Genomic DNA, 53,655 nt, shown 5'->3' on the forward strand with positions numbered 1-53,655 from the left:
GGACAAGCAGGGGATGGGAAACAGGCGGGGACTAATTAGACATAACAAGACAGTGAGGATGCAAAACTGAATACCCTGAATACAGGACAAATGACTATCAAAATAAAACAGGAAACAAGAGACATGACAGGGAAACAGATGAAAGGACACGTGAGGTTGAAGGCAAACAGAAACACACTAAACATGATGAAAGAATGACTAAGAAGCTAACAGAAAACTAAATGATCAAACGAGAACACAAAAGTACAAGAAAATCAAACATAAACCACTCAGAGAGTATAACCCAACTTAGAATATAATCCCACCTGATAAAAACAGTCCATAACATAAACCCTGAGTCAGTTGGACAGATGGCCTCACATATGACTCTAGAATACTTTGACACAAGTTCATAGTCAACTCAGTGACTGCAAGGTCCCCACGTCCTGTGGCTTCAAAACAAGCCAAATCATCAACCTTCCTCCATTGTGCTTGACTGTAGATGTGTTGTGTGTTTGTGCCTTACAATGAAAAATCTCTATTTTAGTCTCAGTGGTCCAAAAGGACCACTGAGACTAAAATAGAGATTTTTCACTAGTCTAGTGGTTTGTTCAAACCTAAACTGAGTGATTTTCTATTTAGAGAGACGAGACCTCTCTTTCAAACAAGCCAAACTAATTCAGTCTCTTTACCTGTAATGTCATGAACTTTAATATTAAACATGATAACTGAGAAATACAGAGTAAATAATGCAGCTATTTTGTTGTTGTTGTAATTTCTCTGACCACTGCATGGTCTGACACTGGGGCCAGTTTGCAGGCACATCCCATCCTGTTTTTAGTGTTTGAATAACCTCTCTCACTAGAATGATGGACTTCAAATTGGTTGGATGACCTTCTGAGATTGAATGGCGGCAACAACTGGTTGTCTAATCATTGCTAATGTCTTTCCTCCCAGACATCATGTTAACACATAGCTGAATGAACCTTCTGCACCTGGCTGATACTTATTGTCCTTCTTTCCATGGAAGCAGTAAGGGCAGACACAGATTTTCTCACACTGTGTCTGCATTTTGGCTTCATTTTTTTTTCTTTTTCATTTTAAAGGGGGTCTTTTTTGTCCACTCCAAGATTCACTCTGTAGTTTCAGTTAACTGGGAGCATCTAGACAGCATGTTTATACCATCTGGTATAAATCAAAGGTAATTAATGGAAAGAACCGCAGAGAATGTTATGATTTGGTCAATTTTGTAAATTGAACGTAATAAGTTGTTTTTTCCACAAGGTGGCAGAAGTGTAAAGGCTATCAGAATCTGGGGGTATTCGTCACATCCACCAGCACAGACAGTAACGTGTCGGATCTGCGTCGCTCAAAGCTGAATCAGATCACTTTGAGTGGCATCTCATATAAGCTTTGCTATAGCGATTAATATACAGTCCATAAAAATGCCCCAATGGTTCCTCTTGTTACTTTTTATTTGTCTGTTGTGTGACGTTTGCTGACTGGAAATGTTCAACAATAGAAGAGCGAATGTCAGGATCAGTCTTATTACAGTTTTGTATTTTCCGCTTCTCTTTATTATTTCATTTCGACTTTTTGTTTTTAATTCTGTTTAGTTTCAGTTGGTTTCCAGAGTGGATTTTCCTTTATGTTTTCACGTGTTTCATTTTCATTTTAGTTCGTTTTTTTTATTACATACATCGGTGGCAATAATTGTGAAAATCAGTACAGGTATTACAATAAAAACAAATAACTTTCTGAAGGCAGCTGACTCACAGAGTCTCGTAGAAACTCAATAAGCACGTCCACCAAAGCGTATTGAGGCAAGTTCTAATTAAAATAAACCAAATATAACTGTATTTTGATTTTATTTTAGTTAGTTTTCCTTTCAATTGTTTTTAGGAGTTTTTTTAAATGATTTTTTTTATTGTAATTAACTAACGTGTTTTTTTCCACTTCCAGTTTTAGTTTTGAATTTAGTTTTAGTGAACTATAATGACCTCTGTTGAGATGTGCTTATTTTTTATGATTGCTTAATTAATACATCAAGCAGTGATTTTGGAGAGAGGAGAAACTGGATTTGAGTCTATTGTGCTTTTTTTTGTTCATTTATGGTTATTAAACGATTGTCAGTTTTAACCAGTTAATGTTTGACAAAAACATCTAAATCCCAGTTTCGGTAAAAGTATCAAATAAGCATCTTTCTGTAAGCATGTTTATGTTTCCCCTCTTATGCATCATACTAAAGGGATTACACAGGCCACAACTGTCAGCCTTCCACAAGAAATATTGAAATAAAAGTTTAAAAGACTATTATTTTTTTTCTTTTTTTTTAAATTTACTTTAATTTATTTGTTTATTTATTTTCTTGGCCACAACATGATCGGTCGTAATTACCCTTTTGCGTTTATTTCAAAACTTGCTTGTGGTTGATGATCCCTTATTGATCCTGGGCTGAGCTGTGGATCAGTGGCTGTGTATTGAACTTCCGCGAGAGTCCATGTAAATCGTGTTACCGTTCTTTTAAAACTGATTCTAAAGTAGTTAATGGTTTCAGTCATGTGGACGTTGTTGTAAAATTATCACAAAACCGTTTTACGCAATTTAGGTGTCCCACTGTTGTGAGATAGAGGTGTTTAGGGTTGAGATTGGGGATTTAGAAATTACTTATTTGTGGTCAATATTTGAAGAAGCAGGTTAGTGATTAACTGTTCTCGGTTGCAGCAGCTGCACAGAGTCCCAGCACACCGCCAGCGAGCACCCCAGTCACTCTGTGTCCGAATTACAAATGCAGTGCGTCCGGGCTTGGAGAAGTCTGAACTACCTGTGCAGGGTAGCTCACCACAGAGCATGGAAACGAACCCAGAGCCACACAACAGCTGCCAGGCTGGACCTCAGCGGGATTTATCCGCCTATTGCCACCCCGTTCACCGCCAAGGAGGATGTAGACTATCAGAAACTGGAGGAAAACCTGCAGAAATACGCCAAGATCCCATTTAAAGGTCAGGCCCGAGGCACGCAAAAGTCAAAGTTATCAAAAACAGTTGTGTGAATAACAAAGAGGTCATTGATGCGCATAAGGTCGATTTTATTTACACAGCTCAGAACATTATGAAGCCATAGTTGAGCTTGGAGCGTAAAACACCAGCTGCATACTGTTTGCACTGCTGCATGCGCCGCAGTCTGACATCCATGGATAATGTCTGTATTTGCTTAGGGACGAGACACACAGGACAAAGTTCAGCACTGAGGCAAAAACGTAAAGGGCCTGATTTGGATTTGTCGCCCCCTGGTGCTCGTTACCTGCTCCTGAGTTTTACTTTCCGTCCACAGCAGGAAATATTTGCACTTCTGCTTCCACAACATGTTACTGTTGTTCACTAAATGATCGTTCTACATGATTATTCTTCATTGACCAGAACATTTATTTTATCAATAATTAAATGATAATTAATTATAATGAAATTGGCAAATAGCAAACCTACACATAATACTGATATTATGTTTTTTATATAATATTATATATATAATACTGATATTATGTTTTTTATATAATATTATATAATATATAATATAATACTGATATTATGTTTTTTATATAATATTATATATTATAATATATAATATATAATATAATACTGATATTATGTTTTTTATATAATATAATATATAATATAATACTGATATTATGTCTGACAGACAGAAGCCGAGAGCTTCTCTATCTGCCCTACATGTCAGTTATTACTTGGGCAATAAGACAAGAGGCTGCTCGCTCTAATGTTGGCACAGAGGAAAGAGAGGATACAACCCCAATTCCAGAAAAAAGTTGGATTAGTTTGTAAAATGTAAATAATAGCTGGATGATTTTCTTAATAAAATAAATAAACGTATATTTTATTCACATACAACACAGAAAACAAAGTGTTTAAACTGAGAAAATATACCAGTTTAAGAAAAATATGAACTCATCTTGAATTTGATGAATTTGAACATCTAAAAAAAAGTGGGCACGTGGCCCTGTTTACCGCTGCGTAGCATCCACTCTGCTTTTAACTACCGTCTGTAGATGTCGGCCAGCTGAGGAGAGCAGCTGCTCAAATTTTGCAGGCGAATGTTGTCACATTCTTGGCTGATAGAAGATTCTGGCAGAACCACAATCTGGGGTCTTCTTTGTCATATTTTTCATTTCATGCCAAATGTTTTCAATCGGTGGAAAGTGTGGACTGCAGGCAGGGCACGTCAGCACCCAGCCGTGCTGTGGTGCTGCAGTATGCTGTTTAGCATTGTATTGCTGAAATATGCAAGGCCTTCTTCATGTGGATGGGAGCATGTGTTGCTCTAAAACCTGTACATGATGATGCAATGATCGGGGACCATTCTTAATTTCGTTGTTCTCATGACAATGACAATAAAGTTTCTGATTCTGACATGCCTTTCAGCAGGGATGGCGTCTTTTCAGAAGTGCAAGCTGTGAATTCCATAAGCGCTGATGCATTCCCAAACCTTCAGAGATTCAGGCTTTTGAACTGAGCACAGATAATAAGCCTCATGGTCCCGCTCTTCTTTAGTGCAGAGGATGTGGCATCCGTGTTTTCCAAAAAGAATTTTGATTCGTGTGACCACCGAATACTTTGTTGTTTTAACCTTGCCTCAGTCCTTTTTAAATTAGCTCTGACTCAGAGAGAATACGGCTGTGTTTCTGGATCATGCTCACATGTGGGTTCTTCTTTGCATGATTGAGCTTTAATCTCCATTTGTGGATGGAACAGCAAACTGTGCACGCGTGATTTCTGGAAGTGTTCCTGGGCCCGTGCAGTGACTTCCATGACAGAATGTTTTTAATGAGGCCCCAGAGATCACGGGGTCGAGTATTCATTTTCAGTGTTGTCCCAGACATTTCTCAACATTCCCGAAGTGTTTTTATAATAATATGTTTGGAGATGACGAGGTACTCAAAATTGTCCCAGTTTTACATCAGGGAACATAATTCTGAAACTGTTTTATAGACACAGTTCTGTGTGGATTAGTGAACTTAGGAGAAAAGAGGAACTTTTCTGTTATTTAAAGGAATATTAACAACAGTTTATTTTTTTACTTTGTTGAAGTATGCAGGATTTCAAATGTCTTTGTAAATGAGAAGGGTGTAAAGTCTGACAAACACAGTTAAAAGTCTGACATTTTTAGGGTTTTTTAGGGAGCTGTGGGTCATCTAGAAATGGCTGATACATTTTGAGATCATATAAGCTTCTTTACAGAGCTAACCCCTTCCCCCAAAAAACACCTCAAGTATAAAAAATCATGTGTTTTCTTGTTACAGGCCTGGTGGTTCAGGGCTCCAATGGTGAGTATCCTTATCTGACGGTGGAGGAGCGGGTGGAGGTGGTGAGGACGGTCAAACAATCACTGCCGGCGGGAAGGCTGCTGATAGCTGGATCAGGCTGTGAATGTAAGTCTCTCAGCTTCTTTGAGCTCAGGCTTTAACTTTACAGTGGAGGGTTCAGTGATAAACAATATTAAGTAAACACAATAATTAGCCAGCTTCATGTTTTGTTAAAATAATTCACAATTCAGTTAAAAGAAGTTTCATTTTTAGAAAACAATTAGTGACACTGAACTGAAGCTCATTACAGAGAATGATCGCACTGTGTGGTTATCTTCTCCAAACTTTGCTTATACAGTGAACAAAGCCCCTCAAATGCATCGCGACCACTGAAATGGAAAATTGTAGCATTTATAATGGAAAACATTAAAAAAATTGTTAAACTAGTTAAACTCTGACCTCTTCTAAGAGAATAGAGTTAATTATTTTTGCAGAAAACGCTCTTTGTGAAAGGCACAAAATGATAAAAAAAACATGTAGAAATTTTTTTTTGTTAATCGAGTGTAATTTCATTCTGATCTGCGCACGTTCAGGGAGAAGAAACGGTACAAGTGAAATATTTTGTGAATAATACAGAGTTTTGTACGACGAGTGCTAAAAGTTTAAATTGACTCATTATGTTTTCCATTCTGGATTTTAATGACTGCGATTCGAAGCTTATTATAGAGGCAGCAGTGTCACCGGTCTTGATGGACTGATAATTGGAGTCAAATGGAGTCTGTAAGAGTTTGATAGGCTGTTCATTCTGTAACGTATAATAAACACTCAGAGAGACGAGAGTCTGCATTAACTTCTACTTCCATAGCCTTCCTACGTTCCTTGTGTAAAAACTTCCTGGTTTCTTTTTTCCATCACTTACTTCACATATGATCAGCCACAACATTAAACAATGTAACATACAAACATAACAACATTAAAGCTGGGGTTACTGTACGATGGGCTGGGACAGTTTGCTCAGGAGTGACTCAAGGAACCCTGCAACCCACAGGACCCAAAGCATGCGCAGGATCCAAGTGCCTCAGGACATCCTCAGAGATCTCACGTTCATACCTTCACTGGTTTGGTGCCAAGAGGGGTAAACTAAGCGATATTTGGCAGGTGGTTTGTCAGCTGTGGCTAATCAGTGTTTACATCAGATGTTACAGTTACACTCTGCAGGCACATTTACTACGTGAACTGTCCCAGTCAAGCTTCTATAAAATACTGCAAGCAAAGACAAAACAGGTTATTCCAGTGCTCCCCGAGCTTTTTGTGTCATGGACCAGTTTCGTGCCAGACAATTATTCTGTGGACTGAGGGGTGGGGTAATATAATGTAAATGTAACTATTGCAGAGCACAGAGGAGGTTCATGAATCTAGCGATTCTGCTTGATTAAATTAGTCAAAAGTGAAAGTCTGTGTTGAAGTTGTTTCCTTTCCTCCTTTTCCTGTTCAGCCACCAGAGCCACGATCCAGCTCACGCAGAAGATGGCAGCAGCCGGAGCCGACGCTGTGCTTGTGGTAACACCCTGCTTCTACAAGGGGAAGATGGACAGCCGGGCACTGATCCATCACTTCACAAAGGTCAGCGCAAACACACGAAAACAGAGTGCCACGCAAATTTGGGGTTAGGCCTTGATTTGGTGTTTTAAAAAAAAAAGGATGAACAATCAGTGCTTCCCAAAGCGAGGTGCCGCAGCACTCTCAGAGGAGGGTAAAAGATGCAACAGAGATGAATACAAAAACAAAAATTCATTATATTTCCATGTGATCATGTGTGTCAAAACAACTATATAAATGTGTGTGCTTATTAATTCTGAAAATTATGCAGATTTCAGAGTTACTCTAAGAATTCTCTATGAGGAGCTTCTGTGTTTAAAAAAATCTATTAGAATAATATTTCTCCACTTCTCAAGTAAAGCATGTCTGTTTATTACAACAAAGCAGTACGGCCCTTTGGGTTTAAATATTGCATTATATATATATATTATCTACGCTTTGCTGAGCTCGACGTCAGTTAGATTTACGAGTACAAAAAGTGTTTTTAGAAGATAATGAAAGAAGAAGATTAAATGAGCACCACGTGGGAGGAAGTTTTAGTGTGAGTGTTCTTTCATTTTGCTGCTAGTCCAACCGGAGTTTGATAACAAGGAATAAAGTGTCTTTGTTTTTCACCCTCAGACTTGTGATCGGACCTGTGCTGATTATCACAGAATAATTAGAGCCAGCTGTTTTCATTTTCAGGAATCTTTCCATGCATGCAAACATGGCAGAAGCTGTATCAACACTGCACTCTAGACAATGTTTAATTGATTATGTGTGGTGGTCTGCAGTTCTGACTGCAGTACCTGCTCACTGTTGCTTCCACGATTCGCGATCATTATTTGCCCATCGCAGTTTTAATAGTTGCACATAGTTGAATGTCAGCCAGCCAGGCCACCAGGATTTGTCTTCTTATAGTCTGAGCCTGATCCGAGTCACTGTAAATGAAGAAAAGACAGGGAAAGTTTGGGAACCTTCAACAGGTGTTTTATTTGAGGTCTCACCTCTGTTTTTTCTCTATTGCAGCTGGCGGACAGCAGCCCGGTGCCGGTGGTTCTCTACAGCGTGCCGGCAAACACGGGGCTGGAGCTGCCACTGGACGCTGTGGTGGAGCTTTCTCAGCACCCAAACATCCTAGGTGTTAAAGACAGTGGGGGAGATGTAAGAAACACTTAAACTTAAGCTTTTCTTCTTTTTTTCTCTCAATGTAGTCTGTGAGTCATGAAGAAATCGATCAGCGCAATGCAAGTGAAACAGTATCTCTGCGTATGTCAAGCAGCCACTCCAACGCTGCTTGATCTAGCAGAGCCACAGATCTCCATGTAATTTGATTTGAATTCCTTTTACAAGATTATACTTGATAATAAACTGACGGAACCAGACAACATCTCATGAGATGAGACTCTGAAAAGTCGGGAATAAAATTGATTTAGCCAGGCCACGTTTTACCTGGCCAGGAAAGTGAGTGAAACTGGCGAGGAGAAAAGCTTCTTTCAAAAGAACTAGTGTCGTGATTTCCAGTCGAAAAGGATGTAAGCCACACCACCTAAACCCCAGTGACCTCACCAGCACTAATCTGACTTTTGTTTTTCTTTTCCATCCTCTGCATTTTATCTGGACAGAAAAATCAAACAAAGTGGAAAAAAGTTTGCATTTTGTGCAACTATGCAATCAGACAGCGCACGGTGTTCCTGTTGTTTTTCAGTAATCTAACTGCTGCAAAGAGAAGAGAAAAGAGTGGAGACTCCTGAAGAACCTAAAACTAAAGCGTGTGTAGTTTTATCCCGCAGGGTTGATTGCAGGGTTACGCGTCTGGGAAAAAAAAGGACAGTTTGCTCTTGTCGAGCTCTTAATACCGTTTTGTCTGTGTGGGAAGTGTTTGCAAGAAGTTGCAAATGGATTTCTGATTTGGGAAATAACATGTTTGTCCACTCGCTGGGAGACTGGAGTGTGGGTGTAGTTCAAGTACAGAGCAGCCCTGCTCAGTTGTAGGCGTGATGAGGACAAACACAGAAAACAAGGGGTGATGGGTCAGATTCAGGGAAGCAGACAAGTTGGAGAAAGATTTTTTAGAACTTGAGAGACAAACACATTTGCTGAGCATGCATGAGCCAGCTCTTGTTATTTGGCACAGATTGTTTCAGCTCATTAAACCTCTGTATTTTGTGTTCAAAGAGAATTTGACCAGGGTTTACAGGGAGGGGACAGTTTCTCCCAACCCCCCCCCCCCCCCCCCCCCCCCCAAAAGGTGTGTCCACTTGACTGATGTGGAGGGATTTATAATGGAAATTTGAGTCACTGCACAATCATCTCTGATGGGTCTAAAATTGTAATCGAGACGAGAAGCTATAAACTCATGTATTAATGTTTCAAGGTTGAGTTTGGCTAGAAGAGACTTGACCTTTGACAGTTGCCTCAGTTGGAAAAAGCAGGATTTTAACACTGCATTCACATGAGGATTGAGAAGTAATAAATGCATGAACTAGTTTTTCAGTGTCACTCTGAGACAGGATAGACAGAATTTCAGAGATATTGCACAAATGGAAGAAAGCAGTCCTGTATATTTGTTATAACAATAGTGTATGCTAGTGTAAGTAGCAGAAACTCGAAACTATGTAAACTAATAAATAAAGCACAAGTATCCAAGATTTCTACATAAACATACTGGCAGTAAGTGTTTCGTAACACAAACAAACCTTTAGAGTGAAGTATTACTTCAAAGGCGCTCTTAGACTTGGCCTGGAGATGTCATTAGTGAATAAAATCATTGCTCTTTAATTACTTTCTTTCAGTTCTATTTTAGAAGCAGCTTGATTGCAGCAATTGCATTTTCAAGCAGATGTAGTGATGCTGATGACTGACAGCAGATCTGAGAAGGATGGAAGAAAATAAATACAATATGTTGAAGGTAAAACCCGAGGTTTCAGTACATCTAGTAGTTTAGTAGCTTGTTTGTTCAGTCACAGATGCCCAATTCAATCCTGCTTAAGACATTTCACAGTCTTTCCTGATTGCCAATCTGAAATCTGATTTAAATGTTTGAAAAGGCACTCGACTCTTTCGAAGAGTTTCTGTTATTCTTGTCATGTACTTAAGTTATTGACTGCTTTCACATATCCCCTCACTGGCATTATTAAGGTTTCATTTCATCTTACTTCATCTTCTTTAATCTGATTCCTTCTGCCTACACAGTGGGTGTTTTACTAAGAGTCTGTGTGTCTCCTGTGTACGCAAAATGTGTGAATCTACTGAGCAGTATGATGTCATTGCTATCTTGGCACGACAAACCTGTCTGCGCAGTCCAAACAATTATCTCCTCTAAGTGGAGTAATTAAAACAACAATATTATTATTTATCCCAGTAAGAGAGAGTTGGAGGCAATTAAAGTCACGTCTTAAGAAGCCATGGACACTCAAATAAGACATAATGAGACGTAACAAATCTTTTCATCTGTAGTTATAAAAACGTTTAATGGATTGAAATGGAATCTTGCCATGCTGTCACTGAAATTCAAACTATGTACTGTCAGAAAAGTAACAACTGGATGTGATGAGGGTTTAATGGTTTTTTTTAATACATTTAAGATAGAACCGTCAACAGCTTTAACTTTAAAGCTGATGATAGTCACAAAGTTTCTACATTAAAATTCAATCAAAGTTGCTTGAGTCCTTGTGACCATGTGATTGCTGATAAATCAAAGGGGGTGCACTTCGGGATAGGAAGTAGCTTCTTAGCTTGAGATGAATCTGATACCGTTAAAGAAAGAAAAAAAGAGTAAAAATTTAAATTTTAAAAAAAGCTCTTCTTTGTTTAAATGTATATAACTGACGCAGATAAGCGATAACTTCAACTTGACATGAATTGTGCTTTAGTGGCAAATCTACGTTGTAACGATGGACACAGAACACACAGCTATGTTTACCACCTATAGGTATTATTAAAATTCAATCTTTCGATGCCTTAATCTTTCTGTACATATTACGTTCTTACAGTCCTTATTTTACAAAGATGGGGTTTGAAAGAAGTACAGTGGAACCCCATTTAACGAAAAATTCAAGTTACGAAGGGACTTAACGGCAATATTTCTGCCCGTGTTACGGCAAAATGCCCGTGTAACAAAATCCTCTGGCTCTGATTGGCTGAGCCCAGAATGCCTACAATGCCCAGAATGCCTTCCGAATCATGTGACAACCCCCTTGGCTTTCGTACTTGCGCTTCGCTGTTCCACTTGAACGACGTATTGTTGTTGCAGTTAGAAATTAGCCTATAGCCTATCGTTCACTCAAAAGGCACGATGGGTGCTTCAGCTTACGAAAATTTTCAACTTACGAATTAATTTCGTAAGTCGGGGTTCTACTGTATCCATGATTGTGTTCTCCGTTTACATGAGTATTTTCAGTATTTTCTATTCGTTCTACATCCTTCTTGCTGCACATGGGCGCATCACTTGGTGTGCTTAACTTTTATACTCTTCTTTTTCTTTTGGAAACAAAATTTAGACATCAGTATTTGATTGTGGCTGTTTCTTCTTTAGTTTGTTAGACCACAAATTATTTTCAGGCTTTGACAAGTACCTATCAATAGTTAGCAACATGGCTAATGCTAGCAGTATTTTCTCTCACCCCAACTGGTCCCAGCAGATGGCCCCGCCCCTCCCTGAGCCTGGTTCTGCCTGAGGTTTCTTCATGTTAAAAGGGAGTTTTTCCTTCCCACTGTCGCCAAAGTGCTTGCTCATAGGGGGTCATTTGATTGTTGGGTTTCTCCCTGTATGTATTATTGTAGGGTCTACCTTACGATATAAAGTGCCTTGAGGTGACTGTTGTTGTGATTTGGTGCTGTATAAAAAAAAAAAAGAAGATAGAATTGAATTGAATTTCTATTTTATAAGCCAATGCAAAATTGAAAGAACCTCAGAGATGTATTCCTGTGGTATGCTGTGGCTGTATGATGATGCTAAGTTGGTTAACAAGCAGATAAGTCTTACTGATGGAGTAAACATAAAGCTAGCTTTCTGTTATGAAGCCCCTTTAAGCCTAAAGATCTCTTCACTGAGTATTTCATAGGTGTCAAACTCTGGCCCGCAGCCTAATTACATTTGGTCCGCGAAGCCATACCAAATTACTATTAGAGCTGGCCTACTGGTATTATACAGCTAATATATATATATTTTTAGTATTAAGCTTTGCTTGTTCCATATTCAGTTTTTCAGCAAAACATGTTTAAGTCCATAAGAAAAGATTCATTCTGATATCTAGAGAAATAAATATATTTCAATAAATATTAACGTTAGCCCGCGACTTTGTTCCAGTTTTGAATTTTGGCCCACTGTGTATTTGAGTTTGACACCCCTGGAGTATGTACTTGTACCAGATTAACCCTTGATCTGTCCTAACTCCTATTACTCTCTTTTCTTTCTTTTTCTCTTTCCTCTGATAAAGCGGCTTTTTGCATCTGCCATGCCAGGTAATCAAAGATATCAATCAGGGTCTCTGACATTAAAACTACACATATATATAGGCTATATCTATACATAGTTTTTTTTACACCCATTATAAAGAAGAAACATAATTAATTTCATAATAAAAGGTTAAATCAAAAAATGCTATAAAATGAGCTGTAAAGTAGTCCAATGTTTGCAATATATATATATCAAAATAAATTGAAAACATTTTTATACATAAAGTACATAAGTACATCCTAGTACATTAGTTTATTTGATTTTTTTACATAACTGACCAAGAACATATTTGATTGTGTTTAAAAAAATGTCTTCATATAAAGCTGATATACAATATATGACCTCATATTTCATAGTCATTTCCATGTTGATAAAAAAACAGAAAAAGGGCGCTTTTATAACACCTGTAAATCCATTCAGTGAGAATCACAGGTATGAGATTAAGAGCCAAGTGTTAATCGGCACAGGGTATGGGGTGAGCTGCTTCATTCAAAGATCTGACATGTATGATCTTGACTTTGTTATTGAAAGCTGTTCTGTCATCATGTTCAGATCTTATGAGAGCTCGAAGGCCTTCAGAATAAAAGGCTATGGATATTTTTTAGTCTGACCCAGGTTTAAAAGATTTCTGAATGATCTGAAATAAAGCATAAAATTATCTACAATTGACATAATTTTCAGATGAAATTAGCGGCAAAGTCAGCCCAAGAGTAGAGTGTTTGATGCAAAAAAAAAAAAAAATCTCCAGAAACCTTCAAATTGTGTTAAGGCGTCTGCAGGCAACGACTGGAAGAGATGTCAAAGTTCATATATCTGCAATCAGAAAGAGACTGCACAAGTTTGACCTGCGTGTGAAGCATACCAGAAAAAGTCTTTGCTATCCAAAAAGAACATCAGAGCAAAGCTCTGCTAGTCTGAGGCTTTTTCAAGCAATATGCTTTGAATGGACTGTTAAAGATAGAACTGTTTAATCGACAGGAACAGATTTTATGAGGATGAGAAGAAACTCATGCCAGCTTGTAGCCACTGATTTAAGCATATATTATGCATTCTGTCAAAGACGCTTACTAAAATGTGAAGTTATCTGTGTGAAAGTTGAAGTCGAACCAGAAGTCACTCTTTCAACCACATAACGATCCTGAGCACAATAGAAACACCACCAAGGAATGGCTCAAAGCAAGTAAATTGAGGGTTATGGAATGGCTGATTCGAAGCCCAGATTCAAAGCAGATTGAAACATTGAAGAAAGCAGTGTGTGCATGAAAACTCTCAAACATTTTGCAAGTGAAAGTATTTGCCCTTTTGAACAGCTAAAAGAAGCCATCTATGCTGTCGGCATGACTAATAGCTTGTGAACACAGTTTTTTTTTTCTTTTTCCTCAGAAGAACGTCTGAAAATCTCTACATGTTGATATTTCTATCAAATAAAATATAGAAAAAGCATGACTATTTTGACTATATTAAAGAGACTTTTTTCTGTTATTTTCAATCAGATTCATGGATATGAACCCAAACAACATTGAGCTCTGCACCACATTTAATAAGTTCCCCAGCAAAATGAGCTGAATAAACAATGAGCAGTTGTTAAGCTAGGGGAAAACAAACAAAGTGACAGGCATAGAGATTTCTGACATTAATAAGGTAAGACCTGAACCTTTAACAAAAGCTCCAGCAGATCAGCCACCTGTACAGCTCATACTGCAGAGGGTTAAATCTCCCCATGCCCTCGTGTTAGATCATAGGCTAATGACAATAATAAGAAGGGTTAAAAGAAAAGAAAAGAAAATGACTGTGTTTTAGGGCAGACTGCAGCCTTGCAGCAATTTTGCTTTTCCATTGAGGACCTGCCTCTAAATAGCCAGAGTGCCCGAGCCTTCAGGAGGCCAGCAGGGGCTCCTGCAGCCTGCCTGACTGACTGATCAACTGCAGTCCTCTTGTTTGAAATTAATAATATGGAGAAACTGATTGGCAGTCTCTGGTTAAAAATAGAAGCTTCTTGGTAACACGGATGGAGGGTGTGGGTTTTCCCTGTGGAGCGTTCAGCTTCATGCACAGAGCAACCACAGAGTTGTCTAATGCTCCCTTTGAACACTTCAGGTTATTTGGATTCTGCACTTCATATCTGGATTGACAAAAGAGAATTAAAAGAGGCGAAACAAAATGGGGAGCTCATCAGTTATTCATGAGCTTCTCCCATCCTCCGCCTCCTTCTGCTTCCCATCTTTTGAAGTTCATTCCTCTTTTTTAATTCTCACTTGGGACTTGTCTGTTTCCCTCTCTCTCCTTCTCCTCCCCCTTCTGTTTTGGATCTTCAGCGATCCCCTCCTCTAAAAACCTCGACCATGTGTAGAGACTGTGCTTCTCTCAATTCAAGCGATTTGTTTACCCCTGTGAGATGTTGGGTTTGTCGTCTCTTGTGACAGCCTCCCCTGGGATTAAGAAACTATAACCGATATTAGTCCTGCTGCAAAAAGAGGAGTGATAACAATGAAACCATTCTGATTTTTACTTCCTCTTCCCCTTCTGTTTATTTTTTTTTAACTTGTTCTGCAGATCACACGGATCGGCCTGATTGTCCATAAAACCAAGGCGCAGGATTTCCAGGTTTTAGCGGGCTCGGCTGGGTTTTTAATGGCAGCCTATTGTGTGGGTAAGAAATCTAATACAAGGACTGCTGTTCCTCACAGAGATGCACTGGCACCATTTACTTGTTAAAGTGAAAATATAGGAAAAAAGTGGATTTTAGGTTCCTTTTTCCACAAGAACAAGTGTAAAAACACTAATAATAATAATCATTTATGAATATTTGTTTCTGATAAAAGATCATCTCTGCTTTCTGGCAGGATTTGACTACATCTCAGGCCACTTAGACTTACTCTATATGTGTTTTTTTCTTTTTAGGACTGTTGCTATATCAGATTATTGGTATGTCGGTAAAAGTATCCATTTCTGAGATTTTGTTACAGCATATGAAATAATATTGTGTTACATAGGATGGTAGCATGTGTTAAGAAAGTGATAGGAAAGATTTTTAGAAAATGAATTAAAAATGATTGAAGAGATGTGCGAAAAAGAACATTTCTCATCGTTTTCTGTGTTTTTAACACATTTCATGTTTTTTTTTAAACCAGAATTATCTTCTCTACGACATCGTGACTCTTCTGTGGATGAAATTTGCCCATTGTGTTTTTCAGGGAAGAAAGTAATTTATATTTGTGAGAGACATATAAACCTGTCTCAGTCAGAGTTTTCTAGGTTTGTAGAGGCGTAACCTCAAAAACACCGATAGATAGAACTTTATTAATCCCACAAGGGAAACTGTGCAGCAATTAGACCACACGCTAATACAACAGGAGACAAATACAAAACAGTTAACCTATCCTTTTTAATAAGAATGAGCCAACACAAACAGACACTGAAAATACACAGAAGCTGCAACAATACAAAATCACTTGTGCATATTTTAGCTAGTACTTCAGTATTTAGCAGTAGCTCTGTTTCCTTTTGTCTCTCGCATCCATCTTCCCTTTGACCGTGCATTACTCCAGGGACTTGTCTAACATATTGTGCAGAGAGGCAGGTAAGTACTGGATGCCTTGCAGAGTGAGCGGGAGAGAGGGCTATCAGCAGCATGCTGTACAAGTGTCTTTGAGGTGCACACTCACCCGCTACAGATGAGAGCATGAAGTCTACTGCATCATCAGATTAATGACTGATGTGTGGATCCTCAGAGGTCCTTCCACTCATTCCTGCTTTTTAGAAATATGCTGCTCAAATTCAAGACAGATCAAAGGGAGCTCGCCCTGTCTCCCTGATTGTCCTGGAATTACAGTGCTGACGCCATACGTCCTAAACATGCTCATACAATAAATTCCTAAATCACACAGTAATGGCTTAAAATGGGATGTCCTTGTTATTTGTCCTTATTTAACACTTGTTATTGATTTCTAATTGATTTATTCTACTTTCCAGCTAGTACAGCTGCACTTTTCTGCCCTCCCTCAGCATACAGCTGCACAGCCACATAGAATTTGAATAGTTTGTGTCGATTACAACACAGGAAGACGTTTAAAACTGTTGTAAAGGACCATAAATAAGTGGTCAATAATGATTACGGAAAATCACAAAAATAAGATGAGATGCCATATGTGGAGCAACTTCCTGATAAGCAGGTCTGAGGCACACAAGCTCCTTACTACCACAGACCTGGAAAGAGGACGGGCAAACACAAATACACAACCATTCAAGCCCACAGAGAAAAGGAGGCTATCGCACAAAGGAAAGGGAGAGGAATGAGAGGCGAAGCTAGGTCTCTTAGAGCATCTGGATGCAACACATCTGACAGGCAGGGGAGAAAGGCTGCATGATTCATTATACGTGGCTTGCAAAAGTATTCGCCCCCCTTGAATTTTCCCACATTTTGTCACATTACAGCCACAAACATGAATCAATTTTATTGGAATTCCACGTGAAAGACCAACACAAAGTGGTGCACATGTGAGAAGTGGAACGAACATCAAACATGATTCCAAACATTTTTTACAAATAAATAACTGCAAAGTGGGGTGTGCGTAATTATTCAGCCCCCTGAGTCAATACTTTGTAGAACCACCTTTTGCTGCAATTACAGCTGCCAGTCTTTTAGGGTCTGTCTCTACCAGCTTTGCCCATTCTTCTTTGCAAAACAGCTCCAGCTCAGTCAGATTAGATGGACAGCGTTTGTGAACAGCAGTTTTCAGATCTTGCCACAGATTCTCGATTGGATTTAGATCTGGACTTTGACTGGGCCATTCTAACACATGGATATGTTTTGTTTTAAACCACTCCATTGTTGCCCTGGCTTTATGTTCAGGGTCGTTGTCCTGCTGGAGAGAAGCACCCCCAGAGCACGATGCTGCCACCACCACTTTTTCAAATCACTTTCAAATCACTTTTTTTTTTTTTTATTGTCACATCACATGTGCAGGCACACTGGCACAGCACATGCGAGTGAAATTCTTGTGTGCGAGCCCCACAAGCAACAGAGATGTGCAAACACAACAACACAAACGAGCAAAATACAAGAATGGCCAACCTGAAACTAATAAATATATGTACAATTTAAAATAGTGTATGCATTTCTGGATGTGTATACTAAATATTTTCCTACGTGTGTGTGTGTGTGTGTGTGTGTATACACATTTTTACAAATTAAATAGTAAAAAAAAAAAAAAAATATATATATATATATATATATATATATATATATATATATATATATATATATATATATATATATATATATATATAATAATAATAATAATAATAATAAAATATATAAAATATACAGATATACAGAATACACCATATTTGACAGTGGGGATGGTGTGTTCAGAGTGATGTGCAGTGTTAGTTTTCTGCCACACATAGCGTTTTGTATTTTAGCCAAAAAGTTCCATGTTGGTCTCATCTGACCAGAGCACCTTCTTCCACATGTTTGCTGTGTCCCCCACATGGCTTGTGGCAAACTGCAAACGGGACTTCTTATGGTTTTCTGTTAACAATGGCTTTCTTCTTGCCATTCTTCCATAAAGGCCAACTTTGTGCAGTGCACGACTAATAGTTGTCCTATGGACAGATTCCCCCACCTGAGCTGTAGATCTCTGCAGCTCGTCCAGAGTCACCATGGGCCTCTTGGCTGCATTTCTGATCTGCACTCTCCTTGTTCGGCCTGTGAGTTTAGGTGGACGGCCTTGTCTTGGTAGGTTTACAGTTGTGCCATACTCCTTCCATTTCTGAATGATCGCTTGAACAGTGCTCCGTGGGATGTTCAAGGCTTGGGAAATCTTTGTGTAGCCTAAGCCTACTTTAAATGTCTCAATAACTTTATCCCTTCATGGTGTTGTTGCTCCTAATATTCTCTTAGACAACCTTTGAGGCTGTCACAGAGCAGCTGTATTTGTACTGACATTAGATTACACACAAGTGCACTCTATTTAGTCATTAGCACTCATCAGGCAATGTCTATGGGCAACTGACTGCACTCAGACCAAAGGGGGCTGAATAATTATGCACACCCCACTTTGCAGTTATTTATTTGTAAAAAAATATTTGGAATCATGTAGGATTTTTGTTCCACTTCTCACGTGTACACCACTTTGTATTAAGATAAGATAAGATAACTCTTTATTGTCATTGCACAGTCATACATAGTACAATAGTACAATGAGATTGAAAAACTGCCCTACGTCGGCACTACATATAACACAACACGACACGATATGACACATCACAACGCAACACAAACAACACAACACAGTATATTAACTTAGTAATAAAAAAAAGAAGAAGTGTATGTGTATTGCACACTGTTATTATTGCACATTATTGGTCTTTAACGTGGAATTCCAATAAAATTGATTAATGTTTGTGGCTGTAATGTGACAAAATGTGGGAAAGTTCAAGGGGGCTGAATACTTTTGCAAGCCACTGTATATGTAACAGTTAACCCAGCTGCAAATTACAGATAGTTAATATAATCAATAATATTGTATTGTAACACTTTGGCTTAAAGCAGATGGTAGCAATGAACTAAAACACTGAATTCATACAGAAACACAAAACAACTGTGAGAAATGTTGCTTGTCAGTGTTGCTTTTCTAACCGATCTCACCAAATGATGGATGTAACAGCTGCTTTGTGTGTAGTACGTACACAGTAAAATGCCCACCATTTTATTGTGTGTCCAGATTCTAAGTGTTCCAAATCTACTTTCACAAACATTCGACAATGTGCCCCAGAGGCATTTGCTACCTTCTGCTTAATAGCCCACAGTATGCTTTAGAGCTGTGAAAATTACAGTTGTTTCACTAATAACACAAAATGACAAATTGCCCCTAGAAAACAGTAAAAGGCACAGGCTTGTGTATTTGACTCGTAAGCTGCGTTTCACATGAACCAACCAATCAGGACTCGAGTAACTGTGCCATTGTTAGCAAGAGTAGGAACAAATCAGCTGGAATCTGATTGGATCATCAGAGGCAGAAGGCAGAAAAGATTTCAGATATTTAAAAACTGAAATAATTGAAATTGAAAATGTCCTATTGTTACACTGTCCAGTAGGGGACACAGTGTTTCTATGTAAAGCCACATTGAGATGAGTTTTTATTTTATGCTTCAGCTTTCACGTTAAACTTTATATCTGACTTTCATGACTCTCACCTTTCCCTCCGTGTAAGGTTGCTCAAAGCCAGTTTCTGAAAAATAACCCTGGACAGCACAGCAAGCAAACACAGGAAACTCAAGGAACCATGCAATCATGTCTATATTTTTCACAAGTTGTTGAGCCTAAATCCATATTTCTTCAGGATCAAAGAGCCTGGAAGCACAAAAGGGTTATCTGCATCCAACATTCAAGACACCAGCCCTGTGGTATCTTCTTATTTATATCTTAGCTGTGTGCAAAACACCTACAAACAACAACAACGTTACTAGTTACTCTCTGCCCCATCAGTTTTTTGACACAACTATTTAAAATAAATCAATTTGGTGTTTTCTCACCCAGTGGAGAGGCACATAAGCTTCACTAAATTGTAAAGCAGCAGCAATATCAAGTAAAGTACCTTCTACCTTTTTCATATGCTGGCCACGTACAGTGTACTGTAAACTCGGATTAGATGACACACCTGGGAATGGACATCAGTATGATGCTCAAGATGCTCAAGAACCTAATGAGTCATGTTCTCCCACCACCAGCCCCGTCAAACACACTAATACACAGACACACACACTCCCTCTCTCCGACGGTTCTCTGATCTTTGGTCCTTGACATGTTGTCATATATACAGAATTTGTCTTGTGAGTAAACGTGTGCGTGAAAGTGATGAAGGCAACACAGAACGAGTTATATGAGAAAGTCTCCGCACAATTTATTTTTTTTGTCCAAATGAATTCTGTCAGTAACCCTAACAAAGAAGCATGTCGGTCCGTTTTAAACTTTAAAGAGACAGGACTGCTCACATCTAAATCCTCCATGCATGGGTTGCATGCAAACATATTATATGCTCTGCTGGCCATAGTTTCTAATTCTGCTGACTTTTAGCTATAGAGACATAAAGTGAAACCATTACATTGTTCAACTGAGTTTGAATCCTCATTAAAAATATTACCTTAGCACAAGTAATAAAAAGAAAGGATCCAGCTCCAATTGTGAAGATTTAACCTTCTTTTTTAGCTTCAGCAAACACTTTTCCCACCATCTAGCCTTGATTGCTGAACCCTCTCTAGCTTGATAGAGCGCCGCGCTAAAGAATGGAGAGCACTAAGGTGGAAGAGTTTAGATTTACAGGTCAAAAATCATTAAAGGATAATCTGCATGAATAAGAAAAACACTACTTACAATTTTTAATTGAACATTAATAAAGTCACCATTAATTGAAATGGTGACTTTATTATAGTAAATTTTAATTAGTGTGAAACGCACATTTCATTGTGGATCGTTTTCACTGTGACTTAGTCTGCATCAGTCCTTCGGTGGAGAAGCTTCCCCTCGCAGGCCTGCTTGTCTGTCTGTCAGCAGCCAACAGCAACACTAGACACACAGTTGTTGCCTGGGTTATCTATGTGGAAAAAAAAAAACAACTAATGAAAACAGAAAAGTCAGACAACCATCTCTAAAGTGATCATTGCCTTGTACTGACATACAATTGGAATGGAAAATCAGGACAGCTATACAATCAGGACAGTGATATATTAAAGTTGATATACTGAATGTTGGGTTTGTTCATTTCCATTTCTTTGAACACTAAATTCTACCCACAGATGCTATATTTAATATTTAAAACCCTCTGAAGGGGAAACAGAAAGAGACACGCGGCGATGTGGTGATGGAGAACACTGGCTCACAACTGATTGGGTGCTAAATATTTATTAGAGCTTTACCTTCACAGTCAGAGCCCAGACTGTCCACTAGCCATCAATCTTCAACCGTCAGCAACACGGAGACGAGCAAATTGCTTTATATGCGGACTAAACGCTGCACCGAGTGACTCCACACACAAAACGTGTCAAACATAGTTTAACAACAAGCTGTCAGCATACCATCTCACTCCTACATCAGGTTAGTTTGCAGAAATCTGAAGTGCCTATTGTTGACAACCTTTAAGGATTATGCTTGCAGCTAAAGACATCATTATGGCCTTAGTGTTTTCTGAGGTCTGAACTAGCGCCCCCCAAAAAGAAGGTTGCTTCTAGACTATTAATGAAAAATGGTTGCAGTGAAAGTATCAAGTAGTCAAAGAGAAAAAGAGAGAAATATCTAAAAAATATCAATTTCGTGTTGGAGATTATTTTTTCTCCCTTCTAATAATCCTGTCACACTTCAGACTTTACTCTGTAACTACTGCAAAAAAAAAAAAGGTCTGATATGATAAAACTTGTGGAAGTTGGCAGATCTGCTTTTCTTTGATTTTTGTCATAATTGCAAACAGGAAGTTATATCTGGCAAAAACTATTCTGGTTTCTTCCCTCTTTATAGATGAGGATTTTACAAACTAAGAGTATTTAAACTCAGAGGGTTAAAAAGATATCTCCTTGCATAACAGTTCCTAAAAAAAGAGATGAATGGAAAAGGGAAGAAGAAAAACTAATATATATATATATATATATATATATATATATATATATATATATATATATTTATTTATTAGGGGTGAAACGATACACAAAATTCACGGTTCGGTTTGATACTTTGGTGTCACGGTTCGATATTTTTTCGATACAAAAAAAATGTTCATGCATTTTTAATTTGTCATTTATTAAAATTATAAATATATATATTTTAACTCAAAAGTACAGTTTTTAAATTTAACCCTAACCCTTGTGCGTGTTTTTTATTTTGACAGCGAATGCGCACCTGCGGACCACTTATGTGCAGCCCTGGTTATTTAGCTCGTCATATCGCAGCCACAGAAATTCTTTTGTCCATGAAACCATAAAGCTGCACTTTCTTTTTGCCTTATAGTCTGATTTGTCATAACTTCTCCGTTTTGTGGTAAGCTTTTCTTTGGCTGTCACTTCTTCACCCTGACCTGTCTTATTTGGCTCAGCAGAACTGAAATGCTTTTACACACGCACTCACATAAGCTCAGCGATTCTCTGCGCGATCAACCTCTCACATGTTTAAGCTGCGGGAGATTTCACTTGTCATGTTTGCATAGTAAGCTAACGATTAATAAGACGATGTCAGAGGAATTGGTGCACAAATTATCATCACTCACAGATCAGTGCTGTCGCTCTCTATACACAGTTCGCATGATTGCAAAGTGAAAGCAAAAAAACAAGCGCAAATTCAAACGCGATTTCAATATGTCACACATTGACAGTGGCTCACCCAATGACATAATTACCCAGCTACATTTCTGAAAGAATGCAAAAGCATTGACATATATTTTTCCTTCCTACAATAGCCCGACAGGCAGGGCAGAGATAGCCCCGGGACATCGGGCTAGCGATATTGCGAGCCCTGTATCTGATTGAGGAATCACTCATCTTTGGAAAAGAGAGTTTATTACAGAGAAATGTCTCTTTCCAAAATAAAAGCTATACTATCCGCTTCTTCTGGGCTATATTCTCAGCAGCATATTAAACATATCAGGTCTCCATAAGGAGAATCCTGTGCTAACAGCTGTCTAAATGACTCGGCTAAAGTTAGTAGCATGCTTGTTGTTTTTGTCTTTGCACTAGGATGATGTCGGTGTAAATGTGCAGTCATATTCGTTGTGTTCCCACTAGTGCTTTCAGGTTAATCTCGTTGAAATAACCTTAACGCCACAACACGGCAAATCTCCGTTAACGAGCTACCCTATACAGAGGGGCTAGACGGCCAACACGTTAACGAGCTAACTGCGCTAACACACTAGCTCCCACCCATGTAATTGAGCATTGCATGGCACATCCAACATACTGTTTTACTTTAGTCCATGACTCGCTTACCTTCAGGGTCATACGTCACATGAAAACCAAAACAATTCCAAACGCCAGATCTGAATGAGGGTGGGGGAGGTCCATGTTGTAAGGAGAGCTTAACTTCTGTCTCGCTAGCTTGCCCTGCGCTCTTCCTTCTGACGATGCTGTCTGTGTTGAGCGCTCAGTGAATCTGCGTTCGACTACTCCGCCTAGGCTGCACTGTCGACCCTAGGCGGAGTAGTCAAATGCAGATTCACTGAGCGCTCAACACAGACAGCATCGTCAGAAGGAAAGTTGATAAAATAAATTACAAATTTTGTATTGTTCTTTTTTTTTCTCCCCTTTGGTTTTCTTTCTTTCTCTCCCCCTCTTTCTTTCATTCTTTCCCCCTGTCCTATCCCACAGTCATGTCTGTCCCGTTTGCAACTGAAAATAAAATAAATTCATAATTATAATAAAGGTCAATCAAATGGACCAATATGATGATCCACTTAAAATAAATCCTCTTGGCATCTTTCTTGGCCTCAAGACAACAATTCTGATGGCTATAGATCCAAACGGGACACAAAAAAAAAAAAAAAAAAATTGAAAAAAATTGTATTGTTCGATACATATGCGTACCGAACCGAAAGCACTGTATCGAACTGTTCAATATCGATACGAATATCGTTGCACCCCTAATATATATATATATATATATATATATATATATATATATATATATATATATATATATATATATATATATATATATTATGCCTTTACCAGTGAAACTTGAACTCTCATCGGTCTTTGATTTGTGTCTCTAGGTGCTATCGGTGGAGTGTGTGCGCTGGCTAATGTGCTGGGCCAGGAGCTATGTGAGTTGGAGCGTCTGTGTGTGTCCGGGCGTTGGGAGGAAGCCAGAGTCCTGCAGCAGCGCCTTATCGAGCCCAATGCCGCTGTGAGTACCATCTGCTGCTCATTGCACGCTTTTATCCACCGCAGACATGAACTCCCACAAATGGTGCCAGACTGGAGGTTTAGTCACATTTCTTAAAGGTAAAACTGTTCTGCCTGAAATACTCTTACTGATTGCACTCTGGGCCAAGAAGACAAACCTGATTTTTTTTTCTCTGCTGTATTTATAGATAATCTGATGTTAAACTCAAAACAAATGTTACTTCCTCTATGAACTATTCATGCAAAGTCCAGTGCACTCAGAAAAAAGCCCGCTCATTCTCAGACACAAATGATTCTTTTGGTTTTTTTAGGTTTTTTTTTATAAACAACAGACACTGACGGCATAAGCTGCTTAAAGTTAACCTTAGCCTTACCTTTGGTTCGTCTTACGCCTGTTAGCACACAGGGCAGCTTATGATCGCCAACAAATACGGTCATTCAAAGCCAGCTGATGCCAACAATGTTCAGATCGTCAGTGAACATCCACCTCAAATGAGCTTTTGGTTGGCCTTTCTTATGTCTACCCATTTATGGAGTCCAGGTCATGGTGGTCTTTGCAAATTGTTCAGGAGATGCAGTGGCTTGGAAAAGTATTCGGCCCCCTTGAACTTTCCCACATTTTGTCACATTACAGACACTTCACCCGTTGCCTACTGGTGGTGGTCAGAGGGCCTGGTGGCGCCAGTGTTCGGCAGCCTCGCCTCTGTCAGTGCGCCCCAGGGCAGGTGTGGCTACAGTGTAGCTTGCCATCACCAGTGTGTGAATGTGTGTGTGTGAATGGGTGGAAGACTGGATGTGTAAAGCGCTATACAAATACAGGCCATTTACCATTTTACCATTACAAACATGAATCAATGTTATTGGAATTCCACGTGAAAGACCAACACAACGTGGTGTACACGTGAGAAGTGGAACGAAAATCATACATGATTCCAAACATTTTTTACAAATAAATAACTGCAAAGTGGGGTGTGCGTAATTATTCAGCCCCCTGAGTCAATACTTTGTAGAACCACCTTTTGCTGCAATTACAGCTGCCAGTCTTTTAGGGTTTGTCTCTACCAGCTTTGCACATCTAGAGACTAAAATCTTTGCCCATTCTTCTTTGCAAAACAGCTCCAGCTCAGTCAGATTAGATGGAGAGTGTTTGTGAACAGCAGTTTTCAGATCTTGCCACAGATTCTCCATTGGATTTAGATCTGGACTTTGGGCCATTCTAACACATGGATATGTTTTGTTTTAAACCACTCCATTGTTGCCCTGGCTTTATGTTCAGGGTCGTTGTCCTGCTGGAAGGTGAACCTCTGCTCCAGTCTAAAGTCTTTTGCAGACTCCAAGAAGTTTTCTTCCAAGATTGTCCTGTATTTGGCTCCATCCATCTTCCCATCAACTCTGACCAGCTTCCCTGTCCCTGCTGAAGAGGAGCACCCCCGTAGCATGATGCTGCCACCACCATATTTGACAGTGGGGATGGTGTGTTCAGAGTGATGTGCAGTGTTAGTTTTCCGCCACACATAGCGTTTTGCATTTTGGCCAAAAAGTTCCATTTTGGTCTCATCTGACCAGAGCACCTTTTTCCACATGTTTGCTGTGTCCCCCACATGGCTTGTGGCAAACTGCAAACGGCACTTCTTATGGTTTTCTGTTAACAATGGCTTTCTTCTTGCCACTCTTCCATAAAGGCCAACGTTGTGCAGTGCACGACTAATAGTTGTCCTATGGACAGATTCCCCCACCTGAGCTGTAGATCTCTGCAGCTCGTCCAGAGTCACCATGGGCCTCTTGGCTGCATTTCCGATCAGCGCTGTCCTTGTTCGGCCTGTGAGTTTAGGTGGACGGCCTTGTCTTGGTAGGTTTATAGTTGTGCCATACTCCTTCCATTTCTGAATGATCGCTTGAACAGTGCTCCGTGGGATGTTCAAGGCTTGGGAAATCTTTGTGTAGCCTAAGCCTACTTTAAATTTCCCTGACCTGTCTGGTTTGTTCTTTGGACTTCATGGTGTTGTTGCTCCCAATATTCTCTTAGACAACCTCTGAGGCCGTCACAGAGTAGCTGTATTTGTACTGACATTAGATTACACACAAGTGCACTCTATTTAGTCATTAGCACTCATCAGGCAATGTCTATGGGCAACTGACTGCACTCAGACCAAAGGGGGCTGAATAATTATGCACACCCCACTTTGCAGTTATTTAGTTGTAAAAAATGTTTGGAATCATGTAGGATTTTTGTTCCACTTCTCACGTGTACACCACTTTGTGTTGGTCTTTCACGTGGAATTCCAATAAAATTGATTCATGTTTGTGGCTGTAATGTGACAAAATATGGGAAGATTCAAGGGGGGCGAATACTTTTGCAAGCCACTGTAGGTGAAGGATGTGTCCTTCTAATTGAAATCACTAAGTAATGGTGTCAGTGTGGTAACTCAGTCCGAGTAAGAGATCTTAAAAATCCTTTGCAGGCTGTGTTGTTGCAGTTTGTTGAGGTTTTGGGAAATGTTTTCCATTGCTCTCCATGTTTCTCATGCATACAGGACAGTGGGCACAGCTACTGAATTGATAAGACATATTTTTGTAGCTGAGTTTAGAGAGGCAGATGCACAGATCAGTTCCAGTCATTATAGTATACTTAAGGCTTTGTCCACTTAGCCGATGACAGTCCAGTCAACCATACTATCAGCAGTGAATAGATTCCAGAGTACTAGAACTTGTTCACCTCTTCTACCTGCCTTTGGTTGATATGAATGAGAATCTGTATATGCACTACCCAGTCTGTAGTCCTCTGATCTGGTTGAGGTCTACAACATGTTTAGCTTCTCTACAAAGCAATCCAACAGTTGACTCACCTCCTTATAACAAAATCAGTAGTGAAGAGGAATAGAAAAGGTGAGAAACACAACCCTGTGGTATTCCAGTTTCAATCTTGTGGAAATCTGTTGTGGCATTTTCCGTGCAGATGCAGCAGCAAGAGCAATGGTAAAGACAGCCTTGTGCTCTTGTAATTCAAGGTTTTATTTGATGATCATTCGCAGGGTAAAGATCTGTTTAGTGCATTAACTGCTTCTGCGAAAGCCAGCTTGTACCTCTTGTAATCGCTGTTATAACTGGACATGATGGAGTAAAAAAATGCTGAGGATTTTTCCAGGGACACAAATGGTACAGCTAACTTAACTAGCTGGCTAACCTTAGCTTGCTACTCTTCTTGCCAGAAAAATGATATCTGAACAGAAACACTGGCTGGCTTACATAAGTCATGAAAGTATCTCAGTCAGTAAAGTAGCAAATGATTTTGTGCAAGAATAAGTGATGTAATTGCCACAAAACACAGGAATGATTAACCATCGTGTTTTGTAATAATCTGCTAGCTGTGACTCCAGGCAGGTACGTTTAGCTTTAACTTGGCTTTGCGCCATGTATATTTATATACATATACAGTGGGGCAAAAAAGTATTTAGTCAGCCACCGATTGTGCAAGTTCCCCCACCTAAAATGATGACAGAGGTCAGTAATTTGCACCAGAGGTACACTTCAACTGTGAGAGACAGAATGTGAAAAAAAAATCCATGAATCCACATGGTAGGATTTGTAAAGAATTTATTCGTAAATCAGGGTGGAAAATAAGTATTTGGTCAATAACAAAAATACAACTCAATACTTTGTAACATAACCTTTGTTGGCAATAACAGAGGTCAAACGTTTACTATAGGTCTTTACCAGGTTTGCACACACAGTAGCTGGTATTTTGGCCCATTCCTCCATGCAGATCTTCTCGAGAGCAGTGATGTTTTGGGGCTGTCGCCGAGCAACACGGACTTTCAACTCCCGCCACAGATTTTCTGTGGGGTTGAGGTCTGGAGACTGGCTAGGCCTCTCCAGGACTTTCAAATGCTTCTTACGGAGCCACTCCTTTGTTGCCCGGGTGGTGTGTTTTGGATCATTGTCATGTTGGAAGACCCAGCCTCGTCTCATCTTCAAAGTTCTCACTGATGGAAGGAGGTTTTGGCTCAAAATCTCACGATACATGGCCCCATTCATTCTGTCCTTAACACGGATCAGTCGTCCTGTCCCCTTGGCAGAAAAACAGCCCCATAGCATGAGGCTCTCTTCCCAGTCTGGTGCAGGTCTACAATACTTTTCCTGGTGTCCTTCGAAAGCTCTTTGGTCTTGGCCATGGCGGAGTTTGGAGTCTGACTGTTTGAGGCTGTGGACAGGTGTCTTTTACAGAGGTGTGGACTCGAGTCACATGACTTGGACTCGAGTCAGACTCGAGTCATTAATTTTATGACTTTAGACTTGACTTGAAAAAATGTTCTAAGACTTGTGACTTGACTTGGACTTTTACACCAATGACTTGGGACTTGAATTGGACTTGAACCGGTTTACTTGAAAAGACTTGATATTTTACCCCAAATATAAAATTTAACATGCATATTATATAGAGATTGAAAATGTGACGTCATTCACGGGTAGAACCGCAAAGGATTCTGGGAACTCGTGGCAAGCGGTACTAGCGCACGCAGGCTTTCAATTAAAATCAGTTATACAGCGATAAAAAGAAACACAAAAATGTCAAGAAGCTGTTGTATTATTAACTGCAATAGCCGGTCGCATGACAGCCACGGGAAGCCGACGGGTAAAGAGATCGGTTGTTATCGGATTACGTCGTTGAAGAGAAATTGTTCGAGCCATGTTTCCGAAGTAACAAAGATGCGACGGATGGCCTGGATTGCAGCCATTCAAAGATCAAATATAACGTCCCAGAACCCTCCAGCTCACAGGTTAGTCTGCTCCAAGCATTTACACGAAGGTCAGTGTTTTTTAGTAGTTAATACGTCATTTTCATAACATAATTAGTGACATAGGTTACAAGCAAGTCTGGCGCTGAACAGAAATTGTCGCGCTATGCTCCTTTATTTATTGTGCATAAATAGTGAATTGTCCTGACACAATATTGCGTTTCGCTTCTGTTATTATGGTACATTGACAAAAACATATACTTTTATTCACAGGATAAAACAGGTTTTTTGTATCACTAATTGCCCAGTACGATTACAGCATACAATATTGTTGTCACTGCTACATTTCTGTGATGCTACCAGAAATTATTTCCACTACTAATTAATTACCGTTGAGCTCAAAGGTCCTATTAATAAACGGTTAAGGAATGTGTATTTATGACGACGATTTGTGAGACTGGTAAACTTATGATACGTACGATGGTCTTTCGTTCTACACGGTGCATTTCAAGGTCCTGTACCCATCCGTCGGTAAACTGTACCTGGGCTTGTTGCAGTGACCTGAAGTTACTAAACTTCATGAGTGTATGCACTCACTCCAAGAACCGTATGATTATAAATATGCATATAAATATGCTAAGATGAGATAGCTGACTTCATCTAACTAGCAAATGTTGTCCAGGCTACGTTGGTGATACAGTTTTTTTTAATGTGTATGATATTTTTGTCATGCGATTTTAAAGCTGGTCCTACAACCGCATCCAAGAATAACATGCAGCTTATCTCAGAACCGTTGGTGAAAATTATTCTTGGAGCTAGGTTTAATTGAGCTGCATTTTAAAGAGGTGCAATTTCACAATTTGTGTATATTTTCCAAGTTCACTATTTTGTCATGTGTTGAGAAAAACACAGATTTTAAAATTACATGGTCTAATATTTACATTTAGCATATAACTGCAACATTATTTTTTCGTTGTTTTTTTTTTAAAGACTCGAAAGGACTTGAAATTCAAAGTTTCAGACTTGTGACTTGACTCGGACTTTTACACCAGTGACTTGAGACTCGACTCTGACTTGCCTGACATTACTTGAGACTTGACTTGAGACTTGAGGATAAAGACTTGAGACTTACTTGAGACTTGCAAAACAATGACTTGGTCCCACCTCTGGTCTTTTATACAGATGATGAGTTCAAACAGGTGCCATTCATACAGGTAACGAGTGGGGGACAGAAAAGCTTCTTACAGAAGACGTTACAGGTCTGTGAGAGCCAGAGATTTTCCTTGTTTGAGGTGACCAAATACTTATTTTCCACCCTAATTTACGAATAAATTCTTTACAAATCCTACCATGTGAATTCATGGATTTTTTTTTCACATTCTGTCTCTCACAGTTGAAGTGTACCTCTGGTGCAAGTTACTGACCTCTGTCATCATTTTAAGTGGGGGAACTTGCACAATCGGTGGCTGACTAAATACTTTTTTGCCCCACTGTATATCTTTGTAGCATCAGGTTAAATGTCAGTTTTGCACTGTATGTCACTCTGATTTGTTCTGAATTGAAGGCAGGTGCTGTTGAGCATGTCTCAGGCTCTGTAAGTGTGCATTAAGGTAAATGTGGTGGTAAATGTCACTGCTCTACAGTCTAAATCATAAAATCATCTTCACTACAGTATGAAGTGGCATGTGGTACAGGTGGATTTCAGCCGTCAAATATAAATCACGAATAGGGAAAATGTCTAAGTTTAAAGCTTTGCAAAGCACAACATCATCCATATGGGATATGCAGTCAGGTCCATACATATTGGGACATCAACACAATTCTAACATTTTTGGCTCCATACACCACCACAATGGATTCCAAATGAAACGAACGAGATGTGCTTTAACTGCAGACTGTCATCTTTTATTTGAGGGTATTTACATCCAAATCAGGTGAACGGTGTAGGAGTTACAACAGTTTGCATATGTGCCTCCCATTTCTTAAGGGACCAAAAGTAATGGGACAGAATAAGAACCATAAATCAAACTTTCATTTTTTAATACTTGGTTGCAAATCCTTTGCAGTCAATCACAGCCTGAAGTCTGGAACACATAGACATCACCAGATGCTGGGTTTCATCCCTGGTGATACTCTGCCAGACCTCTACTGCAACTGTCTCCAGTTCCTTCTTATTCTTGGGGCATTTTCCCTTCAGTTTTGTCTTCAGCAAGTGAAATGCTTGCTCAATCGGATTCAGATCAGGTGATTGACTTGGCCATTGCAAAACAGTCCACTTCTTTCCCTTCAAAAACTCTTTGGTTGCTTTTGCAGTATGCTTTGGGTAGTTGTCCATCTGCACTGTGAAGCGGCGTCCAATGAGTTTTGAAGCATTTGGCTGAATATGAGCAGATAATATTGCCCGAAACACTTCAGAATTCGTCGTACTGCTTTTGTCAGCAGTCACATCATCAGTAAATACAAGAGAACCAGTTCCACTGGCAGCCATACGTGCCCACGCCATGACACTTCCAGCATGGCGCTGGAAGTGTCATGGCGGTTCACTGATGAGGTGGTATGCTTAGGATCATGAGCACTTCCTTTCCTTCTCCATACTCTTCTCTTCCCATCACTCTGGTACGTTGATCTTGGTCTCGTCTGTCCATAGGATGTTGTTCCAGAACTGTGACGGCTTTTTTAGATGTCGTTTGGCAAACTCTAATCTGGCCTTCCTTGTGGTGAACCCTCTGTATTCACACTGGTGGAGTCTTCTCTTGATTGTTGACTTTGACACACATACACCAACCTCCTGGAGAGTGTTCTTGATCTGGCCAACTATTGTGAAGGGTGTTTTCTTCACCAGGGAAAGGATTCTTCGTTCATCCACCACAGTTGTTTTCCATGGTCTTCTGGGTCTTTTGGTGTTGCTGAGCTCACCGGTACGTTCCTTCTTTTTGAAAATGTTCCAAACAGTTGTTTTGGCCACGCCTAATGTTTTTGCTATCTCTCTGATGGGTTTGTTTTGTTTTCTCAGCCTAATGATGGCTTGCTTCACTGATACTGACAGCTCTTTGGATTTCATCTTAGCAGTAGACGGCAACAGGTTCCAAATGCAAACAGCACACTTGAAATTAACTCTGGACCTTTTTTCTGCTCATTGTAATTGGGGTAATGAGGGAATAACACACACCTGGCCATGGAACAGCTGAGAAGCCAATTGTCCCATTACTTTTGGTCCCTTAAGAAGTGGGAGGCGCATTTGCAAACTGTTGTAATTGTCACTGTCCACCGTTCACCTGATTTGGATGTAAATACCCTCAAATAAAAGCTGACAGTCTACAGTTAAAGCAAATCTCGTTCGTTTCATTTGGAATCCATTGTGGTGGTGTATAGAGCCAAAAATGTTAGAATTGTGTCAATGTCCCAATATTTAGGGACCTGACTGTATATGAAGACTGATTAAAGCTCTGTGTTGCTAGGTGACTAGGAAGCTGGGAGTTCCCGCTCTGAAGCAGGCGATGGAGTGGTTTGGTTTCCACGGTGGCTCCTGTCGATCACCTCTTCAGCCGCTCACAGAGGCCGAGAGTCAGCAACTGAGGCGGGACTTCTCCTCCAATGGGTGGCTGTAAAGGGACCTAGGCGGAGCGAGAGTGCATGTGTGAGCGAGGTCACTATGTGTGGACCTATTAGCTGTTGGTGTAATTATATCATAAAGGGAAAACACAGCTGCCCATGAAAATAAATAAATAAATAAATAAATATTCAGTTCTGTCCACTGTTGATATTTATTGAGCCAAATCCAAAAACCTGCAAAAAACTCCCTTACATTAAAATAAATGTATAAATCAATTAATCCAACTTCAAAGTTCTATTTGGTTTTTGTTCTTCTTTTTCTTTGACCTGGACTGACAGAAATTTTCTTGGCCAATTCCAATTTTTCTCCAAGTGCTCTGCGACCAGTACTGCGACTGATTAACTGAAAACGAGTTGCTGTACACCCGCGTGTCCCTGATATATTTTAACTTTCCACGTAATAGCAGGTGCAGAATATATTGTATAACAAAACAATTTTTCAATTATTTTGACTATTTTGAGCCATTACTAATACCGAGGCTGCTAGCTTCTGGCTGATACTGAGCTTTGTTAGCTTCTGTAAAAAGTTCAACTGGCTGAGGTTGATTTAAGTGTCTGCTTAGGTTTGTTGTAACAAACATTGTCGTGGTGGTCCCCCCGTGGTTTACTTTACCAGACTTTGTGTACATATATATGTACACAATGTTATATAGTCTATAAAATCTACACCATAAAACATGTAGCAGCTGACATTACAGGTAATGGATCAAGCCAGCAGAAGCCAAGCAGACTCAGGAAGAAAAGTGCCTCTGGCAGTGCAAGCCACCACTTTAAGGTGTTTATACATTAAAACACTACAAGTATGACAATGTACACAAACCAGAATAAGAAGCCAGTGACAGGCAATTAGCTGCTGATCTTTCCTGTTGTTTTTATCATGTGATCAGTTATTTATTTTCATATTTTGCTCCACTAAAGCAAGAGGACAAGTGGACGTAATAAGAGATTCCAAACTAAACCTCAGCCTTACACAGGGAAAAATAATACCCTCATATTTTAGCCTGTAACTGTTATTTTTCTTCTTTCAAGGAGGTTTTGTGATTACTCTGTCTGATTTGTTTTTTTGTCCATTTGTTAGAGTTGTTGCACAAAAATTATTTCCATGAAAATCCTGCCAGGGGTCGCTCGATGCAACTTATGGATCCCTTCAAATCTTTACGTATTAAATTGAAATAGGAAATATGTCAGCCATTGTCTTAATGTTCCCAAGATACCAATAACTAACCTGGATTGGTTCATAGCGAGGAGTGGCTTTTCAGCCTAGTGTAAAAAGTAGATGTATAATTGTGTATAATTGGCGTGTAATGCATTTGGCAGATCATGACCTGTTTGACTTAAGCTTTGAAATGTGGGACTTGGACCTGGAACTCTTTAGTCAAGACTCATGTGTAACTTAGGAAACAATTACTTTGTCTAATCGTTAGTGGATGCGTAAAAATACAGAATTTGTAGTCTCACAGCAGTAGACAGTAAATGGAAATCACCTGACAGTGGAGTAAATATGAGTTATTTAATCACAGTATTGTCTGTTTTGTCATTAGAAATACGGTGGTCTCACAGGGCATGCATTTTATACTTTGGACATTTGCACCTACTGCAATGGCAGAAAGTCATTTGTATGCATCAGCCTCATTAGTTTAAGATGCCCTGTAACCTAAAGGTAATTGTCATGTAATTACAGCACAGCTTTGGCATGCTTTGACCTCAGGAGATGTCTTATTATTCAGAATACCTCTGTAGAGCTATTGTATGGAAACTAAAAGTACAGCCAGGCCACTTGTAACCTCAGGCTGAATAACACTGAAGCCTCCCAAGGTCTTTGAAAAATAAAAAATTTGGAACAGAAAAACTATCACATCATTTGCTCTTATTTAAATCAGTCATGTATGTTCAGTGTGTTTGTGTGTGTGTGTATAAAATATCTCACTGGGGAATGATGCCCATACTGTTTTTTCACTCATTTCCTGTGCTGATATTTATCTAATATTAGAAAAACAAACAGGCGTTCTAGAGCAAATGTGCCCCGTGCCCTTCCTTGGCCAGACAGCACTGAATGATGTGTTCATGCATGTCTGAGATTAGGTCTGGCCACCAAAAAGCCAAAGAAAAGTTCCTCATCTCAAATATAGATTTGATAAATGTTTTCAGAAAGACCTGAGATCAGCTAGAGTTCAGTGGGAGGCAGAGCTGCAGGTCATGGTCACAGTTTGCTGCAGAATACCAGAGCGCTCTTTGATGTGAAAAAGTTAAAAACCATAATTACTGTAATTAAAGCCGTGTAGCAGGTAGCCATGGCAATGAGAGCCTTTGGCTTTGTCACATAGCACTTTTTTGCTTTTATCGTACCATGAGTCCAATTAGCACCTTTCTTAGCAGGAGATATTTTCAGAAATACTTACAGGACCATAAAAAAAGGAGGAGATGTTGTGTTTTCTTCTGTTCCTGTGCGACAAGGACACAGTACAGATGGAAAGCTCTGAGTATAAACAGTTTTGATTAAATCACCTGCCACTCAGTTTTAAGGACATCTGTCTTACAAGCACAGTTGTAGTTTATAAGTAATGTTTAACCCTTGGTCTGAAATTTTTCACTGTTTGAGAAACTTTGAAAAAAATTTTTGAAAATACACTGCTTCACTGTGACAGACCTTTGTTACTGTGATTATTTGGCTTTGTCAAATATTGGAAGCATTCAGAGCTATTGAAGACACCGTGTCCTTTATTTGGGAGAATGTCTCCGCATAATGACATGTGACATTTTTTTGTGTAATACGAGAATGTTCAGTGACTACGTGTGCCTTGTCTGTAAGACTGCAGAAAGTAATTTCCTTTAGAGTACATGGCCTTATAACAAATTCTTTCTTCGTGGCAGGAGTGAAAGATAACAATCCAGATTTTGTGAATAAAAGTGTACTTTAGTGTCACCTTGGTTTTCAGGGGCCTGCTTTCTTTGCTGCAATACACACTTTTTTTGTGTCAATTTTACATTCAATTATAAGACCTTTAGTCACTGTTAAACAAAGTATTCAAGGACTGGTGTAAAAAGTGAGTTACTGAGCACCGCGTCTCTAAAAAGTCACTGTGACTTGAAGCTGTGAGGGATAGTTGGCCTCTGCCTAAACTTTTCCTCACCTGCTTGTTTGATCCGGAGGATGAAGGAGAAATATAATATAAGCCAGTGCAACTACATACTTTTGGAGACAAAGCTTCTGCAATCTGATACCCAGACATGCATCCCCCACCCTTGATATTGCTCTGCTAGGTACCAAGATAAGTGCAGTTTTATATGAGGTCACATTTCCTTGAAAAACAAGTTTATAAGTTTATCTTCGGTACCGAAGACAGAAGAGGAGTTTGATATATAATACAAAGAACCCCAAGTTTCTCCCAATGACAAGCCAGCACCTTGCCATACATATGAGGGTGTATGAGTTTTTGTGAGTCAGTGGGTGAATAACAAATACATTATAAAACTCTTTAAGAACTGCCAAAGTTTAAAGAAATGATTTCCTCTGTAAGTGCACATCATTTCCCCTTCACCAGAGACAGCGCTGCAATCAAAGCCCAGCATTATCACAGTAGCAGGAAATAAGTTATCCTTTTAAAAGTGTCATGATGATAACGATAACTGATATTTTGAAATGAATAAAGATGAAGCAAAGCTACAGCGTCAGCAGCGATAATATTATGCAACCGTTCTTTTTTGTGTGCTTCTTTTTGCAGCCATGGTTACCTCCAGGTTCTTGTATTTTGACTCTAATTACCCAAAACCAAGACACACACACAATTATGAATTTGACTGATACTGTCATTGCTTTTATTTTTCTCTCATTTTCTTTTTGCGAAGTAAAAATCAGATGTTATATCACGTGAATACTAATTAATTAGCACTCATATCCAGAAACTGCTTAAATGATTAATAACCATAATAGATGGTATTAGAGAAAATAACATGGGAATACACTGTTAGTGCAAGTTTTACAAATGTGCTGTCAACATGTTGCGCTGTGCCAATTACTAAGTGTTTCCTTATTAGTTTATCGCAGCTTTTAAGCTGAACTCTGCTGCCCAGTGCTGCAGTCAAAGTTGACGAGAGCACAGCGAAGCCTGAACCGCGCTCCACAGAAACAACAGTGTGAGCTAAAAGAGGCAAAAACGTCAGCAGAGCTACAGAGTTGATAATAATCTTTTGTTTTTGCTACTATGAGTGACCTCTTTTCATCCAGCTAATGGAACCAGCCTGAAACACAAAAATTGCAGTAATAATAATAATAATAATAATAATAATAATAATAATAATACAGTAGTTAGTGGGGCTTTTACATGGTAAGTTAATAGTGGCCTTCTATAAAATAAGGTCTATTCAAAACACAAGTCAACAGTTTTTTTGTGTGTATTTTTAAGTTCATGAAAGTGATTTAAGGCTCTGATCCTGCAGAGTTTGAAAAACATTCAACTAATGAGTTCATATTAATAAACCTGCTCAAGGATTTCTGATAATATGAGGTTTCTTCTTTTTATTTCATCTGTGTTTAACCTCTTTCCAAGGGCGGTCTTGTTACTAAAGATTTTTGCCAAAGAACTAAATAACGGAAAATCTTCAATAGGATCCTTAAATACTTATTCCTGTATATGTCTCTTGTTGCTGTGGTACCTTTCAGTCCTTTCAGACACCAGAGGAAAAGTGTCCTAATGTTTGATCAGCTGTGTTCTTAACTGTTGACCCCTGAGGTCTGAAGCCTCGGTATAATTTAAGCATTCACGCTAAGTGTCATCATAACATTTTGAAGTGTTGTCTTCACTTATTTCAAAAACCTTTTGGTAATTGGTTTCCTTTATCATTCTGTGAGGTGCAGTGGCTCTAAGTGACCACATGGAGGCGACACGCCCCACCGCTGCTTCTGCACTGTCAAGGGCATCCCTTTGATATGGTTCGGTTGATGTCTGTGCTCCCAGTGGGCAAACAGTAGGAGGGGGGACTGGCCTCTATCTCACTCCTGCTCCTGGGGTGAGCAAGTGGCGAGTCAGCAAAAGAGGCACAGCATCACCCGGAGGAGCGTGACGATGACACGGCGAGGTCATTGCAATGAAATCTCCCAACAAATACGCTCTCTCTCCCCCCGCTGCCTTCTCTGCACATCATCATCCCTCCACACCTGACGATCTGTCATCTGTCTCCCCCTCCTTTCCTCTCTCGACCCTGCCCTCACTTTTCTTTCTCTTCCTTCTCTCCTCTCTGCATCCCAGTCCCCCCCCAGGCAGTGTGGTGACCTCTCTGCGTAGTGTTGCATGTACAGCCCAATCCCTCTCTCCTTCTGTGCTCCTTTCCTTCTCCATTATCCCCCATCCTGGTCATGCCACAGATTAAAACCAAACTTAAAAGATTCCCCGATCCCTCCCATCCCCTTTTTTTTCCTTTCCCATCTTTCTCTCCTCCCCCATCCTCTCTTCTTCCTTCCCCTGTGATTAGCTACTGCCTGACTCACGCAGCTCTCCCTCCTTCTCCCTCTTCCCGAGAGCGTGGCACAGTTAAGATGGCTAAATATGAAATATCTTTTGCTCTTAATTTTGGCCTTCCACACCGTTTTGTGAGCTTCGTTGTGTAAGAGGAAAGACTCAGTTACAGCCTACCACCATGGTTAATTACAGTGGCTTGCAAAAGTATTCAACCCCCTTGAACTTTTCCACATTTTGTCACATTACAGCCACAAACATGAATCAATTTTATTGGAATTCCACGTGAAAGACCAAAACAAAGTGGTGTACACGTGAGAAGTGGAACGAAAATCATACATGATTCCAAACATTTTTTACAAATAAATAACTGCAAAGTGGGGTGTGCGTAATTATTCAGCCCCCTTTGGTCTGAATGCAGTCAGTTGCCCATAGACATTGCCTGATGAGTGCCAATGACTAAATAGAGAGCACCTGTGTGTAATCTAATGTCAGTACAAATACAGCTGCTCTGTGACGGCCTCAGAGGTTGTCTAAGAGAATATTGGGAGCAACAACACCATGAAGTCAAAGGACACACCAGAGAGGTCAGGGATAATATGGCTGGGTATCGTCACTGATTTCTAGAATCGATTCGATTCCGATTCACAAGGTCCCGAATCGATTTGATCCACGATTTGATTCAATTCGATTCAATTCGATTTGAATCTGGGAAATTTTGCCTCAGACAGTCAGAAATATTATAATTCAGATAATTTACATATTTTTGTATCTATAAAAAGTAAGCTGACACTCGCAAGTCTTTATCAAAGGTGTGAGCATCACAGCAGATGCCTTTGTGTCAAAGTAGCTGAAGATAAAACACAGAAAAACATGAAGGTGATTTTCCTGGCCTGGGATTTTATAAAAATATTCTGCAGTACATCAAAAACGAAAGAAAACCATTAATCAACTTTAGCACATTACCTCTGAAGTTACAACGGTTTTATTAGAGACACGGCTGCATTTTGCACAATTTTAAAAAGTTTAAATTTGTTCAGTAGCCTATTGAACAGCAGAAATTAGGTTTTCTTTTCGGAAGTAAGTAAAAGGAAAAAAAAACAGCGGCCAACGGCGCTGTAAACAACGATAGACTTGTGCATAACAAGCAAGCGAATAATGTAGAAAACAGATTTTTAGATGGGAAAACTGGTGTTGAAGTACAGAGAGAGAGAGAGAGAGAGAGAGCTGTGCATGAAGTGTGATTTCATCGTGTTGGAAGCAAAACAGAGTGAATTCATGACGATGTTTCTGTGAAGCTTAGTTTGGATCTTCTTTTGCTGCTGGTTCGGTCAATATTGTTTGGAGAGAGATAAAACTAACAGCTTTAGAATCAGCGCAAAAAGGGCGTAAACACAAAGCGCGGAGCCCCCGAAACATCGGAATCAGGAGCCCCGACCGTGTAGGGTGAGAAAGGCGACATCTCACTCATTCTGATCCGTCGGCAGGTCCGAGCTTTGTTTTTACGTCTTTGTGCAGAATCCGTGTTACTGCTCTCATTTACTGTTTTAGCTGTTTGGTGGTTGTTGAAATTTTGTGAGGTTTAACCTGAGATTCTGGCGTTTTGGGCAAAATACATTTATATTAAAAAATCGATTCATGATTTTAATGAATCCATATCACGTTATACAAGCCAGAATCGATTTTAATCGATAAATCGCTTATCAAAACCCACCCCTAAGGGAAAAGGTTATTGAGAAATTTAAAGCAGGTTTAGGCTACAAAAAGATTTCCCAAGCCTTGAACATCCCACGGAGCACTGTTCAAGCGATCATTCAGAAATGGTGAATGAAGCTGGTCAGAGTTGATGGGACGATGGATGGAGCCAAATACAGGACAATCTTGGAAGAAAACCTCTTGGAGTCTGCAAAAGACTTGAGACTGGGGCGGAGGTTCACCTTCCAGCAGGACAACGACCCTGAACATAAAGCCAGGGCAACAATGGAATGGTTTAAAACAAAACATATCCACGTGTTAGAATGGCCCAGTCAAAGTCCAGATCTAAATCCAATGGAGAATCTGTGGCAAGATCTGAAAACTGCTGTTCACAAACGCTGTCCATCTAATCTGACTGAGCTGGAGCTGTTTTGCAAAGAAGAATGGGCAAGGATTTTAGTCTCTAGATGTGCAAAGCTGGTAGAGACAAACCCTAAAAGACTGGCAGCTGTAATTGCAGCAAAAGGTGGTTATTTATTTATAAAATATGTTTGGAATCCTGTATGGTTTTCATTCCACTTCTCACGTGTGCACCACTTTGTGTTGGTGTTTCACATGGAATTCCAATAAAATTGATTCATGTTTGTGGCTGTAATGTGACAAAATGTGGGACAGTTCAAGGGGGCCGAATATTTGTGCAAGCCACTGTATATCAGCGCACAATATGTAGGCAAAGCAGCTCAACATGTATTTGTCTGGTTAACAAGTAGCGTTTATGTAGTCACAGTTTTTCTGCCCCATGAAATTTCTGATCTTACTATTGTTCGTACTCTCTGGATAACCACAGAGCTTCATTCATGTACAGAGGCTTTTAAAAAACACCAGTGAGCCGGTTTCTTCACTGTAGTAGTTGATTTTCATTCATGCAGCATTCTGCAACTGTAATATTCTTGACAGGGCCCAGTGCTGATTGATCCTGCCACTAAATCCCATCCCCAACAATTGCTTTATTTGATCCTGTTTGAATCATTTTTGTCAGCTCATCGAGGAATATAAAGAACTTTTGTATTTTATCTTCATTTTGAAGAGTCTCACAGAGCAGGTAGCATTAAAAGAATAATGAATTTTTACTTTTGAAGAGAGCTTTTTGACAAATAAAGAACGGCTGTTTAAACCAGCAGAGACTCTGCAGGGTGGCATTACAGTGTGCCTCGCTTCTAACCAGAATAAAAGTAAAACGCTGGTCTGTCGTGAACTTTGCAGGAATTATCAATTAAATGTGTGAGACATTAATTGCTACATGCAATGTTCTATAATTTGTGTCTAAATTGGACAAAAGTAAACGTGGCTCTTCTTGTGTTACTTAAGATTAAGAAGTGACTTTGTATTAATTGTAGTCTACCTTACTAATTATAAGGTGTCTGACATCAATGTGAGAGTTTTAGATCAAACCAAAGTTACAAATGGGGCCCCTAGAGCTCATTTAAGGGTTTTTTTATGCTCAGTATCTTTTAGAATTGGAACATGAAGCACACAGTCAGGAATTATCTAAAGACTAAGTTGAAGTATAAATCTCTGAACATTTTTATAATGAGGTCCCAGCTCACCACTCTTTGACTCCCTGTTTCTGAGCCACATCACTACTACACAAAAAAAGGACGACGAAAGGAAGGGCAACATGAGGGGGAAGATGAGAGAAAGAGACAGAGAAGTGGGGGGGAATTTGTGAACCAGATGGATGGAGCTCAAAGATTACGAGCATGTGAAAGTCCAGACAAAAGGTACAGAGTGGAATAAATGGAAAGGTAATGGTTGACATGCCTGGTAATAAGTAGAAATAGTATTTAAAGTCACAAAGATTTAAAAACAAAAAAATAAGTTTGATTAGTCTGACAAAGATATACATAGCTGGTTTCACAGTGAGATTTCAGTCCTAATTGGGATTGGCAGCTGGAGGTTGGTACAATAAGGGAGCTTCAGAGAGTGACAAAGGTAGCGACAACCTGATTAATAACTAGTTAAACTGGGCGTTGTAGATCTAAAATTAAGCATAATTGAGCAGCTGCATGACCTATTTCTTTGCCTCAAATGGAGACCGTCCTCAGCAGAGGAACAAAAAAGCAGCACTGATTGCTCGAAAGCTTTGAACAGCCAGCATTTTTGTGGCAAGATTATGAATTAACCTCATTAAAAAGCAAAACTGGAACTTTTTTTTGATGTGCTATAAAAAAAATAAAATAAAAGTTAAAACTTCTGCTTACCTGTAAACTTAACTAATGAAGTTTTATTTTATGGACAATGTTGTACAGCTTTGATTCACACATACATTCATGCATACATTTTGGAACAAAATGTGATGAACACTGTTATCTGTACAGTGGGCTCTAGAAGCCTGATCTATGCTGCCTGCTCTCCAGCAGGCTTTGTAAACACGGTGGAAGTAACTGTTTGGCAAGTACAGGGGCAATATTCCTTCAGGAGTTAGTACAGACCATAAACTCTATATAAAAGTAAGACTGTCCTTAGTTTCTAGGCTATCGTACTACCATTTGGTTTTGGGGGCTTTCTGGATTACCGGGCACGAGCTATCGGCTAACGCTTGCCTGGCTTGCTAGCTTCATTACCAACTAACATCCGCAATTCACTGCTATATAAAATGGGATGCTAACATTTCCAGTGAAAATCAGGCTTCAAAGAAAATGTACTCACTGGAACAGTCTCTTTAAGCCCCCCAGTCACAAAACCATAGAGATGGTTGGCAACCATGTTGTAACCACCAGTCACTATGGCTATGTTCACACTGCAGGTCTTAATGCTCAATTCGGATTTTTTGATCAAATCCAATTTTTTTGTCTGTTCGCTCACACTACAAATAAAATGCAACAGCAAACGCGCTCTAGTGTGAACCCTCAAAGTGGCCTGTATGCGCAAAAGAAGACGTCACACACAACGTGCTCTGTTTAGACACAGACCGAACAGTATTGTTTGACTGAACAGTATTGTTTCCCAATTTTTGCTTTAAGTTATTTTGATATCTACATAATAATGTAGATAACCTAATAATGATCCTTATTGCTGTTTTAGAGGAGCGGTGCTTCAAAGGATAGTTGCAGATTTCTGTCAGAATCTGCAGATTATGCAGTACAAATAAAATGTTAACGTTTCTCCAACGTTGTCTTCCCAGCAGTTTCACCGGATGGCCAGGAAGCGTTTGCGATGTCTTATCGGGTGCTTCTCCAGTGCTGAAATTGGCGACTGTCTTGTGTCAGTGACATAAAAGACGGATTTAATGCAACTTGACCATTCACACAGCAGTCGCTTTCTGAAACATCGGATATGTATCGGATTCAGTACCACATACGAAAGTGACCTAGATCGGATTTGAAAATATCGGATTTGTGCCGTTCACACTGTCATACCATGATCGGATATGGGTCGCATAGGGTCAAAAAAATCGGATTTGATGCGCTTTCGCCTGCAGTGTGAACGTAGCCTTTGTCAAAATGAATATTCCCCAACCAGCTGGCGAGGTTGGTTGCTGGAGGTTGCTGGCAGAGACTGTGGAATAAATTGCTAATGACCCATTCACTTAGGCTTAAAGACTGGTCAGTGACCTCCTGGCAACCATCGGTCGCTGACAGTCGGTCCTGGCTTTAGTCACTATCAGGATTCTGTGAGCAGTAGTTTGCATGGAACCTGTTGATTTGTTTGCAAACAAACTACTCTCTAAGCAATAGTGTGAAAAACTGCGAAAAGGGTACCACATCTGCCTTCGAACTAAAAGTGATGCCTTTTGAAGCATGTTGGTTTCACAGGTAATGGTACAACTTCGACTTAGATGAGCATTCTCTGTTTCCTGCTTCTATCGCACTTTTTCGAGCTTCACAAACCCCTGGGTGGTTGGTCAGTGTTTCCAGACAAGTTGGTGTCTTTCATGCAGATTACTAGAGACTGTAGCAATCTGCTCATAACCAAAGCAATCACAAGGAGGTTTCTGGTGCAGCCAGCAATATCCATCAATCACATGCCAGCCAGTCAGTGAATGCACATTTTTCCAAACTCATTTGAACTTGCCAGGAGATTGCCAGCAGGTCTGTAATGATGTGTAACTGGGTTCTTAGTCCAATCAAAAAGGGAAAAGGATAAATCAGCACCTTCTTGTCTATTTGACCATGTCCTTAACATTGCTTTAAGCTTTGAAACAGTATAAACCAGTAGGTTAATTGATTTAAATGAGCACTGACCAAATCACAATTCTGTTTGTCCCCAGCTAAGAGGATGCCACTTGGTAGAGATGGAAAACAAGCAAGTGGACAGTATATTTGCTGGGCTGACATTTACCAGGTAGTCTTAAATCCAACTTTTTAAATATACATAAATTAATAATCCATCCGTCCTCCTCATCCGCTTTATCCGAGGCCGGGTCACGGGGGCAGCAGCCTAAGCAAAGAGGCCCAGACCTCCCTCTCCCCAGCCACCTCCTCCAGCTTATCCGGGGGAACACCAAGGCGTTCCCAGGCCAGCCGAGAGATATAATCTCTCCAGGAGGCCCTCACCCGATGAAGCCAACAGAACCACATCATCTGCAAAAATCAGAGATGAGATTCTGAGGCCACCAAAGCGAAAGCCCTTCACCACTTGGCCTGAAATCCTGTCCATAAAAATTATGAACAGAACCGGAGACAAAGGGCAGCCCTGGCGGAACCCATCATCCACCGGTAACGAGTCCGACTTATTGCCGGCAATGCGAACCAAGCTCTTGCAACGGTTGTATAGGGATCGAATGGCCCGTAGCAACGGGCCAGACACCCCATACTCCCGCAACACCTCCCACAGGACACCCCGAGGGACACGGTCGAATGCCTTCTCCAAGTCCACAAAACACATGTAGATTGGTTGGGCAAACTCCCATGCACCCTCAAGTATCCTTGAGAGGATAAAGAGCTGGTTCAGTGTTCCACGACCAGGACAAAAGCCGCATTGTTCCTCCTGTATCCGAGGTTCGACTAGCGGACGAACTCTCCTTTCCAGCACCCTGGCATAGACTTTCCCAGGGAAGCTGAGGAGTGTGATCCCCCTGTAGTTGGAACACACCCTCCGGTCCCCCTTCTTAAAGATGGGAACCACCACCCCGTTCTGCAGTCCATGGGTACTGCCCCTGATCTCCACGCAGCATTGCAGAGGCGTGTCAACCAGGACAGCCCTACAACGTCCAGAGCCTTCAGGAACTCGGGGCGGACCTCATCAACACCAGGGGCTCTGCCACCAAGGAGTTGTTTAACTGCCTCAGTGACCTCGCCCCCGGAAATTGGCGGGTCATTCCCCTCATCCCCAGACTCTGCTTCCTCCTCGGAAGACGTGTCAATGGGATTAAGGAGGTCCTCGAAGTATTCCTTCCACCGCCTGACAATTTTCTCAGTCGACGTCAGCAGCGCTCCGCCAGCACTATACACAGTGCAGGTAGAGCACCGCTTTCCCCTCCTGAGACGCCTGACGGTTTGCCAGAATCTCTTTGAGGCAGTCCGAAAGTCTTTTTCCATGGCCTCTCCGAACTCCTCCCACACCCGAGTTTTTGCTTCAGCCACTGCCCGAGCCGCATTCCGCTTGGCCTGTCGATACCTGTCGGCTGCCTCTGGAGTCCCACAGGCTAACCAAGCCCAATAGGACTCCTTCTTCAGCCTGGTGGCTCCCTTCACCTCTGGTGTCCACCATTTGGTTCGGGGATTACCACCACGGCAGGCACCAACCACCTTGCGGCTGCAGCTCAATGCAGCAGCTTCGGCAATGGATAATGGATAAATTGAATAATCAATTTATATTATGTAAAAAAAGATTGTTTGATCATAAGAGCTCTGGCCCTCCCTATTATTGAATTTGATACATATTGTAGGCTACCGGAACTATATGAACAGTTGGTTCATATTAGCAATTAACATTGTGTTGCAATTGTTTGATTAGAAAGCAACTTCTTTAAGTGAATATGCAACCTGATCATTACCAGAATTAATGTGCATTGATGTGATTTCAGCCTGACTCGGTAACTTTTACTAGGCAACAGTGGTGATAACAACATGATCCTAGTTTTATCTTAAAGTATGCTTTTACTGTTGGTTTGAATGAGGAACCTCTAGCAGCAGAAATCTTATTCTGCACAGTTCGTTTTTAAGTGCGGAGTCAAAAATGACTTCACCAGGACATTCTACTATTGAACCATGTTTTTATATTGATTTATGCTGCTTTAAGACTTAACCTACTTCAGTGATTATATTCATGTGAAATGCATATTTCAGCATTTGTGGAGTTTAAAACAAGCTTTAAGTTAACCATTGGCGGCTAAAAATAGCATGTAATCTGTAGAAAGTAGATTGGAGTGGGACCAGTGGCATACAGGATAGCATCATGAGCGTAAAAACAGAAATTCCAGAAATCAGAATTCAAAGCAGCAATAGTGTGTGTTGGAATTTTAATTCATTGGAACAGCACTCACCTTCTGGAGAGGATAGGCTCTGCTGTCTCTCCCTATCAATCTCCACCTACACTGTGCATTTAGTCTGAATGTCCAAGTTCAAGCACCTTCTTCAGGACTGAAAAAAACAAACAAAAAAAAAGGCTATTTGTCGCAGATTACTGCTAGAACCTACTAGAGATGGATTACATCTATCTGACCATCAGTGTATGGATTTTTTTCCTTGATGGATGTTGAATATGTATATCATGTCTTCATTTCCCTTGGTACTCCCACCCCCTACATCCTCTCCTCTCCTCTGGTGTTTTAGCTAAGCCCAAGTGTTATTCCTCCTCTCCAGCATTTACACATGCAACTCCATCCCTCTCACCCTACTGCAATCTGCTCCACTCTGGTTTTTCTTGTTTCTTGTGCCTGAAGCACCTGCAGGGAGAAGGCGGCATGTTGAATGTGAAAATATCACCATAAAATTAATGTGTCCTGGTCTTAAAATCAAGACGTGCTGTGATGACTAGCCTGAGGAGGAACTGTAATAAAGACTTGATTTCATCATGTAGAGAATGAAATGAATATGAGGCTCAGACTCTTTGAATTTGGGGGAATTTTAATGTATAGTACTTGTAGAATACTTCTGCACAAAAGCCCAGTATGTGTGTTTCTTTGCACATTTTGTAATGTTAATGTCAAAAATCTTACAACATCTTGTTGCCCTTTGCATAAAGTATGCTCATCATCAGCGTTAAGGCACGTACTACTTTTTACACCATACTGGAAAATAAAAATACAGAAGGTCCATTTGTTGTCAGTAGACATCTATGCAACACTCACAGACTGTATATAAAACATCAGCATAGCTTCTGGATGTGAAAAAGGAAGCCAAGGCTTATACTACAGTCAGACCAGGGAAAGCAGTTGGTAGAAACTGCAGAACGAATAAAAGTCTTGCAACCACCTGCAATGAAGTTGTGATCTTGTTGCCTTTCAAATGGTTATTTCAAAGACCCGTACCAGGTTTGCAAACACTTTTCCATCTTCAAAGTGACCTTGTTGTGTCAACACAGTGATAAAACTGAATGACGAAGACATTTTGCCATTAGTTTGTGATTGAATGGGTCCAACTGGGTTTCTAGTTACAAGTTGTCTTATTTTTCCTTCTGTGTCATTGACCCACAAAATCATGCATTTTTTCTACTGCACAGTAAAGCAGGGGTCTCAAACTCAAATGAGCTGCAGGCCACTTCTGGCACCGTCATCTCATTGGAGGCCACTTTAGTGTCCAAGTAGTACAAAAAAACAAACACGAAAACACCCACTAATATTTCCTAAAATGTAGTGTTTTGTTTGTTTTATTTAATTCCAAATATTGTGTAACAAGACAAAATTGCAAACATGAACGGAATTTTTTTCTCACTCTCAGCTATCTGAAGCCTTTCAGTTTCAGTTTCATTTGTCAACATTACAATGAAATGTATTTGATGAGCAGAAAAAAACAGTATAGTACAGTAGTTTCATTCAACTACCAAATAAACAGCTCTTTCTGGCCAGACACGTGGCAGCACTTTTGCTACAATTTTGTTTGTATTTAACAAAATAAAAATGCAGGCATAAGCGTACACTTTAGCTTTTGACTGTAAGTGAAAACTGTTTTCTTTCCAAATAAATCTCTCACTGAACTAACACAGCCAATCCCTCAACATGTTTGCATTCTCTTGTTACCTCGGGCAGGTCCGCGGCTCCGAACCGTGGTAAGGAGACCTCTGGCTAATACTTTGGGTTCCGTGTCGGGCTCATAGCCGGGAACTAGCTTTACTGTCTGGGTCAACTTTGCTAGCGACAGACAGAAAGAGGCATTGAAAGGCTGCTCCAGCAGATCTTTGTTTCGGAGGAAAACACGAACACAGTGTACAGTCGAATCTTAATTTCTTTTTAATTTCTACTCAGTAGCACCTCGTACTTTTCTCCTTTTTCTCCCTCCCTCACGCTCACACACACACAGCGGGAGGGTTGGTCCCACATGTTCTCCCTGCAGCAAGGACTACACCGCCCATGAGGCTACAGTCTTAAAGGGCCATGCCTGTAACACTCTGCCGTCGTATTAAATCATTTTTCATATAATAATAATTAAAAAAATATTTCTTCACATCAATATGCAGGCCGCAAGTAGAGGTGACATGGGCCGCAAATGGCCCGCGGGCCGTGAGTTTGAGACCCCTGCAGTAGAGGGTGACTCTTGCATCTAATTGTATAGTTTGATAAAAATGACTTGTTGGTTCACCTGATCTGTGACCTCACAACCCTTTTCTGAAGAGTTCATGATCTGTGTCCCTAGTTTGAAATCTTACTGAGTAAAACACGGCGCTGGTTTTGTAGGTTATGGTTGCTGTTAAGGTGAAAAAGGAGGCTAAACCAGGAGATGCTACCATGCGGCTGACAAGTCATTAGCCTGTGAGCATACAGCATTACCACTCACAACAGGACAGTAATAGCAAAGATGATAAGCCCGAGGCTTCACAGTGGGTTTTCCGGTGGCTTGGTCCATCGTTTATATACAGGCTATAGCAACACTATGAACGTTAATAGACTCAAACTGATTCTCACAGACTCTAAGTGTATTTGAAAAGCATGGGCATGCAGGTTGATGCGGTGACTTTTAATAAAAGCTCCTGGAACCAACATTCTCGCAGTCAGTGACTTAATTTACCATGTGTGGTAAAGCAAAGTATCCAGAGAATAAAGTGATATTTTGAATATTATTCAACTTTTTTTTTGTTTTTTGGGATTAAACATAGTCGAGTTGAATGATTACGGGGTTTTGTGTTTTTCGCAAGGAAGTTTTATTTTGACATCAAATGCTGTTCGTGAACGTGATGACAAATGGGAAACAGCCCCAGAGGCCCCCCTGATAAATATATACCCTCAGTGTATTTAAGAGTTTCCTGCCCTATCTATTTCATTTGAATACCCTGCGGTTGCTTTTGCAATGACAAGATCACACTGGACTCTCTCCTGGTAAAGCTCTAATGTAAGCCTTCCCCCAACAATACATTTAGTATCTTCAGGTTTCATCATTTAATTCCAAAAATGGACAAATGTCTGTGTGAATTCGGTTCCTCTCAGACTCGTGTTTTCTCTCCTGGCTGGCAGGTCTTAGAATCAGCTGATTTGAATAAGAAGCAGCCAGTATCGGGGTGATGTTTATGTCTAACCTTTCTGCCTATATCGTCTCATCCTTGAGCTGCAGCTTATAGCGGAAGAGTGATGGCTGCTGAAATTTTTATTTAGCAGATGAATATACCTATTATATAACTCCCCCAGCGCACTCAGGCATCCATGCATTGACTCAAACACACATACACAAACTCCCAAAAGTGCCATTGTAGAGCAATTAAAACAGGCAAAATCCACGCTTTGTGTATCTGTGCCCCCCTCTTTCTTCATACACCATTTTTTTTTAAATTTCTCACAGCTATACGTGCAGTGACAGGCCTCTCTTATCAGTATGCTGCGTGCACTTCCTCTCTAAACATGGCCAAAGCTTTTGGGAGCCGTGAAGCTTCACTGATAAGATAAGAGACAAAGCCCCCTCTCTTTAAGGAAAGCATGAAATAGAAAACAGGAGATCCCTCCCTGTGGAATTAGAGGGATAGAATGGAAGAAGAGAAGCGATGATGTTTGGAAAATGAAATTTAAAAACCACGTCAGATGTGATCCACGAGGTTGGGGGGGGGGGGGGGGGGGGGGGGGGGGTCACTTTTAGGAACAAAAGAAATGCACACAAACACGCATGTACATCTTCCACTGGTGGTGTGTTACATGAATATGATCTGCAGAGCATATTTAAATACTTTGCCATGGAAACAGGCTCCATGATTAGGGGCAAATAGGCAAAACTGCTGCAGCACTTGGGATTGAGATGATACAAATTAAGGGAACTCTGGACGGTTGCCAAGGAGACGAAACAGGCGGAGGGGTTAAAGTCCAACCTAAACACACCTTAAAGCTATTTTAGTGACAGCAGAGCAGAGAGTGGGTGGGGGGAGGGGAGGATGAAGCAGGGGGAGGGGTGGTGGAGGTGGGCTTCTGACAGCCGAGCTCCACGAATAATCGTTAAACCTGCTGAGATGTGTGATCAGAGTTCAGAATCCTTCCATATGTCTCCGCATGTGTATGCGTGTTGACTTGTGGTTGTGTGCACCTTTCGTTGTGCCGTTCCAGTGTTTCATGTCTCCCGGGGGCCCTCGCACCACAAACACAAAAGGCTCACAATCTGGTTCGGTTTCATGCATTTTCTTTATTGTTTTGTCTGTGGATTCACTTCCATCTAAAATACCAAACACTATTCATCTTTTGTTTCCATGACATCATCATCTTAACAACAAATTCATCAGAAACAACAACACAATGTGACTTTATGGCTTCGTGACATCAGCGAGTCTCAGTTTCCAAATGTTTTTGCAGTGTTTAAAGGTGCTAAAACGGGGACGTGGCCCCACGTGAGACGACATAAAACATGCATCTGTGAAACTTCTGAAAAAGAAAAAAAAGCCCAGTTACTGAGTTTTTATTTACAGAGATAAGTTTTGGTTATCAGTTGTTAAATTTGTCTGCAAGTTTATTTTTAGTCAACAATAGCTTTTGTTTATTTTTCATCAAAATTAATATTTGAGCTCACGACTGAACTTGGACAAATGATTAAATGCCTAAAACGTTAAATTTTTCTCCTTCAGTTTTCATAAAAGACTGAAATGCTGCTCATGTGTAGCATGTGTAAATGTGTACAGTATGGCACCTGAAAAGAGACATGATTAAAGCCTCTGAGAAGCCACAAGTTGACCTTTGATCTGTTTTGAAAACGTAGTTTCACAACAAAAAACGCTCTGTAATAGGAAAACTAAATTCAGTTATGATACAAGAAAAATAAATGCATTATGCAGACTTGTATCTCCTGATAAAGATCACGGGGAGTGTTTACAATTAGAAAAACCATTGAATGGACCTAAAAGGGGACCAATTTTAACCTCTGCATTGTGATTGGACTCTGGATTATTAGCCTGAGCTTTTGGCTCACAAGAATTTTGTGCACAGACTTAATAAAGTGAAACTTTAAACAGCATAATAGTTGACGGGGATACATGGGGAACAACATGCTAGGTCACCTTAGAGATTGTATTTTTGCTTAGAAAGGAAAGGAACCCTGACTATGAAAACATGTATAGATTAAACACTGCAGATTAGTCTGACTTTCAGTTTTACTTCCAGAAAATACTTCAATTAGTCATATTGGTCAGAGACCAATGTGCAAGGTTTACTGGCGCCTTCAGTCATCCTTTAATAACCAGTAATATTTCTGAACACTTTTTGCTTCAAGTGCAAAAAGAGATGGGTTCCTATAACCTAATTGCAGGTCTTTTGCAGAGTGTCTTTTTCCTACCACCTTCCTCCTCTCCAACAGGAAAGCTGTTTTTTTTTTTAACTGGAAATTGCAAACAAAAGCAGCACACTGTGACAATTTTTAAACCTCTGGTTTGTTAGAAATTTGGACCGACTCAGTTTTTAAATCAATAAAAGCAAACTATGTGTTTTGACAGCGTGCTTTAGAAACAGCAGCCACAAGCTGAACTAGTCAGGGTTCTTTTTAACAAGGCTGGTAATCATATTTTAGTGCAACTATTTTCAGTTGACAAATAACTTTTTTTTTTTTTACCTTAAACAGTAAATGTCATTTACTTTGTGTTGATTGGCTTCTTTGACCAAACAGTCCTGAAAAAACTCTAATCTGCCTCTAATCTGTGGAGCTTTCCTTTGGCTGAATTAGCAGAAGTGCTCTCATCAGGCTGTCAGCACACAGAACTGAGAGACGTTCAGTCTTTTTAATGGCTCAACAATTATTCCCTCTAAAGGGGTACTGCAGCAATTTCATATTCCACTTAAATGGGTGAAATTCAGTCAGCAGAGGCTGACATATCCTAACTTTAAACTATGTCAACACAGGAGGCATAACATAAGCAGCACAATAGCTGCTCTAGGATTCTCTGTTTCTACACAGTATGGAGGTGCTGGCTTCACCTCATTCACAATGATTTTATTTATGTGCGTGAAATGGAAGAAAATACACTCAAAGTACAAACACACCTTTCTGGCCACCAAATGTGCAATACAAATGAAACACAAACTGCCTTCTAAGCAGAAAGCTGAACTGATTAAAACAGAAGCATATCTGTTCCATCGGAGATCAGATAGACGACTGAAAACCATGCATGAAATATTTCTCTGCAGAACAGCCATGCATCCCTAGTCTGGATCATGCCCCAGTGCCGAATCCTAAATTTCCCATTATGCAGCTTGATAGGCTTTTCTATAACGTAAAGCAAGTTCTGCTTATTTCAAACAAAGTTGCCAGAGAGCCCCTTAAAGACACCAGTTTTACTCCAACAAAAGCTATTGTTGTATATTTTCATGGCATATTTCAGGATAAAATCTCGACAGCAAGATAATGTAAGACCTGAGCCATTTTTTCCCTTTGTTGCTGAAAACTTTAAAAAAAAGTCCAAAAAATCTCTAAAATCCAGATATTTGGAAAAACCTTGTGTAATGTTTCAGTTTCCATCTCTCAGGTATTTAAAATACCCAAAACAAATATGAAGGCATACTGTGAGTGAAGGCAGTGAGTTGGTTGTTACTCATCAGGCAATCATCTCACCAGTGTGATAAACTGGTAAACTGCTGCCCTTCAACCCCACACTCATGTTTTCCCTTTATTAAGCACAAACACAAAAACACACAAAAAGACAAAAAGATTTAAGACAAAGTAATAAGAGTAAGTAAAACAGTCAGCCGGTACTCAAAGCACAGTAGAAGAAGGTTTTTGTTCAGGCACTCGATTAAGTAACTGTGTCTCATTTTTCATAAGCAGTGTTGATTCTCTCACTTGTTGAACAACTGTTAAAGAGCCCTGGATTGCTCTCGCCCTATTTTCTCATTACAGTGGTGATTATGGTAATGGGCTTGTTTTTGTTTGTGCCGTACATAAGGACAGTCTAAGCACAAGTGTGTGCGTGTTTGTGTGAAAGAGTGTGAGAAGTAAATACTGTGGAACTAATGAAATTATAGACACTGATTATGTCTCCATTCCTCACACATGTGTGTGAATTAAGTGTCCGTTTCTCTCTATACAGACTCAGGCAATGCCTCTTGAAAGAGAGAGAAAATATTAAAATGTACATGCAGCTCAAGACACCAAGAATAACAACAACAATGGATTCCTGGTGTAAATGAAACAGTCAGAGAGCCTCAGTAAAAAAGAAAGAAAGAAAACTGTCCTCAAAAATGGCATTTCACTGTTAAAATAACCCATTTAAAAGGCATCGAGTCCTCAGACTGTTAGAAATCCCACCTAAAACGGTATTCACTTTATTTCATTCCATCCTTTTGCATAAAAAATTAACTGTTCTTTGTCTTTATGTTTACAT

The 53,655-nt window shown here is 40.0% G+C and overlaps 1 protein-coding gene across 2 annotated transcripts; it reads left to right on the forward strand.

Annotated features, from left to right (window-relative positions):
* The first annotated feature begins 2,409 nt into the window (after positions 1–2,409).
* hoga1 (4-hydroxy-2-oxoglutarate aldolase 1) lies at positions 2,410–32,704 on the forward strand. 2 transcript variants are annotated; one of them, XM_085409169.1, is made up of 8 exons: positions 2,410–2,481; positions 2,704–2,981; positions 5,297–5,425; positions 6,795–6,922; positions 7,907–8,041; positions 14,892–14,988; positions 24,092–24,225; positions 32,419–32,704. In XM_085409169.1, exons 2-8 carry the CDS (start codon positions 2,768–2,770, stop codon positions 32,566–32,568), a joined length of 987 nt encoding a protein of 328 aa, XP_085265295.1. In that variant the 5' UTR covers positions 2,410–2,481; positions 2,704–2,767; the 3' UTR covers positions 32,569–32,704. The 2 variants fall into 2 exon arrangements, with proteins under 2 accessions (XP_085265295.1, XP_085265294.1); XM_085409168.1 differs by having other exon boundaries at positions 2,447–2,981.
* Positions 32,705–53,655: the final 20,951 nt, after the last annotated feature.

The sequence above is a fragment of the Rhamphochromis longiceps genome, linkage group LG6, assembly GCF_057381845.1.
Source record: "Rhamphochromis longiceps isolate RC_006_pf linkage group LG6, R_longiceps_female_GT1.1, whole genome shotgun sequence".
NCBI classification, from domain to species: Eukaryota; Metazoa; Chordata; class Actinopteri; order Cichliformes; family Cichlidae; genus Rhamphochromis; species Rhamphochromis longiceps.

Bases quoted from the DNA above. Each gene is read 5' to 3' on its own strand.
- hoga1 (XM_085409169.1), top strand. From the start codon at position 2,768: ATGCAGTGCGTCCGGGCTTGGAGAAGTCTGAACTACCTGTGCAGGGTA. The intron at 5,426-6,794 runs GTAAGTCTCTCA...TTTCCTGTTCAG, and splicing joins AGCTGGATCAGGCTGTGAAT to CCACCAGAGCCACGATCCAG. The intron at 24,226-32,418 runs GTGAGTACCATC...CTGTGTTGCTAG, and splicing joins TTATCGAGCCCAATGCCGCT to GTGACTAGGAAGCTGGGAGT.